The sequence below is a fragment of the Elaeis guineensis genome, chromosome 3 (assembly GCF_000442705.2).
Source record: "Elaeis guineensis isolate ETL-2024a chromosome 3, EG11, whole genome shotgun sequence".
In the NCBI taxonomy this organism is placed as follows: Eukaryota; Viridiplantae; Streptophyta; class Magnoliopsida; order Arecales; family Arecaceae; genus Elaeis; species Elaeis guineensis.
In genome coordinates this window covers 96,833,008-96,905,096 of record NC_025995.2, presented here as the reverse complement: position 1 = coordinate 96,905,096, position 72,089 = coordinate 96,833,008, and the positions used below count along the sequence as shown (strand labels likewise).

Sequence of the window (72,089 nt, the reverse complement as noted above, 5' to 3'; positions counted from 1 at the left end):
CCCCGGCGGTGGCCCTCCCCTTCCCTTGGCCGACCCCCTCCTCTCCCTCTTCCTCTCTCTCTTCCTCTCTCTCTCCCTTTTTTTCCTTGGCCGGTGGTGACAGACGGCCGGCGGCGGCCCACGCGCCCCGACGGTGGCCCCCCAAGGCGAGCCCCGACCCCCTCCTCTCCCTCTTCCTCTCTCTCTCCCTCTTTTTCCTTGGCCGCCAGCGACAGACGGCTGGTGGCGGCCCACGCGCCCTGGCGGTGGCCACAGCGGCGGCCCCCCATGGCGGGCCCCGACGGTCCCCTTCCCTTGGCCGGCCCCCTCCTCTCCCTCTCTCTCTCTCTCCCTCTTTTTCTTTGGCCGTCGGTGACAGACGGTCGGCGGTGGCCCACACTCATCGACGGCGGCCCCGGTGGCGGACCCCCACGGCGGGCCCCGGCCATCCCCTTCCCCGACGGCGGGCAGCGGCGGCGGGATACGACGGGCCCCCGACGATCGGCCGCGGCGGGCCTCGATGGCGGGCACAGATGGAACGTTGCATTCAACGTTCATCACGTATCGACGAGAGTGGCATGGATTTATAGGTACCAGTTGGATACATTAGTTGATACATATAGATGGATAAATTTTAAATTTTTTACAAATATCATTTTACAGTTTTCATAATCTATTAAAATTTTAGCTTACTAATTTTTTTTATTTTAACTCTATCAGTTTTTGTAGGAGCCATATACAGATGAGATATTGGCTATATTACCGCAGATGTGTACAGTTGGACATAACATATGGACTGCTAGGGTGCCACTTATTTATTTTGATATGGTAGAGTGGCATCTTTCCGATCGTGTCCTACGGCAGTTTGGTCAGATTCAGGATATCCCAGAGCAGTTTGATACCAGTCAGGCACTTCATCGTATTGATCGACGAGGGAGAGCTCGTATTGACTGGTGTATCAGACATGCAGAGTATATCGATATTTGGGATGCACGTCGAGATCACATTGTTCATGGTGATCCTATTTTGAGAGACCGTTCGTATACCGATGACTACATGGTTTGATTTTTTAGCATTACAGTGTGAGTCATTGGACAGTCTTGGTATGCAGTTCCCGAATACAAGGACGAGAGTTCTGCTGTGCATCTTTTGATAAGATTACGAAAATTAATTTATGTTGTTTGTGTTATATTTTTTTTTTTTATATTTTACAGTATATTGACTGTTTTATTTTTATTTTGTAGACTGATTCCATGTCGAATGTTGTGTTGGACACTCGTCGTGCTTTATCTACGACTGATGAGGACGATCAGATTCGGATACTGCATGAGATAGAGAGGGCAAGTTTCGGAACATTGGTGACGATTGGTGTTGATCATATAGCTGTGCGCCTTGGTATAGAGCAGCCGATGCACCAGATATGAGATATACGCCATCATCATATGTTCCACATATATCATCTCTGCATATTCCGCAGATGTCATCACTAGATGCTGCACAGATGCCACCGCCTTTTGATCCACAGATGGCAGCGCCTTCTTCTTCCTACATCTCCCAGATGATATCACCGGGTACTAGTTGGCCACATGAGTATGATACTTTCTTTTCAGACCCATCCATGTATCCAGATGAGAGGGTTGAGCGGGTCGTTTAGTCCGTAGATGATCCGACAACATCAGTTATTCCTGAGCAGTATGACCAGCAGACCTCCTCCACTGATATAGGGGAGGAGCCATCACAGTAGGAGCAGGAGCAGCCGACGAGAACCTTCCTGAGAAGGTCCAAGCGACCACGGGCACCACGACGTCCTTGTGGGACTTAGTCTTTTTTAGATTTGTACTTAGTATTTTTGTAACATTTATTGTACTATTTTTTGTATGCTTGATATTTTTTTCTATTTAATATTATTAAATATTAATTTTTTTATATTATTTAATTTTAAGTGATCGGATATTATGCTTTGTGGATATGGATACACATACTCGAATGTGTCTCAGGATATTAGGAGAAAAAAAGTTATGCTAAAAGGACTATAGAAATTATAACGTAAATATTTATCATATATCGAATAATTTAATTATGAGATGAATCGGACCGTACTGGTACATCTCGATTTGGTACGGACACGTACAGTTACATACGGTGCGGTATGAAAAAAAGAATAATTAATTTAAAATAAAAAAAGTAATTTGAAATGATGTTTCTTATTTGAATTATATTTTTTTCTCATTTCTTTCTTATCTTTTCTTTTTTTATGATATATTTTATTTTTTTAATTTTTTAAAATTTTCTTTGGGATATTTCTTAAAAATAATTATCTTTTTTAATTTTTTAATTTAATGATATATTTTAATTTTAAGTAAAAAAATATTTTGAAATTATTTTTTTTATTTGAATTAAAAGTAGAATTTTTATTTTTCAAAATGTGAATTTATACTTTTTATTTTTTTCTCATTTTTTTCTTCTTTGTTTGGAATATTTTTTAAAAAAAATAATTTGACATAGAAAAAAATTTGAAATGATATTTTTTATTTTCATTAAAATTAAAATTTTAATTTTTTTTCTAAATTTAAATTTATAATTTTTATTTTTTTCTATTTTTTTAAACTTTTTGCTTCTTTATGGTACTTTTTATTTTTTTAATTTTTTATTTTTTGACATATTTTTTTAAAAAAATTAATTTTAAATAGAAAAAGTAATTTGAAATGATGTTTTTTATTTGAATTAAAATTAAAATTATTATTTTTTTTAAATTTAAAATTATAACTTATATTTTTTTCTCATTTCTTTCTCATCTTATCTTTTTTTATGGTATATTTTATTTTTTAAATTTTTTAAGATTTTTTTTGAAATATTTTTTTAAAAATTTAATTTTAAATGAAGAAAATAATTTAAAATTATTTTTTATTTAAATTAAAATTAAAATTTTTACTTTTTAAATGTTAAATTTTAAATTTATATTTTTTTCTCATTTTTTTCTCATTTTTTACTTCTTTGTTTGGAATGTTTTTTAAAAAAAATAATTTAAAATGGAGAAAGTAATTTGAAATGATATTTTTTATTTTAATTAAAATTAAAAAATTAATTTTTTTAAAATTTAAAATTATGTTATTTTTTTTATTTTTTTATATTTTTTTTAAAAATTAATTTGAAATGGGAAAGTAATTTTAAATGATGGTTTTTATTTGAATTAAAATTAAAATTTTATTTATTTTTATTCAAAATTATAATTATAATTTTTTTCTCATTTCTTTCTCATTTTTTGGGTATTTTTTATTTTTTAAATTTTTTAAGAAAGATTTTTTTTAGATATTTTTTTAGTTTACATATATTTTTTTAAAAAATTAAATTTGAATGAAGAAAATAATTTAAAATTATTTTTTTGTTTTAATTAAAATTTGAAATTTAATTTTTTAAAACTCATTCTAAATTATAATTTTTAATTTTTTCTTATTTTTTTTCAATTTTTTTCAATTTTTATAATTTTTTTAAAAAAAATTAATTCGAAAAGGAGATTGTCATATGAAATGATGATTTTTTTTTGAATTAAATTTAAAATTTTTATTTTTTTAAAATTTTGAATTATAATTTTTATTTTTTTTCAATTCTTTTTTTATGATATTTTTAATTTTTTTTTACAATAATTTTTTTCATATATTTTTTTAAAAAAATTATTTCAAAAGATAATTTGAAATAAAAAGATAATTTTTATTTTTATCAAAATTATAATTTTTATTTTTTAAAAAATTTAAAATTATAATTTTTATTTTTTGACCATTTTTTTCGTTTATTTTTTTTTTGAGAAATATTTAAAAGTGCCGGCATTTTTAAGAATGCCGTTTGGAGTGGCGTTTTTAAAAACGCCATACTAAGTGACATTTTTATTTTTATTTTTTTTCACGTGGTCTACGTGAAAAATGGGGGTGGGTGATGTGGATGATAAAATGCCATTTAAAATGACGTTTTATCATTTTTACATTGAATCGATGAATAAATTAAAAATTAAATTATTTTTATAATTAAATTATTTTTTTATATTACTTAAGAAAAGGACTCTCCTACCTTCTTTGTCGGTTCTCATGGTGGAATTGGCTACTGACTGGTAGAGATGGCCAACGGGCCGTGTTGGGCCTGCATGGCCCAATTGCCCGCGAGCCAAAAAATTAACAGCTCGTGCCTGACACGGATTGTTTATTAAATGGGCCGTACCTGATATGACCGATTTAGCTAAACTCTCAGGCCGACGTGACCCACAGCATAGCATATTAGGGCGATGCCAGGCATGGCCCGTTGGCTCGTGGATGGTGCTGTGTCAAAAAAAAAAAAAAGCCCGCAAGCAATCGAGCCATGCCCAGCGGTCTATGCTGTGCTAGGCATGGATCGATCACCCATGAGCTTTTTTTTGAATGATAAAACTAAAAAAAAATAGAAAAAAAATATTTAAAATAAAAATTAATATTTCTGACTTTATACTTTATAATGAATTTATGATAAATTTGAAAAAAAATATGAAAGAAATATTGATGGCAAAAAATCTGTGTTGTTCACGCAGGCACTCTGATGATTAAGTTAGTATGGGATTCAAGTTAAAAAATATAAATGAAATTTAAAAGAGGGTAGAAATTTTTACTATAATTATTGTTCATTGTTGTTGGACTCGTAGTTGTTATTTGCAATAGGGAACACCAACGGTCACAATCGTGCCGGGCCTCCCGGCATGATAATTTCACTTTCGTGCCGTGCTAGGCCCGGCACTAACAGGCCGTTGGGTTGTGCCTGATCCGAAAAATAAATGGATCATGCCGTGCCATGGGCACAGGATCCTTAGACCCAGCACGGTTTGTTACTGTAGCTTGAATTAGGCACGGCTTAGTACTGTAGATGATTGGGCCGTATTTGGCCCGGCATGAAATAGGCCATGCCGGATGGGCTCGTGGGCAGCCCGGCCCGTTGGCCACCTCTACTGTCTGGTTAGGTTTGAGGGTGGTGGTACAGGTGTTGGCTGCTGAGTAGGTTTGGATTGAAGGATTCTTTTACTGTTATTAATTGGATCAATAACCCACCTTCTTCAAAAATGAAACGTAACCCTGTTCTCCGGGATATCCTTGCTTGGAAATCTTTTTGATTGATCTGTCATATTTCTCATATTTGTCGTGAGGCTAACGAAACGGTGGATTGTATGGCTAACCGAGCTCAGCAAGGGGATATCATGTGGAGACGGGGATGTATTGGAACCGTCATTCTCTGTTATTCTTCAATTCGATGGATCTAATGGTGCTTACAGTAGAAATGCATAAAACGCCAAGGGTTGGTAGGATTTGTTTGGCTGTGGGAATTGCTTTGTGTTCCTTGTTGTTTGTATACCATGACCTGTTCAAAAATGTGTTATCCAGTCTTGCTAACTCTGTCTTCCATGCAATTGTTATGTTGTCAGGCACAACCAATACTTCAGGGGCCTTTCCTTGCTGGGGCGGATTGTTAATGATTCTTTTGTGGCAGGGATCTCAGAAAGATCATTGGAGGCAGTCACTTGCATGATTCTACTATCTTATTAGCTTATAGTTTTGTTCAGAGGGCAGTATGCTAATGGTATTTGGTACTCTCTATTATTTGAGCACAATGTGTTTTGCAATGGAGGCTTGTTACGTTTTCATAATAGGTTGCTTTATTTTTTGATATGCTAAAGAAAAGAGATGGTGAAGTTTTTATAGGTGCAGATTGGGCAGCTGACTCCTAGCTTTTGCTTGTACGATTTCTATTTATCAGACTGTTTGATGAAGTCATTGTTTTGCATTGTAAATCTGTTTCTGAATCAGTTCTTTCAAATCTTGATGGGTGTAATAGGAGTTCGATATGTTGTTCTATCAAGATACTACTCTATAGTCCTATTTGGCTGCTTTGCAGATTTCTTTTTGGTGTTATGGCTTATGGGTTTGATTGAGATATGCATCTGGACAGGCTCTGAATTTGTGATGGGGCTATATGGCTAGTGGACTAATGAACTTTGTCTCCGGATTCAGCACTAGATCCTATGGATCCAAATGATGGTTGCTTTGTTCCCAAGGGTTGTTTTTTGGGATAGGTTTCTCTTACAGTTTTCAGTCATTTTGTTTGGGTGTGTAATTCATTAGCTTCTTTGGGGAAGTGGTGTATTTACTAACTAGGGGGAATGCGTTGTAGTCCTCGTTTGTACTTATCTTTTTTTAATGTTAGCTTTGCTCCTCTTTTTAAACCGCCCCCCCCCCCCCCCCCCCCCACAAAAAAAAAAAACTTGGGATGAAGCAACCAAGCAAACAAACAAACAAATAAAATAAATTGATTGCTAGATTTTCAAACATGCATGGAATACTTCTTTGCCACAGATGGCATATGAATGCAGGTTGTCAAAAGCCAGTAGAAATAATACATGGAGAGTATGAAATGCTCTACCCTCTTTTCTACATTTAGAAATCAAGCTAAGAACTTTTGAGGGTTTGGATGCACCGGCATGCTATTCTAGGATAACTGATCGTATACTCGAAATTCTCTCGGAGTCATATTGAAAGTTTCAAATGATACTTGAGCCAATTTAGAGGCTGTTTGGATGATTAAACTGAGAATCTTGTGGGTTTTGGGCTAGTCCACTTTAAAGATACCGGTGGGTAATTATGAACATAGGCTTAGTTTAAGCTATAATCCACTAATTTTGCTGGTTATGCAGGTCCAACTCATAAATTTTATAAGATTTTTAACCCAATCATCTAGACAAGCCCTTAGAAGAAACATGATAGTTTCAAATAAAAGGATCAAAATGTATAGTTAAGAAGGAAGATCAGCAAAAACAAGACCAAAAAAAAAGAAGTGGATATTATTCCATAGACATGGATACAAATTAAAATTGGATCTGGATGCGTCTTCAAATTAATTTCTAACTTGATAAGAGGGAAAAGATAAAATACGGTGATATAAGGGATAAATATAATTTGAACTAAATTATATATTTATATCTTTAAAAAATATTTCTTAATGTCTTCCTACACAACCACACACACACACACATATATATATATATATATGTCTTCATTCAAACCTTCAAATTAACTAAAAGATATAAGAAAAACAATATATTTTAATGTTATTTTAATATGTATATCTTTGACCAATCTTTAAAAGGAATAGATATTCACTTTTGATATCAAAATAGAGTCAAATGGATAAATTCTCCGCCATTCCTTGAAAATGGTAATCAAAGAACTTAATGAGTATCTGAGAGTGCGATAGTTATCCATTTTAGATACATATCCAACATGAATTTTTGGAGCTAGGCATGAGTGTTCAAGTAATATAGGAAATTGATAAAGAAAAAAAGAAATTAAGAGAAGAAACAGTTGAGAGAGAAAAATAGAGAAAAGAGAGAAAATAAGATAAAAAAATAATAGGTAGAAAACTAGAATGGAGAAGTGCAATTAAAAGGATTTACAACAAAATGACATTTTGGAAAACTAATAAAGTTACAATATGAAATAATTTAATTATTTTCTTCTATTGCCTAGTGGTTCGTTCTTAGAGGTAGTGTTTTGATTTTTATTTAAAAATCTTAATAGATTAAGTTTCTGATCAATAAGTAAAGGACTATGGCATTATTCCAAAAATAATAAGATTTGTTTGGCTTGCGGGAAGAGTTTTATCTTATTGGAATATATTTTTCGAGAAGTTGATGCTAGAATATATATGATTTTTACATGTTTAGTTGACCATAGAAAAGTGACATGAAAAATACATTCTACAAAATGATATATATTCAGTTAAGTATTTATTAATTTTTTTAAAAATATTATATAAAATATATGTTATATCTTTAGAACTAGATACAATATTTTTACCTACAATATTTAGAACACTAACATCAGCAGTATCAATAGAAGGAGAATGTTGAGACATAGATTTCAATACTGGAGGCCTAACCTGAATTGAAAACTAGATACTTGAATTAAGAGACAGATAATTGTCAATGCTTCATATTTATTCCTTCTTGTAAAATCATCACAATTATTTTTAAAATAATCATTGACAACCGAACATTCTGGGTTTGAAGCAGAGATAGTCATGTGAGGTGGTTGCACACATTCCAAATTGTTTGAAAAAATTAAGTTCGATCAATTTTAGCATGATGGCTTAAGGATATTTTTAGAAAAATGAAAATTATTAAAATTTTCAGCCCGTTAGAAAGTAGCTTTCCTATGTCCTACATGGATATTTTTTTATCCTATGAGAAAGCTATTTTTTCATCTCGCTCTTTTGAATTCTGCTACCAAATAACCAAACGAGTCCTTGGTGTTTGACAAAGGCTACAATCTTTGCGTAAAAGACTCGGTTTTTCCTGCTAACCACTTGGAATGCACGTTGCTAGCTACCACTTATGGCACACAAGGAAAAATAGAGTCCAGTATGCTGCATTTTGGACTTTGGGCCTTTCCCCTGTTGGATGTCGGAGAGAAGAAATTTGGTTTTACTTCTATTACCAGCCTCGTTGATTTGTACATTTACTAGTACTTTAAGTCTTCAAGGTCGAAGTCGACCAACTTCTAAGCAAGGGCCAAATCCATCCCCACAATCACTCTTTCAACATTGGAGCGATTTAAAATCAAATAAAAAACTAGAGACTCAATCATATCAAGCTTAGAAATTCAACCATCGGAATTTGTGTTTTACTGGAGCAACCCAAGTCTCTCTGGTCCAGGTCCAGGGTACACGTGCATGCAACTAAGAAGCACATCACTTGGAGAGAAAGGATGAAGGGAAGAGTATTGATTTTGATCAAGATAGAGGGTAAGACAAGGTAATACTATTCTATATAGTTGCGATGCATCCTCCTTCACCCTTTCATGCATAACGGACAGCAAAATTAGTTCTTTAGAAGGATTTGGCAGCAAAGAACCCATTCCCAGCCCACTCAATCTCATCTGCTTGCTCGCACTCCCCCTACCCATCCCTTCCCGGACTAATGCTCCAGCAAATTGGGCCAAGCTTTCTAAATGGGTTTGTCAGCAGATATTCGGTTGGATTTCTGGGCCTCTTCTACTGTTTTGGATACATGCTGGATTTGCCGGCAACCAATCAAACCCGGCCATTCGGGCTATGAGAACCACGCATGAATAGATGTTAAACAATATAGATATAATAAAAAGACAATAAAATCTTGATAATTCCATGATATACATATAATTACAGGTGAACGATACGTAAAATATCCTGGCACGACTAGCAAGTTAGAGAACTGTCTTCTTCTTCTTCCCTTTTTTTTTTTTTTTTTTTTTCAAGAAAAGAATGGGAAAAGCCCAACAATATTCAGAATTTATCAAAATTTATGACTATTTTTGGCGTTTTTAATATATAGATACCATAACTCTATGGCTGTCAAATAATTAAGTGATACCAGCAAAAAAGCAAGCGATAATCTTGATGACAACATATATTATTTCCTTCAATTTAGTGGCCCTACTCTGGAAGCTCTTTGATACAGATTTCTCACCCAAAGACACTCTGGAAGCTATCCATTGGAGCAAGGAACTACTAAATCTCTCCACTCTTTGAAAGGCTACACTGAAGTCCTGTTAATATAATCAAAAGTTACAATCAACGTTCCTCGACTCAGTCGTTGATGGATTAGGAAAATCCATATGATGGTGACGACAGAACAAACTATAAATATCCAACAGCTTAGATCCTCCAATGGCAGCGAGCAGATAGTTACATCAAGAAGGCTAATGATGTTATATATATCACTATTTAATTACATAAAAAAGTAATTATAGATTCGTATCAAAGATCCGGCACGCCTAGGTTGCTTGGACCTTGACCAAAACGCCAGAACAACATACCACTAGATACCATTCTGATTCATAGAATTATCAAAAGCTCAACTTAGTAAAGAATTTTCTTTTGGATAAATATATAAGAAACTTAGACTATGGAGACCACGTTAGCGAATCCAGTGAGGGCATGGAAGCTGTACCGCATAAGCCGATATCTTTATGATGTCCTAATTCTTTTCGAAAGGAACTACAAATATTCTTATATATATGAAGATCCAACACAACGCGGTGGCTTCCCTACGACCCTTGACTTAGAGGCCTTGATGCTTGGAAAAGGAGAAGAACACGCCTTCCGACAGAGCAAAGTCGGTGCGATCCGTGTCCTGGATGGCGCCAAATCTGGCGGCAGGGAGACGGCAATGCTTACTAATTTAATTCCTTCACTAAACCTTGTAGATGCCACGGCATTGGCCGGTCGGGGGAGGCAGCCCCGGAAAAGCTTTTGCAACGCCATTCACGAGCTCAATGCAGTCCGAGTCTATTAAATTTAATATAAGCTGGGTTAATAAAGTGGGAGCAAGTTAGGCCACCATTAGGGGGATTAGGGATATAGGTCAAGGACAGTTTTCTCGCAACAAAGATGGTTGTTTCCCTTACTTTTCTTGGTACTTACCATGACCTTAAGCGCCACAAGAAGGATTTAAAATAAATAGTGTTCAAGGGATAGACAGCTCACGTACTCTATTGTTGACGAGGGAAGGTTTGTATGTAATTATTGTTGGAAAAGAGGATATGTCCGCCTGTGGTTTGGCCTTTGGAGTGTGATCTGGGATGCTCTACCTCCCTTTCAGGGGTTCCAATGGGCCCCTACCATTGTTTTGAAACAAAATGCACAAGGTTTGAAGGGTCCTCGACAAAAAGAATGATTTGAAGTTGGTGGAACTTCCTACTTTTGGCTAAAATCTAGGCGTGGACTGTGGGATTATTTTTTTCCCTCTCTGGTAGAAAGGCCCTGGGGATTGGTTAAGGGTTAAAAGTATCATCTTTGACGGTAACATGCTGCCGGGCTGTCGTCTGTTTTAATTAGCACAAAACCTGCATATATACTCGTTTGGGATATCTCGATCTTATTTATGCGTGAACTCATCATTTACTAATATTGAAGGGCTTTCTGATAATCTACAGTTCTGGAGAGGGGAATCATTTTTCTTTAGAAAAAAAGATGACAAGCATAAAGTTGCATCGTTGTTTTGTGGAAAATATTGTGGTAGGTCCAAGGGGGAGGATTTTATGATAGCACAGGGCTTATTCGCTCACCCTTTTGCAAACCTCAAGGCATTGATAGTACTGTGGAAAGAATAAACAGGATTAGGGCAAGTTCATTGGATAGTTTTTAATCTACTCCTGTACGGTTGGTAATGGAGGTCAGGTTCGATGGGTGGCTTTGAACTCTTTCCTCGAGTCTCAGAGGTAGCCTCGAATTAAGTGACCTACTTGTTTAGATCCAAATGGAGCAATAACGTGATTCTAAATGTCTGTTTAACAAAACTAGCATGCGTAGTAATGGTGCAAGCGTCAAAGAATTTGGTCAACCTACCATGTCAGTCGACAAGGCTTCGTAAAAGAGAATTAGCATATCTTGAAGGCATGGAATTGGTTCCACTTGCTTGTAGAATTCAAACCTCGATTTGTAGAAATTCCCTGGTGGCAAGAAGCATTAAGCTCATTGCTGTCAGAGTGAAGTGGCTGTCGAAGTCCATGACCAAATTAGTTTAATCAACATTGAAATGTTCTTTCTTAGTTTAATTATCATCTAGTTGCAATAAAGAATTAGAATAATTCCTGCCCAGCTTTTTTGAATTGGAAAACTTTGTGGCTGGTCGTTGGTCGGAAATTAGTATGAAAGCCTCGGGAAAGAGTGCAAGAAGTCTGAACCAACATCCTAATTATATCCTAGGCTTACTAAGTTCTGTTGTGCTTTACGTGACAACCAACATAAAGTTTCTTTGACGAGTAGCGTAAAAGATGGCCTGCCCATAAAAGGAACAAATAGCTCTCGTCTTTCAAACCTCCTAGTTTTATAAATTTGACCTAACTCTTTTAGTTTTAAACTATGTATCTTTAATAAGATGACTAGATCTGGTCTAATACGAACGACGTTTACTTGGTCAATCAGAAATCTTGATCCATGCATGGGAATTTTGGGAACTATCTTCGTAAAATCACCAGCTACAACAGGAAGTTTACCGCTGCTCTTTTGGACTATACCAATTCCCAAGTTTGACCAGTAGAAAAACTTCACATTACCATTTGAACGTATTTAACATTTTGTATGGATTATTAAGCTTGAACTCTTCAATACCAACTCTAGTTAAATTTCTCGTTCCTCCTCTTACCAACTTTCATTATTTATTTCTCCTCCTAATGACCGCCTGGTTAGAATATATATCATCCAACTACGTTTTATTTCATACATGATGTTGGCTCTAGTTCATCTTAATTTCTTCTTGGGCTTTAATATTGAAACAAAGACAGAAAATGAAAACAATAGCAAACGCGCCATGGACAACAATCACCAGTCACCTTCTCCACCGTTCTCACACACTCACCTCGGCGACCTAATCAAGCCACCTTCCTCTCGGCCATAGACTCATGGAAGGTTCCAAAGCGTAGGGTGCCTGGGCCCGGAACCTCCAAACCGCCCATGCCGTGTTCTCAATGCACACTTTAAGCACGATTTTAGTAGCACGATAACTTTATACAAAGTTATGGACAAGGATAAGCATCAAGGACACCCCGCTCGATCGCTGTCTTCTCTTCTCTCTCTTCTTCAAAAGTGCTGCGTGTGTTGCCAAAAAAATAAAGAAAAAAAAGAACTGCTGCGTCACCTCGCGCGCAGTTCAATGCGGTTGTGCCTGCGGACCATGTGAACACCCCACCGCCCCTGCGCTTTTGCCGCCTCGCTCGCCGCTTTCCACTTGGAGAGAAACCATGGGATATCTCTCTGGCGGCTCTCGCACGCGCCACGTCTTCGCCTCCTCGCCCTGAGGACCTAACTTGCGCCTCCATATCTTCCGTGATTTCAGTGACGAATAATGAATGCTAGGACAGTAGTTGGAGTGACGACTAAAATAAGTAATGTCATAATAGCTCTGGTTACCGTTGCTAATGAGGCAAAGCTTCAAGCTTCCTCGTAGAGCTCAAGCCCCTGGGGCCTGGAGTACAAGCTAAATAATTTCTCCCACAGTATAACCTCTCCCAACTTTATTTATCATCCCAATTTTAAATAAAACCTATTTACCTCAAAACTGTTGGCAACCAATGTAGCAGATCGATCAATTAGAGCTCACCAAAAAAAAAATCTTGTTCAATCAGTTAAAGCCCGCTACATACCTAACCTAGATGTGTCCGGAGGGTTCCAATTCTCCCCTTAGCTTGTGACACCTCGACTATGATTGCAGGTGGTTTTCATAGTCGCGCATGCGAGACGCTAAAAGTGTGATCCATTGGTGAAATGCCCGTACATAACCCTCAGGACATGCAATTGGTTGCCAAAAATAATCGGTCTGTATTCCGAATTCCTCGCGATGAGCGCCAACTCTTATCTATATAAATCATTTCTGAGGGATCCTCTAGGTAAGTGCTCTCAAGCTCTCCTATGCTCCTGCATTGTCACTCTACTGTACTCACAATATATCCGTTACAGTGAGAATTCATTTGACTTAGGCATTGAGGATCGTCCTGTGTTGTTTCAAATCGGATCTGATATCAGCATTAAAAGTTCAAATACGATATTCTTTTTCCAGCATCATCTCGAGAGCAATCAACATTAATGCTATCACCACTCAAGTATGGCAACCATCATATTGCCACCTCAGAGGCACATTATGATTTTCGATCAACCCTTCTGAACTATCAAGCTAATTGTTCAAACTCTCTAGCAATTCATTCCTATCGACATTTTGGCCAGACCGATTTCTAGTAGCAACAAAAATGATTGGCTTAAAGTGTTATTAATATATTAAAAAAATTCTTGAGGGCATCTAATGATCAATTGATAATTAGTTATTCAATTATCTATCGATTATTTAATCGTTTCCCATGAATTACACCAATTCTCTCATCATCGATGGAGCTTTTTGCATGTGTGAGATATATACCACCATGAATTACTTTAGAGTCTTTTTTTTTTCCCCCATTTTTTGATTCAGCTTTACTTCTTTTCACAGAGAGGTTAGCAATAGAAGTACACTAAATAAAAATAATATTTAAGAATCTTAAGATGTAAAGAATAAAAAACCAATTAAAGGGGATCATGATTTTTTATGCTTTATTTTCTTTTTTTTGATAAAATCAAATTTATTAAACTAATTTAGAATAAATACATCTATGAGAATCAGCAATTAAAATATTGATAAATTTGATAGGAGCATTTGATAATGTCATCCATAGCATGGATCCATTGCTACACATATCACTGTCCAATATGTAGTAATGTTTATCTCTCTATAAATATGACTTCAAAAAATCATAGAGCTACTCTTATTTTTTCAACAATTTTGTTGAAGGGGATGAAAATCAATCTCAAAAGGTATAGATTTAGATAACTATCTTACAACCGCCAATGAATCACCTTAAAGAATAATTTGAGTTGCCTTCAAAATTCTAACGGCATATGACACATCTTTCCTTGTAGCACGAAACTCTAACATAGAAACTATAGTATCAAATAATAATCTAACTCCACCTACCACAACCAATGCTCTTTTACCACTTTTTTTAATAATTTTAGTGCCATCCTGATCATCTTCATTAAGAACACTACAGTCAAAGCTAACCTTAAAGAAATTAGAGAATAGTGGCTCCCAAGTAGAATAAATTTTTTTAAGAGGCATAGAATATCCTATAGATAAAGAGCTATAGTTTTCCTGAACTATTAATATATCCTTTGAGGTGTTATATTGATGTATTCATGTGCCTAAGTTGAAGCACTCATTAAAATCATTCTGGGAGTTCAAATAATATTTTGAAAAATATGATTATTCTTAGCCTCCCAAATGCTATACAAGCCATTAGAATAGCCTCTAATTGCTGCTATCTTTATTTGATCTTTCTCTGATTATACGAACAAACTTATCTAAAAAAAAAATACGGAGATAGTTGAAGCATTAGAAACTGGGACTATGCTTTAAATATGAGTAGTCAATCTACAATGCAAAATAACATGAGTAATAAATTTCTCCAAATCATGATAGAGATCAAGTTATTAGGAATGTATAAACTACACTGATATAAAATACCCCGATATAGAAGTTGATTTTATATTAATTTTCATATAAATTAAGGTTTGCCATATCATATCAAAGTTCGATACCAATACGCCTAATGATGGTGTACCTATATGGTATGCCGAACTGGCTCTATATGATATAGTAACATGTTGGCATTGATATAGAGCCTGGTACCGAGATGCGAATCTTGCCATAAAAAAAAGCAACTTTAGGATGAACACTAAGTCTCGAGATCCATTGATATTTTTAGTTAATGAAGCTTTAGGTTTGAAATATTTATAAAGATCAGCAACTCTAATCAATAGCTAAAGAGCCAATCCCAACCTATCAACATCATCTCCACTCAAAATAGGGATAGAATTTTCTTAACCAATGACTTAGAAAAAACTGATGAATCAATGTTGAGGGATTTCAAACATTCATATCAGGCAACAAAAGATCATGACAAACTTAGTATATACAATAATTGTGATCAATAAAGCAAGTTTAGCAATCTTGTATCAATCAAGGGTCCTCCTTAGTTTGAGGATAATGGGTAGATGTAGCAATTTTATCTTGATTACCCTGCCAAAACATTCCTCAAAACTCACATTCGTTTAGATTTAATATTTCTAGAAAAAAATAATTTTCTCATTTTAGGGGATGGAAGGTGAGATAGCAGTTCATTGGGTAGGAGTCAATGCACCTGTGTACGCATTTATACGTGTATGTAATTTGTGTCCATGTATGCATGATTCTAAAATATTTTAATAGTTGATTGAGTTGAGAGAAAAACTAACTATAATTTAATTAATTGCATCAATATTGCAAGTTTTCATGTAGCATTTCATTGACCTAGTGATATGGTGGTGATGTTTCACCTTTTTCACCTGAATTAGTTATGTGCATCGCAAAAATATCGGGAGGCAAAACAGAAGTTTAAGGTCAAATATTTATTAGTTGATGGCATTGCAAGCGTCCATCAAATGCTACTTAACCATAAATATCCTGAATTGGAAAGCAAAGAGGTACGTGGAAGACAAATGCAGGAATAAAAGCTGTGAGATCAGCTCAGAATAAACGCGATTTGGTTCTAAAGGCCGAAAGGGAATAACGCCTGAACGAAATGATCATCTTTGTTCCAATGGATGGAAGTGATGCAGCTATGGAAGAAAAGATAGAGTGTGATTGAAGGCAAATTTAGTGCGACCCAAATTAATTGGATTTAGAAAAGTCAGATAACCATACTACAGTCTACGTATGTGGCAACAACGGTGTTGGTTACTTACCACTTTGTTCTTATAATTTTGTCATAACTTATCAACCAATAATCAGCAAACAGTTATAGTCCGATATGATCTCAACTCTTCCATAAAGACATATTGTAAGCCATCCACAGATAGAGAAAATACTCAAAGTATAGCACATCTAAAAAAAAAAAAAAAAGCATATTCTCGTCACTCCGATGGTCTAAGCAGTAGATAAAAAAGAGCTCAATTGCTCTTCTGTGAATCTCATGATTTTAATCATACAGATTCATATCTTCATTTCTACAAATACTAGTATTGTGAATCCATACCTCGGTCTCGACTGCAATATCCTTCGTACTGGCCAAGTTATGGGAGATAGGTGCCCGTCAGATATACGGATTTGTGATAGGGATGAAGACATATCCATCAATAGTAGTCTTCGACTCCTCGGTCTTAGACAATCTATTTCAGATCATTTTTGACCGATCTATTCTAGATCGTCTGATGTCAACATGCACTCCACAGTCTCTTTGATCTCGATTTTAAATGATATCTATCATAGCTCATCCATGACTGAGCTATGATCTTCGCCAATAGATCCGTCTCTCTTTTTTCTAAATTAAGAAAGTCTAGGTAGAATGGAATTCCTCCGTAAGCGAGTCTTCCGTAAAAGAAAAATATCTCATCCGAATCAATTTATGCGACAAATCTAGAAGGTTATTAAGATTCCGAGACGGATACGACTCCAATTCATATTCTATAAATAAAGGAGCTCTATGACCCTTAAAGTAAGCTCTCAACTCTCTACTCTCTCTTCTTATTATTCTTCATCTCCTAACTTGAGCGTCGGAGGGTTTTCACCGAAGAACATTCTGGTGAAAGCTTCTTGTAGGTATTCAAATGGAGCTCCAGCAACAGTCTCTTCTTCGACCATCTCCATCTTGGCAATTGATCTTAGACGGAAAGATCAGAAGCAACAACTAGATATAAGGTACCTCTATATACGATAAATAAAACCTCCATATTTAAGTATCAAAGGGCCTCCGTTGGATGCTTCTCAGCAATCTCCTGATTGTTTTATATGATTGCAAATCCCACTCCTGTGCTACACGATGCTCCTTCAACTCCACCGATCTTAGTAGCTTGCTTGTCCATTCTATCTTATCGAGTTTTGAGCAACAACAAAATATACATAAATAGACATCATATCATATTTAGATCATATCAGTATCTTGTGTGCGAAGAGATGATTCGTCTTTCCTTGTAGAATTCCACCAATAGATAGAGCTGTCAAGACAGGTCGGCTCGTCCCGATCCGTCTCTAAATGGGTCGGGGCGGGCTGGCCTGTTTAACTAACAGGTTGGAAAAATCTCAACTCGATCCGACCCTCCATGGATCACGGGTTAAACGGGCCAATCCGTCAAAATTCGAAATAAAGATCTATTAATAATAATATAAACTGAATTTCATATTCAATTTGAACTCAAATCAATCTATCAAAATCTCACATCTCAATTCTTAGAATCATAAAATAAAATTATCAAATTTAAACTAAATACTTAATATAATTTAAATTTAAAAAATTTTAAGTTAAAATATAAATTTAATCCGTTCTATTTATAATGAATCTTTCGTGCGAAGATCAAGTTGACATTTTTTTTTCGTGCGAAGGATACAATCCGAACTTTTTTTTTTAAAATTAAAATTATCAAGTTGACATTATGCATAATTAGTCTCTCGGGCTATATTGGAACATACTGGAAACATTGCTCGTAAGTTGAATAGGATTCTCACTTCCGTCTATAGGCTGGATGTGATTGACTTGACCCAGCCAAACCCGGTAGAGAATTAATTTTGACGGAACAGTGGGCCAATCAAAATTGAAGCTCAAGTATAAAGGAAGCAAGCACCGACTTGCTGAAAGCACCTACTCGATCCACTATCACCAAAATACACAATACTAAATGTTTCTCTGACTCATTAAATTTCACATTTCTTAAGAGGCCTGCATTTCGTTTTTTCTTCCAAATCCAACGTCAGCTCCAATTTTCTGAGTTGTAGTCAAATACTATAACTGTTTCTTCCTCGTTTTAGAACTCGCTAGCGAGAAGACAATAGTTGGAAGTGCCTGTGAGCATGTCTAATTTAAAGAAGAGAATGAATGCACCTTGCTCTTCTGGAAGCCCACCATATCTATATATATATATATATATATATATATATATATATATATATAGTTGTTAGAGTTAGGCCTCGGAAGGTTCTCTAAAAATCTTTCTTGTTATATGTAGCAAAATAAAATTTCTTTGTCAAAGTTATCCGCATTAGTCCCTTGCATTTCCTAACTTGATCTATCATTTTGCCAAACACACACACACACACACACACACACACATATATATATATATATAGTTATTAGAGTTAGGTCTCGGAAGGTTCTCTAAAAGTCTTTCTTGTTATATGTAGCAAAATAAAATTTCTTTGTCAAAGTTATCCGCATTAGTCCCTTGCATTTCCTAGCTTGATCTATCATTTTGCCAAAAAAACACATGAAGATGGGAAGAAATAAACCATGAATTGGAATTAATAGGGAGAAAATCATCAACTACTAAAGAAAAAAAAAAAAAAAAAAACCCCTCACCGCACCATTCCATTCAATTCCCTGCACCAAACCTCGCGCGCGGTGATCGGAGGAGTACCACACAAGGCTCATCTATCACCCCCTCTGTACACATTAATTCTCGACGGCGATGGGGGACTGCTATGTTGAAAGGAGAATAGAGTTCTCAACACTCATTACCAAGTATACATGTTAAGAATATGATATTTTTTGAAATAATCTATAGTAATTATCAAAAATGTTCTCATCCTTGAACCGGTGACATTCAATATACTTTTGGCTAATACTATTCATGTGTGCAGTGCTCGAATAGTCATCAGATTTGGACTCATAATTTTCCCTTGGTTCTAATGCACTTGGTGGTGAGAGAAACTTTATTTAGGGTGTTCTAGTCTTTTTGTGGGGTTTTTGTTTTCACCGTCGAGAAAAATTATTGTTGCAACATCTCTACTCAGGGAACATAATCAATGCAGCTTATTTTACTATTAGACCTACTTACCTTTCTCCATCATTAAGAAGATGTTTTTTAATGCATTCCGCACGAAAAGTTCATACCACTGATACATTTGTTATGCCCTTGAATCTTCCCAATCAAATCCAACATCAAGCTAATGATAAATACTGCACCCGTTTATTTGTTCCAATTTAATACAGCAGTCGTTTTATTGTGCAATAAATCAGATGTTTTTTATGGTAGGAAAAGTTAAAACTATTCTCTTTGGTAAATGAAATAGAATTCTTTACTATTCTAATCTACTTGTCAGTCGTGAGAAACTATACATGAAAACAGGTTAAAAATACGGCTTCGAAACCTCTCACCTACCACCGTCTCATGACTCCCCCTCCCCTCTAAACAATTTCTTGTATAATATTGGTTAAATAAGGACAATCTGCTAGCCATTTATATCTTTAATCAGATTTAAAACGTATTCTTGCTAGAATGTCCAACAGATATCGAGTAATAAAACTAAATTGCTCTAAAAATCTCTTAGATGATGATTTTTTATATCATTAGACAATTGGCATGAGAAATGGCGTTGGGCTAGGGGAACCGGCTACAGCCACGTGGAGCACAACAGGGGAAGGTAATCCCACCGAGTGGTAGAGGGACCCCACCATCCAACCGCTCCCCTCAAAAATCCACGCGATTAGAAACAATCTAATCATTATTTACATATTTGCTTATCAAAAGGAACGTAAACCTATCCGGAAATGAAGAATATACATATTTGAACCCCTTTCAAAAGAAAATAAAATATAATTTTGTTTTTAGAAAAGTTTAAGAGTCACGATTAAGGACACGATGATATTAAAGCATCGAATCCCATCAAAGAACCACGATTAAAGACAGCTAAATCCTTTTTTTGTTCCACGCTTTGCCTCCGCATGTACCAAAAAAAAACAAAAAGACAGCAAAATTGCTTCCAAAACGTCAGAGTTCCACGTGGAACCACCCCAAACGCACCTCTCTCTCTCCTCCCCTATAAATGTCGCTTCCTTGCCCCTCCTGCGCTCTCACTGCTCCGCCACCCCCGATCTCTTTTCTTCTTTCATTCCTCTCACGCTTTCTCCAACGGGCCAAAGCCAATGGGTCTCGGAGCTTGCACCGATTCCAGCTGGTGGGTGTTCACTCTCCCAGCTTTCCTCGGCGCCGACTCCCTTTTCTGCGACCGTTTCCTCCTGCTGTCATCCCTGTTCGTGGCCTTGGTCTCAGCGGGCCTCCTGTCGTGGGCCCTCTCCTCCGGCGGCCTAGCCTGGGCCAACGGCAGGAGCCGCCGGGGCGTCGTCCCCATCCCGGGTCCCCGCGGCCTCCCCGTTTTCGGCATCATCTTTAGCCTTACCGGCGGGTTACCGCATCGCGTGCTCGCGTCCATGGCGCGCGCCGGAACCGACGCCGCCACCCAGCTCATGGCCTTCTCGATCGGCTCCACCCCTGCCGTGGTCTCCTCCGACCCCACCGTCGCCCGGGAGATCCTCTCCCACCCCTCCTTCGCCGACCGCCCCGTGAAGCGCTCGGCGCGGGAGCTGATGTTCGCTCGTGCCATCGGCTTCGCGCCGAGCGGGGCCTACTGGCGTCTCCTGCGCCGGATCGCATCTACCCACCTCTTCTCCCCCAGACGCGTCGCGGCCCACGAGCCCGGCCGTCAGGCTGACTGCGCGGTCATGCTCGCAGCCGTAGCCGAGGAGCAGGACCGTGCCGGCTCCGTCCGCCTCCGCCCGCACCTCCAGGCCGCGGCGCTGAACAACATCATGGGAGGCGTGTTCGGGCGGCGGTACGATGTGTCGCGGGCTGGCGGTGACCCGGAGGCCGAGGAGCTGAAGCAAATGGTGAGAGAAGGGTTCGACATCCTGGGGGCCTTCAACTGGTCCGACCACCTCCCCTGGCTTGCCCACCTCTACGACCCTTCCCGCATCAAGCAGCGATGCACCGCCATCGTGCCACGTGTCCGAGAGCTGGTGAGTGGCATCATAGCGGAGCACAAGAAGGCCGGAGCCAGCCAGCAGGACAATGCCGACTTTGTGGACGTGCTGCTCTCCCTGGAAGGTGACGAGAAGCTCAGCCATGACGACATGATCGCCGTTCTATGGGTAAGAATATAAATATATTGATCTTCTTCCGCTTGTTGTTGTCCTCCGTTCCTCTCTCTCCTTCTCAGTCTTGAACTGGTATTACATTTTGTGGCAGGAGATGATCTTCCGTGGCACGGACACCACGGCGCTGCTGACCGAATGGGCCATGGCGGAGCTGGTCCTCCATCCGGACGTCCAGGCCAAGCTCCGCCGCGAGATCGACGCCGTCGTGGGGTCCCACCGCACCGTCACAGACGCCGACGTGGCGAGGATGCAGTACCTGCAGGCCGTGGTCAAGGAGACCCTCCGCGTCCACCCGCCGGGCCCGCTGCTCTCCTGGGCCCGCCTGTCCACCGACGACGTCCCACTCTCCAACGGAATGGTCGTCCCCGCGGGGACCACCGCCATGGTCAACATGTGGGCCATCACCCACGACGCCAAGGTCTGGGCGCGGCCGGAGGAGTTCGTGCCCGAGCGCTTCATGGTGGCCGAGGAGGGTGCCGACGTGGACGTGAGGGGCGGCGACCTCAGGCTGGCTCCTTTTGGCGCCGGGCGAAGGGTGTGCCCTGGGAAGAACCTGGGAATCGTGACCGTTGGCTTGTGGATCGCCAGGCTCGTCCACCACTTCGAGTGGGCCCCGGCTGACGGCGCACCGGTGGACCTCAGTGAAGTCCTCAAGCTGTCGTGCGAGATGACCAATCCGCTCACCGTCGTCGCGATTTCAAGGAAGAATGTCATGCTTTGTTGAAAACCTTCTCCGTCTTTACGTATACTTAAAATAAGTAAAGCTGTTGGTTTTGGTAGTGTTTGTTTTGGAGTTCCTAGTTTTTTTTTTTTTTTTGGGTGAGGTTGGAGTTCCCAGTTTGAAAGTATCAGGTATGTCTTTTTTTTTTTCTTCTTCTTTTTTCCGATAGGAGTATCAGGTATGTTTTTGCTGTGTAAGCGAAAGGATGCGAATGGTTTATAGTATGTAAGCAAAAGGAGGACAGTGGTTTCTTGTTTAAAAAAAAAAAAAAAACTTATATAAAAAAAATGGAGGGCAGTGGTTTATATATGTTTTTAAATATAATATAGCAGAATATTATTATGATGGTGTAGAAAACTCTCTGCGCCCTCTCTGCGTCCTCTCTTCTTGATTGATGGTCTTGGCTTTGAGCTTAGAGGAGGGGCAGCTGGGGTATCTTAAAATATTTATTATTGTACACATTATACACAAGCCTTTTTGTTTTTTCTGGGTGAAAAGCTTTCTGGTTTTTAATGACGGTAGCTCGGTTCATACCCTCGACCACAGTGACCAGTTTTTTCTGGAGATTTTACCTTTTTCGTATTCGAGATGAAGACAAGGCGGACATGCCAGAGAAAAAGCGTTGCAGCTTTTGTATCCTTCGCCTCTGCCCAAGGAAACTGCCATCACGGTGCGAATTATTTTTCCACAACTCGAGAAGGGCAGGAGGGGAGAGGAACCGCCTCATGCCCTCAACCTGGCGCCTTCGGTAATTATGCATGCTATCCCGGTCCCAAAAATGGGTTCTCTCCATGGAGAACCAAAAGCTTTCTAGTTTCTCCCCTCCATGACTCCCATACGTGGTGATTATACGTACATAGTAATGTCCGGAGCTAGCTAATGTAAATGTTTATCAGAAAAAAGAAAAAAAAAAGAAAAAGAAGAAAGCACTAGCTCGTATGTATAGTATATGGCTTTGAGTTACCCTCCGAGACGTTGAACCCCCCCCCCCCCCCAAAAAAAAAAAAAAAAAAGAAAATCCATCGAGCCTTCTCTGTAGGTGCGTACACGTAGCAAGAAGTCCAAACTAGAAAGAGATCTCGCAATCTTTAGGCTCACGCAAAGTAGGCACAGAATTAGTACGACGGTACGACCCGGATTCGTCTATCCCATGCATCGTCCTACCACCGCAGCGCTCACCTGCCACCCTATCCCTATGATGTCAAAGGAGGGCGTGCATACGAATTACGAAGGGGGGGGGGGGGGGGGAAAGTTCCAGTTCTCTCAAACCGGGTAAGAGAAAAGGAGAGAGAGAAAGAGAGCGGGAGGCTTTACGGCATACAAGTGTCTAGACTTCCAAAACACGTGATTTGGGCAATTATTAGCTTGAGGCCACCGCTGGAACTTAATTCACTTACATCGCCCGCAAATTCGTCTCCTCACTCATTTTTATAGACTCAATTTAATTGCTGCCATGAGAAGAGGCGCCCCTGCTGCCAAGCCAGCTATTGCGTTGTGTATTTATTTCCGTTATAAAAGCTATTTGTGCCTTTTCCCCTCCTGATGCAGAGAGAGAGAGAGGGGGAGAGCGAGAGAGGAGGGGGGTTGGGGGTTGTGGGCAGAGGAGTTAAAATGGAATAAGAGATAAGGTCTGCTGCAGGATAATCAGGACCACCGAGCGACATTAAACTATTGGGACGGTCACAATCGTCTAGATCCGTTTTTTTTAAAAAAAATTGTCTGAACGTTTTAAGAAGCAGCATTCACTCAAAAGTTGTTAGAGTTTATCGAAGAAGTAAACACGGCATCAGTCACGGTTTTAAAAAATACTGTTATATAATATTGATTATTTTAGCTGGTACATGCATGTAGTAGGATATTTGATTGAGAAAAATTTTATGCTAATTCTAATTTTGAGATATAATAAAAATAATTTAATTTTTTTAAAATTTAATTTTTATTTTTTTAAAAAAATTTAATTTTTTTTTTCAATTTCAATTTCGATTTTGATTTCAATCACAAACCAAATATTTCATCAGATATTATCATTTCAATCTTTTATTTCAACTCATTTCAATTTTGATCACGAACCAAATATCTCCAGAGTGTATAATCTTCTTGGTTATTAGTGTTCGGTATTTTTATTGCAGTTATATATATTAAAAAAAGGTGGTAGACCTATTCTAGCAACTTGATTCGTGTGATCATTTTGCTAGCTTTTATATTTAAAATAAGGAAACATCTGATTTGATTCTCTAGTGAAATGCTTAATTGATACCGAATGGATTACATAAGATAGAGCGTAAGAAATGCATGGCCACATGTGATGTGGCCTGTGGATCACTTGATTGGTGCTTATCAACGGTGGTGCAACCCGATTGATCATTACAGTACACGGCCTAATTGGACTTTCTGGTGCGGCGCCTAATTAAGCCTGCATTATAACTATGAATTGATGCGTTGAGAAAAGTTTTATCTAGAATCCTCAAGGACACTCTCATGGGCCGGACTAAGTATTTAAATTAAGTTCATCGACGACCCAATGCACCTAACATGAGTCTCAAATTGCGTCTATACTGCAACGCTATGACTTCTTTAAAAGCAGACACCCAGATGCATCCCCGTTATGACTAAAACTACTATTTTTCTATTGAGCATTCATTGATCCCAACCACTAAAGGGAATGAGTTGGGCGTAATGCTCATTGGATAGTGTAACCACCAGCATAGCAGTGGAATGAAACAGATGGCCATATATTCAGACTTGCATGTCTTTGCTTCATCAGGATCACTGGTTTATCTCTGGGCAATTGACAAGGATTGCCTCCAAAGCTAGGTCACTTGAGAGCTTGCATGTCTTTGCTTCATCAGGAGCACTAGTTTATCTCTGGGCAATTGACAGGGATTGCCTCCAATTCCAAAGCTAGGTTACTTGAGAGCTACCTCTTAAATGTGGGACAAGAAGTCTGGCTCTTTTATCTTAATATTGTAAAGACCTGTCAAATGAGCAAACCACCAGGGTAGCTGGGTTTCATTTTAACAAACCGATCACCCAAGAGTGCATCGATCCAATGCTCTCCATGTGCGTTGTTCTACGTGGAGGGACAGCGAGGCATCGATCCCATGCACCGAGGACATGACAAAAAATCCAATCAAAACAGTCAGCGCATAGAAACCCAAAACATTAAAACGGTCGAGGACTAGAATATCGTGTGCATGTTTCTTTGCTTTTCTTTTACACAATAAACAGGTGTAGACGGCAGTGTTGTGTCGCTCCTAAGTGCCAATGAGACAAGGTATCCCCCTAGGTTTGTCTCACATAAATCAGGACATGGTGTGACAAGCTGGTTAGTATTAAAAGGTTAACAATACGAACAACATAAACGTGCAATGTAGCCCACTCGGGCTGCCTTTGATTATGGCTATGGAACGGGCACCACGTTCTCAGCATCTTTCAACACCTCCCGGTGCACTCACCCCTCGTGTTTGCTTGGAACAATTGGTCTAGTTTTAGTGCTAATAGAAACAAGGAAAGCGTGCACTAATTGAACTTTTAACTATTCTTTGGACCATGCTTGTCATCAGAAAAAAAAAATATTCTTTGGACCATCGCCATGGCACGTACATAGCATTTTCATAAGACAGCACTTTCACAGTTCAAAGCCGCCATGAGCCTGTCGGATACATAGGTCCCTGAACCAAGGCCTAATGCACAATTCGCTCTCAATGGGGATTGTTCTTTCTTCTTTTTTTTTAAAAAAAAAAAAAAAAAAAAAAAAGAGGTCCTTTTTTTCTTGAAAGGGCCCCCATTAATCTGGACAGCCAAGTTAATGGACACTCAATGCACTGGAAGAAATTACTGCCTATACCGCACGTACCAGGACGACCGTGTGTACAATCAATTACGGCCACTGATTTTTATTATAGTACATTGAGATGGGTGCTTGATAAATAAGGCTCACAGGAACTCACCATCGGGATTGGCTGTATATACGGCTATATTGGTGCATGCGGCATAAGCAATAATTTTTTATGCACTTACGCATCCTGAGGTACAACTTGTCTCCTAACGCTGCCACCATTGCACTTATTGCTCATGAATGCAATCTGCAACGTGCTGCTCCAAAATTCCAATGCCACCAGACGAAGGATAGGTCAGAATAGCTTCCTGGCTACTCCGACTCAGCTTCTCAATGCATTCAAAGAGCTATCAATTGAATTGGTAGGGCAGATGAATGCGCTCTTGTAGCATTTTTAATTCTAAATTTTGTAAAGTTTCTGCTGATTTAGCTTGAGTAGGTGGCACCTAACACCTTGATCGTAATAGTTCGAAAGCAGCAATGTTATTGCTAGTTGACCCTCCACGAATCTATAATTAAATATTAGGTAAGGTTTGTTTTAAGAATTTGAACACAACGCCAAATATCGATATGGACTAGTTTTGGCCCTTCGGGTCCAACAAAGCTAATTATTGTTTCTTCGGTGAATGGCATGGCTAATATCTAGCTGTTCAAAACATATTGACGGCGATCCCTGTTTGTCACTTTGGCTAAAAATAGATAAAACATTACGAGCAGAAATGATAATTGTAGTCAACTCATCGGATTTCTGATTCAATCGGATCCAAATAGAATAGATTTTATGTAATCTGATTAAAATATGAGATAAATATAGATTATAAATAAAATATTCAAAATGAGTTCAAATCGAATATAGATGATGATATATTCCATCCGAAATTCGATTCGATATAATCTTAATTTAAATATTTTTTTTTAAATTATAATTATTTTATAATATTTGCACGAAAAATTTCTTATTTAACTTGATCCGATCCCGCTTATCTATCCAACCTGACTATAATATTACTTGATCCAACTCGAGACAACCAGAGAATATGTTTATGAGTACGAGATTTTTTTAATTATAAGATGGATATGGATATTGACTGATTTAATTTATATTCGATCAATTGCTGTCTTTATTTATGATTATAATGTAAACGATCTTATTGATACTCTTTTCTGATGCCCGTGCAAGATCTTCACAATGTATGATCGGCTATCAAATACAACTAATTTACATGTCTGAACTTCTCGGTGACAAGTGGTGATCTGTCTTAAATAAACCACTTTCAATAGATCCTTCTCATAACATTTTTATTATTCTTTAAAAGTTTGTTTGACTTGGGTGTGGGAGGTTGATCCATCTCTGGCAAGAAGACTTTTTCATTTTGTAGTGTTTCTGATCAGATCCAATGTCGACGTGAAGATTCGAGCATGACCTTCCCCTTGAGGCCGCGATCGGTATAGATGTTAGAGCGATCACCATCCAAACATAATGACCATCGTATTATTACCTCGAAGGCAGATCATGATCCCTCCGATTTATTCGGCCAATCGTCCAATCCGGCATCCCTCCATTCCACTCGGCATCTCACGCTGGATACCCAGGAGCAACAATCCACGTACTTATCATACAACTACAATATTTCTTTTCATGTAGATATAAAATCGTTACTCACGTAAACCATGCATGGTGGACAAGAATCAGGAGAACCCCGTGGTACGAGGCTTGTAATCCGAGAGGCTACTTTCAGAGATATAATATTATAAATCACCGTAGCTGTGATGACCATATCCTGCAGCCCTGCCACTTTCTGGACTGTTCTAGGCCATTAACCCATACTGATGGGCCCGGTCCGTTAAATGTGGCTGTACGTTTTGAATCGGATGGGTGATACTCTCTGTATCAGAACGACGTACCCCTTGCTCTTTCTCCTGCACAGTGTCATGCCGCCTTTCCTTTCGACCGCCTCCCCAGAAAATTACAACCCCCCCAGGGCCCAGGTGCTGGATGGAGGACTGACCCCGTTTGGACTGGACGACAAGATCATGAAACCAACGATGGGAGTGGGCCGACACCTGGATCCTACGGACAAAAAGCCTATTAGCATTTCTGAGCTCCGCCTGACTGGTTGAACACGAGGATGATCAAATGATGGAGAGCGGTGGGTTCCGTATGGCAAAAAAAATAAAAAATAAAAAAATAAAAATTTATTTGGATGATTGAGCTAAAAGTTTTATGAAATTTATAAGTTGGATAGAATCCCCATATATATATATATATATATATATATATATATATATATATATATATATATATGTATATATATATATATATATATATATATATGTATATATGTATGTATGTATGTATGTATATATGTATGTATGTATATATGTATGTATGTATATATGTATATATGTATATATGTATGTATGTATATATGTATGTATGTATATATATATGTATATATATGTATGTATATATCCTGTCTATAGACTCAAAGCAGTAGGATTATAAGTAACAATTTTTTTTTTTCTATATGATTTAATTTATTTTAAATTTATAATTTTATTGATTATACTGACTCAACTCTTAAATCTTTTGGCCGAATCATCCAATAGGTTTGAAATTTTTTTTTTTTAATAATCGATCTCCCTTCACACCTCATCATTGTGCTCAACCTTCAAAAAAATCAGACCCAACCGTCACCCTTTGCTTAGATAAATTCTTTCCCTCTCATCCTCTCACCTTTGCGGCTCTACCATCAGCCATGCCCCCAACTATTATTGCTCCATCTTTTTTCTGACTCCACCAACAAAACTTCACTAAATTTATATTTCATATAATCTAAATTATATATCAAATATTATAATATAAAATTTTTTATTATTTTATAATAATATTATTATATATATTAAATATTGTAATATAAAATTTTTTATTATTTTATCAGATAATTATATTTTTTCTACAATCACATTATCATAGTAATATTATGTATGTAATATACCAAATATCTTCTAAGGGCCATCGTTGCGCTGTCCACCATTTATTTGTTATAATGTCTGGCAGAGTTATGTTTGTTGCAACGACAGTAGTAGTTTTCCTCTCTGGAACTCTCCCATTTTCGTGTTGTAGAATGTTTTAACCTTGGCTAGAGTGTTTACTCCCAAAGGGATCCCTTGGATCCTCTCAAACGTGGGACACTGTAGTTTGCGTCATTAGTTGTCACAGGTCGAAGCTTGTCCATCATACTCCGGTTTGTTCCTTAGGTTGGATGGCAAACTGGAGCATGGAGGGTTCAATACATGTCACAATGCTGATATCTCATCTCGACGATGCCGAACTCGGCTAAGAATTACTGGGAGTTTGGTACCAGCAACATTGGCTTAACTCCTATCTTCATTACAGTTCAGGATCTCAATGATCTCCGGTAGATATTGCTTGTATTGTTCTGTAAAGAAAAAGAAAGCTAGCATCCGTAAATACCAAATCCCGCCACACCGGGAAAATAAACATTTTATTTTATTCCTAAAATACCTTGAACCCTAATACCCTCCCCATTTCGCACGCCCCCCCCATCGCTCGACGCCCGGTACCCTGTTCATCCGCTATTTTCCTAACCCCAATCCCCCTTCCCCTATTCCATATACCCCGTCCGCCCGCCGGCCCTCCTGACTGCCGGCTTCCTCCCCCTCCGTCGACAGGCGGCGGCGGTGGCCCTGCGAGCGTCGGCCTCCTCCAAGCTCCGCGCGGCCAGGAAGGGAAGCTCTCTCATTGATCGCCGATCCTCGCACGAGGTACGCAATCGTCGCCTCATCGATTTCTCTCTTTTGATTTTTATTATTTTTATGGATCTGTTCAATGTGGGGTGGAAATCTGAAGATCGATGAAGATATAGAGAATTCGGTCCTTTGATTACACGTGCTTATGATTTTTTGAGATCCTTAGATTTTTTTAAGATCCTTTGTTTGCGATGCTGGTTTGATGCTGCACAGCTTTCACCTTCTTTCGTGTATCCTAGTGCGTCTCTGGCCATGGGGAATGGTTGGTTATTTAGAGCAGCTGACTTTGCGTTGATGGGGCATTTCTATCACCGAAACCTTGAATGAGCTCCATCAAAGAGTCCTTTAAATTCTGGTCTAGGATGCCCTTCTCTCTCTCTCTCTCAAATCTATAATTAGCATGGAGGTGATCAACTGTTGAGCACTATATGATGTGATTCTGTGTTCCATTGTGCTCTATTGTTTTTGAGCTAAATTTCTTTTTCCTTTCTCCAGAAAACAGGGAACCAGTGAGATTATAGGTTACTTGTAATAGAAACTTCTGCTTATTCTCAAGATTAACACACGAGACATAGGGAAAACTAAAGCAAATATGAGATGATGACAGCATAATTATGTGCATTTGATTGCAGTTTGTTGCTGAGATATTTTCTCTTGCAATGGTGGACTCCTATGTTTGAAATGGACCAAAGGCCATTGCCAAAGACAATCAATTAATGAGCCCTGGCACCATCTTTAGTGAGATAAGATAATTGGTATTATTCAGCCAGGTAGAATGCCAGCAGCCAATCATGGCTCGGCATGAGTGTTTTGTGGATGTAAGTATAGTAATTCAAAATGTTCAATAGGCTCTTAGCCTTAGAAAAGGGGGGAAAGAAAAGAATATTTGGCTGAATTCAAAGCCTGAAACTGTAATGCAAAGGCCAGCCTAGAGGCTGGTTCATTAACATTCTTAGTAGGATTTAAGAAGTTGGTTGTTTAAGACTTGAGTTGAAGACCCGTGTGTTGCAAGCTTCGGTAGATGCACAGGGTACTATAGAGAGTACAATGATTGATCAGCTTGATTTCTATCAGCCTGTATCAATGAGCATATACTAAGTACATGCCTATCCGAGAATGGAGCTGCCTTGATTGCATTTCCTGGCTTGTTCAGTCCCCATCTTTAACCAGCGATGTCATGATCAGCACAATAATGGAATCATTATCTTGACGAGCAAAATAAGTAACATATAGCAAAGTTGTATATAATATGGAAGTGAATGCTATATTACTATTACAATATTTGCTTGATGACTTCTTTCATTACCTAATCTCAACCCAAAGATATAATATATTTCTGTTAGAAGTTGATAATTTTGTACGGACTAAAAGTCTAGTTTGGTATGAAAAAATTGGGCTTCAATCACAAAGAACTTTTGAAATTGGGCCTAAAAGCATAAATGGTATTATAGATTTTAGCAACTTATCCAGAAAAGTATTAGTGCATAAAAAATGGATAACATATTTCACAACCACTTTCCATGCTTAAAAGAACATGGGTAAATCATTTTCTTATCCAGACGTTTTATAGAAAACATCTACTCAGGAAAATATAGATTCTCGGGTAAGTTTTTTATGCCCCAAAGAATGAGCCTATAGATTTTTAGTATCATGCTGGGTGATTGTTTTTCTGCAGTGCACTAATACTAGTTAAATGATTCAACTTAGAAGTGTTCATGTTCCACCTATAAACTTCAATGTATGTTTAAAACTTAAGTGTTATGGGCTTACAGCTGCATTTGGAAGTTTTTTATTTCAAATATGATAATTTCATCCTTTTCTAGTTTAAAATATTTCATAAGTTTTGGATTTTGATGCTTGATTTTTAAAATAAGAAGGTTAAAAAAAGAAAATGGAAAAAATTTTATATGGAGAAATATGAGTGCATAAAATTCTACTTGCACAAGAACTATGTAATTTCATGATCTTAGAACTTTTATAGGATCTCTTTGCACAATCAAGATTTTAAAAACCATGCTAAATCATGACATATCCTGATTTGTAGTATGCTGAAAGGTATAGCCATAAATACACCATCAAAAAATTAGAAACTTTTTTTTGTAAATGTCTAACTGAAAAATAAAAATTTTAAAAATCATGCTAAATCACGACATATCTGGCTTTGTAATACACTGAAATGTACAGCCACAAACACTCCATCAAAAAATTAGAGGGTTTTTTTTTTTTGGTAGATGCCTTACAAAAAATACACAATTAATCATGTAACTAATTTCCCTAACCTTTTCCCACATAGCATATGATAGGTTGTTAATGGGTCGGCCGACCTGATCTTCCAGGCTAGACCTTGGCCTTTTTATATCTTAATGGTTAACGTTTGCTGTTAGATCGAACAAGATTTAAAAGGGTATCATACCTCAGTCCAGAACCCTATAAACCATTCTCTTTCTTGCTCGCTGGGGCTTTGGATCGAAGGGAATTCATGATCTTGTGGTCACCGACAAGTGAGTTTGGATCCCTTCCAAAATTCCCTTATTTTTTCTAATTTCTTTCAACAGGTGTTGTATGATATAGGATGGTATCATTAAGGTTTTCAGCAGGCTAGGGTTAGGGTATAACGAGTTAACGTTAAACTCTCGATGTTGAGGTTGGAAAAAAGGTGGAGAAGATAGAAATGGTGACTTGGATTAGGGGTTTTTGGGGTTTGATGCGTGTCGTAGCACACCAAAAGTAACTCTATTCACTACTGTATAGATAGGATGAGTCGGGATCGTATCCACAGGAATTTTAGTTGATTATTTCAAAAATACAAAAGAAAAGAATAATATATTGTAAAAAACTAAGAAAGAAGCATGAAAATTGCAATAAAATTATTTTTTACTAATCAAATAAAGAATCATACATAAAGAAAAAAATAAAATTACGATACAAGACAACTAAACCAAGTTGATCTTCTAGCTGCGCCCGATGGTAATGTACTTCCTTAAATCTTTTCGTCTTCTTCCGTGCAGACAGCAGCAAGATGGCTGAAAGGCTTGGTATAGGAACTCCAAGGAAGAAAGGTAGATGGAAGAGGATATGTGGAAGAGAAAGATAGTGGCACTAGGATTAGTACCTCTCCTAGATTTGATGAAAGACGTGCTAGGGTTAGTACCTTCCCGAGACTTATGAAGAAGAAAGAAGGAGAGATGTGGGCAGCAGCTTGGAGAGAAACTTAGGCATTGGCTTGATGGGAAGAGAGAAAGAGAGGAGCTTTGATGGAGGAAAGGAGGAAGAAGAGAGAGGGAAGAAGATGAAGAACCCCACAAGGGGGCTGATGTATTGAGAATGGAGGGCTGGGGTGTATTTATAGAGAGGAGGCTAGGGTTTCATGAAAAGAGAGGTGGGAGCGTGAATAAGGACCCTTGGATCTTCATATTGCTTCTTCTCCGTTGATCAATAAGTTGCATTCACACTTAGATTTTTATAAATAGTGATCTTTTAATCTGAGCCCTTGAGATTTAAGTTGTGTTCACACTTGAATAGGAGCTGGTTATCTGGTTTACTCAAATCTGATCCGATTTGAGTCTAATTTGAATCGTATGAATCCAAACTCTCAATTATTTGCAAAATAGACTAGAGAGCATCAAAATCTAATATAATAACATCAATTATTATAATATTTAATGTCTCTAGTGACTTAAATTAAGTGTTCATTAGGATTGGGTTTTAAGAAGACGAAATGAGATGCGAATTGGTCTGGGCTCCAGATAGTGCTCGAGCTTGAAAGAAACATTCTGGTGATAACTTTCCGACCAAAAAAAAAATGATAAACTTTTCTTGAGAGAAGAAGCATTTTTATAACCTTATGGTTATTTCTTGAGAGAAGAAATTTTTGTTGGATTTTTTTTTTAAAAATTCATCTGGTGTCATATTTTTATGATCATCTTTGGGGTTTTGATTTGCTAATTTATTTATATGCACAGGAAGAAGCTGAATTAAAAGAACACTTATTCTCACTTGAATGACTGCAGTTTGAAACTATAGTGTATAAGTTGTGTTTTTTTTCTTTTCTAATTTTTTAAAAATTTTTATTATTTAGAATGGTGTATAAATCTTGTCTTCACATATTCCTATCTCTGAATATCGGGTTGAAGACATGATAAAAGATTACTTGATTACTCATGTAATGAGTCCTAAACTTATTCTGAAGGAATTTTATTCTTTCTTTGTGAATTATTGTAGACATAAAGGATCTGTGAGTTGTGATAATTGTAAAAATTGATGTAGTGATATATGACCTTCTCATTTCACATTTCAGCCTTACACAATTTATCAAGCTGATATTTAAAACTTTATTAAACTGCTGATGATTCTTTCACCATATGCTGTCTCTCATGATACATTTTTTTTCCTTTCCTTTTTGGTTCCTAGTTAACATCCTAGTGACTTCAGTTTCAAATAAATGGCACTGCGAGGTGTTTGGCAACTTCAGAAATTGATAGTTAGCTACTGTGACTGGGGAGGAAGTAGCAGGGGGATCAGGTACAATCTTTATATTCTTTGGTGCTACATCCTGCTGATAGGAAGCTCATAAAATTTGCTTGTGGTTTTTGGAAAATTGACATACGCCGCCTACATCCATATAGATATGGATTCTAGGAGTTGGGTGTGAATGTCCAGATAACATGTATATTGACTCATGATGCTGATGTTCTCTCTTACTTCAAACATATTAAGAAGGTCTTATGCCTTTCTTAATTCTTATTGATCGCATCTCCCCAAATATAATCAGAAACTTGGAATGGCAGGGCCTTTATGGAAACTCATCTGCCGATGTTTAAGGAAAATAATCCACAGCTAGAGGTGGTAACAGAGCTTACTCGCGGTCAGCACCCTCATTTGAAAGGCCTCTATAGTAAGATCCATTACCTTGTTCGTTTTTTCAGAACTTATACATGTGTCACACCTACTTCAGAGTATGAACTGAAATTTCTGATAAAACTGATTATGCAACTGAGTGGAACACCCAATTTTTGAGTTTTTATGTTTTTATATAAGAAAGAAAGTTGATGGACTATCATGCTTAGCTTTAAAGTGAAGAGTAGTTTTTCATACGTTTTTTTTTTTGGGCGATATTTGCTGAATGATGCTAGGGCCATTGAGAGTTTTTTTTTTTGAAGAAAACTACATAGAATACTAAAAAAAAACAATTTTGTTTGTATATTTATGCCATGTGGTTCATATCCTGTTGTTATTCACATGGAAGAAAACTTTCATCTGGATCTATATAGTTCCCACTCAATATAATCTTTGTTATTCAGTGTAATGATTAGCTGGAAAACACTCTTTTGTTTAGGTAAGAATAAAATATACTCACCATAAATGGTTTTGTAAATGTGCAGGGAACCATAACCAGCGGGTGATTTGTGTCAAAAATATGACACCAGAGGACATACTATTGCATGCAACCAGGCTAAGGAATGCTTTGGGTAGGAAGGTCGTGAAGCTTAGGACAAGGCATGTCACCAAGCACCCAAGTGCTCAAGGCACGTGGACAACTGCGCTCGAATTTTGAGTGTGGACAACCTAGTTTCTTTTAGGTGCTGCTGCTTTTATACATGTCAAAGATATGCTCCTTTGAGTGGGTTCATACGTGACAAAACTGGCTTTGTGATTGCTTGATAGAATGCCAGCTAATCAAAAGAACTTACAGTTTATAAAATAAAATAAAAAAAAAAGTATGAGTGATAACTTCATTGCATGAATAATAGATATCATCTCTTTTGCGAAATAGTTATGCTTGTTATAAGGTGGTTAGAATTGTATTTGTTTTCTAAGACCATCTGGCATGTAATCAAAGAAAAAAAGGAAAAGACTATTTGGCATATAAAACTTTAAGAAAAGACTATTTGGCATATAAAACTTTATCCCTAACCAAATGCTATTAAAGGTATAGCGTATGTTGGATATCTAGGCACATAATCGGAATTACTGTAGCTATGCATTATTATTAAATATTAATTCAAGTCTATCATGGGTGATGGTATATGCCAAGCATGTAAGATGCCAAGCAGTAAGTCCTTAAAAAGTGATCGACTAAGTTGTAGATTTATGTATATTTTGATGGTCTTGGAGTTTCATAAAAAATGCATACTGTAGAAATGAAGATGTCTGTTGATTAAAGCACGCAACCAATGTAGTGTCGCACTGCATATGCCCTCAGTAGTGTGCTTTGTTATTCTTTTCTGCATAATTTTTAAATCATTTTTTAAAATATGTTCCTTGATTTAGAATAAAATAAGCTCCATCATGCGAAAAATTCGAAAATTTTTGGGGGTTTTTAATTTCATCTTAAATTTTTATTTAGTGCAATCACATCATCAAATTTTTTGATTATTTTAATTTAGATTTTAGCTCTAATTTCTATCTGTTTGTCGTGATCGAGTTGTCACGTGATACATGTGACTATCTGGTGGTTTTTTTTGCTGATTTGAAAAAAATTTAAAAGATTTTTTCTTTTCTTTTCTCTTATCTTCTTTCATTTAGGATTTTTATCAATAGGAAGATAAAAAAAAAATCTTCTCTTTTGGATCTCTATCTTCTCTCCTTTCCGCTTTCTTGAAATAAAAAGAAGAAATTTTATTTTTAAATTAGTAGATATCTAAGTTAATGCAATTTTATCTCCTTCAACCCTCTTTTATCCTAATTTTATTATTCCATTTGCCTCTCATCAATAGGAGAAATCCTCTTCTTCACTCGCCTAAGACCACCTTCCTTCTTTTTTTGGTTAGCAATCTTTTTCTTCTTAAAGGCATCTTCTTTGAGCAGTTTCCCCATAATCATAATGGAAGGTTACCTCCTCCTTAATTGAAAGCTTAATGCTTTAAGTTTGTAAGTTTTGCTTCTTTTACATCCTCCTCAAGGCTAGTTTTACAAGCTTCCAATCCAATCCATTTATCTCTTTAGATTTTGAATCCTTCTTTTTTTTTTTTAATATTTAATTTATTTTTTGATGATTTTTTTTGATCTCTTCATCGTATATTATTTTCTCATTTATGTTATTTTGTGTTTCTTTGGCAGAGAAGGAAAATGATATTACTGATTTGGGGTTTTTCAAGTGAATTGAGAGTTTGCAAGAGAGATTAGGTTTGTAAGTCCTTGCCTTCTTTTTTCAATTGATCTCTTTTCTTATAGTTTGTTACTTTGTTTGCCATGAAATTTTAATTGTTCAAATTGGGTGCTTTTATGTCAATTTCTTTTGTTACATAAGCAAAGTCATGTAATAACTCTGTTACGATGGGATAATAGAAATTAGAGGCAAAATTCGAATTGAAATAATCTAGAAATTTTATGATTTTATTGTACTAAATAAAAGTTCAATATGAAATTGAAAACCCTCCGATAAATTCAAAATTTTTTGTATAATTAAATTAATAAAAAAACATAACAACTTGCAGCGAGCTCTATTTTAGAGAAATGATGGCCTAATACAATTTCTATATTAATCTAATCAAATTGAAAATAGGATGATAAAAAATAGAAGAAATTTTACCTCCGCTTGAGGGTGAATTCATTATTGTTTATGATCTAATATCAGGTAAAAATGGATTAGACTAAACCACCTTAACAAACTAACCTGCAGGTTACTCTTTTTAGGAGCTATTCTATGGGGTGAAAGAATAATTCTTCTTTTTTTTTTTTTTTTATGATATCAATTTTTGGATCACATAATGATCTCTTGGAGATCTATTTAGACAGATGGAAGAAAAGATTGGAGTGTTTTGAAAGTCGTAGAAAATGTGATCTAATGATTGTCTCTCGATAGGACTTAGATCGGCTTCAACACCAACAAAAGTGTAAGGAAAATGCCAGGTGATCCAATGGTTGTCATCGTGAAAGAAGATCAACCTATTCTTTCACGCAAAAGATACAACTCAAACCCATTTCATGAGGCTATTCTGAAGCGAACAAAGATGGAAAATTATCCACCTTATGGCTTATTTTTTCAGATATTATAGTGGTAATAAATCTTGAATGAAAAGTTTGTTAGACTATTAGCATTGATGAAAAGTCTTGATACGAAATCTGTCAAGTATGGCTCACGGACTTAGATACTTAGGAATGAACATGCATTACAGAACTACAAAAATCTTTGGCATATCTCAAGTTAGGCTGGGGAACTACAATCGGAGATACGTTATATTTTGTTTTATGAACAACCTTAAACTCACTAGTTTCTTGGAATTCAAAGTGTCAAAGAAACAATACATCTAGAAACTCGCACATCATGCCAAATATTAGTTCAGATGGTACCATCTCTTGTCAATTAAGGATAGATAAATGTAGGGGTTTGATGTCGAAGGGCGTCTTTCTATTTCAGAATCCAAGTTTAGGTCCACACGGAGAAGAGATGAAGGTCATGCAAGAATTTGAAGTCAGAGTTAAGAAATGGTGACTACGGGATTTATTAAGGGTGGTCCATGTCTCCTAATCTGTCGGTGACTTGCCATCCACCTCCATATGTGTGAAGACGCATGGACCATTTATTGAAAAAACAGACCCAAAAAAGCTTCATAGATATTATATGCATCTGTTCAACCAGTGGAGTTGCTTTTCGTCACAGATGGTCTTGAAGCTTGTGACATCTATGTTGGCCTATGGAGGAATCCTGACCTAACTTTGTCTTGCTTTTCCACATGATTCAAGGAATATCCCAAGCTTCTACTTTATGAGGTAGACTATATCAAAGTATCATCTTTTATAGAATATTAAACTTAAAAGTATCCTTTGAATCTACTAAATGCATTTGCTTCCACCCACAAAGAAGATAGGGATAAATCTAGGGGAAGGCAAAGTGAGTGAATAATATAATAAGATCTCATTTCAACACATTTTGAAAGCGAAGGCATGTTGAAAGAGTTTAATTTATCGGGTAAGTTTGATATGACATTTTGAGTAGATTATATATATATATATACATATATATATATATATATATATAAAGAAGATAGGGATAAATCTAGGGGAAGGCAAAGTGAGTGAATAATACAATAAGATCTCATTTCAACACATTTTGAAAGCGAAGGCATGTGGAAAGAGTTTAATTTATTGGGTAAGTTTGATATGACATTTTGAGTAGATTATATATATATATATATTATTTCATTGCTAATCATCGTATAGTAAAATCCACTATAAAGTCAGTCGAACTTCACTGGTTCTAGGTTATCACTTCAATGAAGTAAATAAGTTCTTATCATGGTATTAAGATAATGAGGATGTTCTATCATATTTCACAATCTCATGGAATAGTTATTTGATTGTGTGTGTGTGTGTGTGTATATTATTTCATTGCTAATCATCACATAGTAAAATCCACTATAAAATCAGTCAAACTTGATTGGTTCTAGATTATCACTTCAATGAAGTAAATAAGTTCTTATCATGGTATTAAGATAGTGAGGATGTTCTATCATATTTCACAATCTCATGGAATAGTTATTTGATCGACGAGCAAAAAGTATAAATAAGGAAGGTGATGAATAGCTTGTTTGGGGGTTTCTTGTAGATATATTTTTTCACAAACCTAAGTATAAAATTTGAGAATGATCTTCCGTATTTTTTGCTTCTTTATGCTTAAACAAATTCTTTGTTCATGTCAAGATTCAAAGATTATCAAATCATGATAATCAGAAAATTTAATAATGTTTAAAACAATTCGCTTTCAAGAATGTTTTATCGTCATTTCTTTATCTAAAATTTACATCGTTATCACCGACAAGGTTTACCTAATCATTTGGATTCGTGTTATGACTTAATTCCTTTGCATTACCTATTGTATATTACTTTTACATTGGAGTTCAATTCAGACTTTGACTTTTTCTTTTTCTGCTGAAAATTCAGAGTATTACTTGACTAATTGTCAAAATTGTGTTCGGACAAAAGTATCCAAATTTGGCACCACCGACAAATTGTTATATTATTGAAGGAATTAAGTTCAAGAATCAAGCAACGTATTTGAGGCTTTTGGAGGTTCTATAATGAACTCTGCATAAGAGTTGCATAACATTTGATTAAATTATATTTATAATGCAAGGCATACCATGCATACTGGTTCTGATGCATTTTTGAGATAATCCAACTTTAATTTACCATGACTTGAACCTAAAATATGCCCGTAGGTAGAATAGATGTCGATCCTAGTTAAACTTACTATCTAAAAATAGCACAAATATGAGAAGACATAAATTCCTTTTCTTAGCCAAAAAAAAATCTTTTGACCCTTTTAACTTCGCTTATGTTGTACTTCCATACCTTGTCCTTTAAAAAAAACTTAATTAGATCCTTTAAGTTACTTAAGTGGCTTAATACGATCCTGTTATCTATCTTTATTAACCCAATTGGAAGAAATTTTTTCACGTGACAATTTAAAAATATTTTAGAACTAAAATATCAAAGAAGCTATGGTGGGTGAGTGAACCAGACCATTCCCAGTCAAAGCCATCCATGAGATCCCTTGGTTGGGACGCCCGATATTGCAAGTAAAATGTTCGATGAAATACCCACAACACAATGGATGATGGATTTGTGCGTAACAATCCGTTTAAAGAAGCTCTTCGTTATTTGGTTTCATGACCATGATGGATGGCCCTCAAGGTTTTATTGGTGATGGCTCAAATCGGACTACACGAGAGCGCACATGATTTATTGGTTATGGATTTGCGCAATGAGCGCTGCTACCCCTAACCCTCCGCTCATGCTCCCCAACGGGAAGGAGGACTTGGTTGTGCTGGCGGTGCAACCCAAGGCGTCACCAAGAGGCCATCAAGTGTTTGATGAAACGACAATATGGGTAAAGTTGAAGGGATCAAAAAGTAATTTTATCATTTCTTTGATATATTTTTTCTCCCTGATATCAAGGATACAGTTTCATGAAGTTCCACTAATTTTGGATAGTGCAACCCTCATTCCAGACGAGCGGACAAAGTGTTCTTACCATGTGATCAGGGTGTAGATTGTATTGATATTTGTATCTGTTTCTATCACTTCAGGCTTGTGTAGCATGCCACCAATTTTTTTTTTCTAACAAGCCGATTCAATGGGGGATCATTTTTTTCTATTCTTTTTGGGCGCATTTAAATTGGTGGTCTAGGAGATTGGATCTTAGCTTGGGTATTGAATGGTCGGGGCAGGTGGTCTTCATGTTGTTACTTTGGATTTATCTGTTGGGCGACCAAATGGCCCTCATGGACTCTTCTTCGGCTGCCTCGTTAACCTTCCACTGGAGCTTTCTTTGTCCAAATTCGGCCGCATACGGGACCGTGGTATAAATATTTTTAATACTTTCATAAAAACTCGTGTCATGTTTCAAACATATATATTTTAGTGCTTATTAAATTATAAATTAATCTAAGCTTGTCATCAAAGTTGATGGATTGTGCAGGCTCAATCCAATATAATGTCCTAAACATCCTTGTTGTATATCATCAAATTTCTAGCTGGAATTGTAGCCCCAATTTATGGATTATTTACTTGGATTGTTTCCTTTCATTACTAGTTGAGAATAGGCCGATCAAGCACTAGAAATTACATTTGTATCATTGGGGCTTGGTGCAACAGATAATGGACTTCATGAAAATGTGCACAAATCAATAATAGGAATTATTCTTCGAATATTATCTTTTTAAAACTTTCACAGCCAACATCAAATACAAACAAATTTTTTTTTTTTGGGCAATACATAATAGATAACATGTACTATTGCATAGATAAAACCAATTAGGAGTCCATAACAAGCTTGTCTAAAAAACAAATTTGGATCAAGCATGCTTCCAGTTAGGGTTTAACACGGAGGCATGTGAGGAGGTGGAGGCAGTAGCTTTTCTCCCGGATCTACACCATTTTTCACTATGAACACAGTGTCCATTCCCGAGATAAGATGGCGCTCCAAATGGCAATGCAAGAACCACACCCCTGACCAGAATACATGATCTAAGTTAGTATGATTAAATATGATGAACAAGAAATTAGGGCATTCATATAAAAAGTAGTGTTGGCTCGCTTGATCAACCTACACTTAAGGTGTGTTCTTTTTATGCAGCAGCAAGCTTGGTTAGGCTCTGCCAAGAAACCCTATTGTTGACATTTGCTAGCTTTCATGAGGTTGATCAAAAGTTAATTGCCTTCATATGAGACAAAGCTAAGTCCCAACATGCAAATCTAGGCCAAGAATACTTAATCCATGAAAGGGTTTATGCACTCATTTTCTCCATTTCAACCGGAGCTAAGTTTTGATGCTAAGTGATGGTTTGACCTTTTTATGCATGCGCTAATTTTGCACCAAGCACAAAATCTCAAAGCCCCAGTAGAAACTCTTTTGCAAATGGACCTGGATCTGCAACATTCTTAATGTGGGCCATGCATGCAAGGAGCACTCTCTTAGCTGTGGTTAGTGTCTCTTTCTGGCTTTCATTAATTTTCTTGGGCCATTTCCTTATGGCTTTAGCAGAACCATTTACATTAAAAAAACAAAAACAAAAAAGAAAAGAAAAGAAAAGAAAGAAAGAAAAAGAGGAAGACTTTAACAAAAGTATAACCCTTAGACTACAGAAATTATGAAACTCACCAGGATTATAAGCTGTAAACCTGACGGCCAGCCATCCATTCGTTGGAACTCCAAATGTATTCTTCAGCGGAGGGTCCTCCAAGTTATATCCTAATGGATCCTTCTCTTCGTTAAAATTCCCAAATCCCCACCCCACCACGTAAAAGCTCTGGCCATGGAGGTGCATGGGATGGTTCTCAGCCGTCACCAGTGACGTGCCCTGGAACACCATCTCCACCGTCGTCCCATACTCCAAAATCCTAACCTCAGTCGCCAACCTCGACTTCAAAAGCGCGAACGGCTGGTACTCCGCTGTAAAATTAAAGTAGTACAAGGGCCTGCTCGGAAAATTTGTATCGAAAGCCCCATTTATCCCCTTGTAATACGCTTCAAGGATATCTATGGAGGGGTTCACAAAGCTCATGTTGTTAAGACTTGATGCGAGCCTGGTTCCATTAGGTCCTTGACATGAGCCAGGTGGGCACTCGAACTCGTTCACAGACACTGTTATCACCATCCGTTGGTCGAACCTTTTAGGAACATTGATTGGCCAATTTGTACTCGCTAGACTACGGATTGAAAAGGCGAACTTGGAAGCTGCTTCAGTATCGTTGTAGAAGGGAAGGGATGGGAGGAGAGGGTTGGTGGACCAACTGGTGTACTGGGACTTGTATTGCACGATGGCAGTGGTGGTGGTGGTGTCGAAATTGTTGACCGGTTCATAGCTAAGTGCTCTTGCTGCCATGTAGTAGAGGTTTCTAGGGGATTGGTTGGCCGTTAATAGGAAGTCCATGGTCTCACCTGGGCTTATCAGGATGTAATCTGAGGTTAGTGGTTTGGTATAGCTCGCATCAGACCCAACGAGAGTGAGCAGATGACCGGCAATCGAGACGAATAGGGCGTCCTCCATTGCGGCATTCACCATTCGGAGGAGGTAGGTCTTGCCAGGTTCCACAAGCATTCTGAAAGTTCCTGCATGAGATACACAAAAACAGGGTGAGATTAAGTTCTGATTTCTCAAACAGGGATAATTTACTTTGAGTCCAAATTTTAGTAATTAACAATAATATTTGCTGTGAAATCATCTATGTGTGTGCGTGTATTTGTAGGAGCCCTCACGTAAATTGTTCAAGGTGAGGGATAAAGTAAAGTGTACATCTCAATCTAGATTTCTGATCTTATGCTGATTTTGGCAACATGGCTGGTTAATTAGTAGTTGTAGCATGATAGCCAGTGGTTTCCATGGGGTGTCAATTAGACTCGTTAGCAAGCCAGATGATTCCTGTTCCGTGAACAATAGAAGTTCCGTCGCATGTGGCAAGGGGATTCATGTAAATCACGAGAATTATTGTGACGTACAGGAGGTAGTTACGTAAATTAAATCGCCAAGCCGGCATCAAGGACGGCATGCAATTATTAAAAAGTGCAAGCATCTAAGGCGTCGCTTGATTTGGTAGATGGGGCCTTCGAATACTAGCACAGAACAGTAAGGTACTGACAAAATGGACCAAATGTTACCATCAAGTTCCGTTCAATTAACGCTCTAGATCAGGAACATACCTGGTTTGGAGCAAGGGTAGAGATCTCCGGGTTGTCCATTAATGGTGAACGCATCCGAGGGAGTTGGGTCTGCTCCGGTTTCGCGGGCCGTCTCAAGCACTGCACTCACGTCCCTCTTCCACCACTCTCCTGCAACCAGTAATCGGAAAAAAAAAGAAAAATGTCGATCGTCCATTAATTAGAAACAATTAACCATGCGAATGCGACATTCAATCAAACATCTACGGACCGAGTATTAAGATGACTTCTCCGCTGGGCTTTGGGAAGGGGTAGGAGGTCCCACGTCTGGGATAGATGACGATGGCCCCGTGAACGGTGGCTCGACTGTAGTCACTGTGGGCGTGCCACCAAAGCGTTCCTTCTTCGTCGGTGAAGGTGACGGTGTAGATGAAGGAGGATCCGGGCTGGATCGGGCATTGGGTGACGTATTCGGGGCCATCCGACCATGGATTCCTTGGTAGCCTTACTCCATGCCTGCATTATTCATTTTTACATGCACACATAATGATTTGATTAATTTGTCCCATGCATGTAATATGTAGATTCATGCTTTCCAATTATGAAAGTGATTAAGCTATCCTAACATTTTATTGAAAAAAGAGGAAAAAAAAATTCAAGCGGGATGCAATCTTGGTTGCGATTTTGGATTGTCATGGATATGAGCTTACGTCGCAAAGACGCATCTTGTGTCTATGATTGAGTTTGCCACCTCCAATAATTATAACATGACTTTAATTACTAACCAAGTTTCACCAGTTTCAGTCTGAAAGGAATCAGACTCGACTATTTGGATATGGTCAGATGATGGTTTGTTTCTCTGTAAATAACTGTTATAAGGCTCTAACTTTCTGGAGGAATCTTTTTTGATGGCGCTTTCATTTGGGAGGTACCCGTACCTCTACCTTCGAAAATTAAATAATTCTGTATCCTTCTCTTAACAGACGAGAATAGCTATCGCTGAGAATTTAAGAAAGAGGAGCTGGCCCTTCCCGAAGAATATATCATATCAATCATCAATTCTTTTAACGTTTCACAAAGTATCTGGGAGCATTTTCTGCGGAAACTTCGTATTCATCTCTTACCCCAGACGAGTCGGTGGATTTTTGAATTAGTTGGAAGGTTGCCTCTCTCACGTTGGACTCTAATTTTGGTTTGATTACCCTGTCAATAGCTATCTGTTGGATTCTATGGCTTACGCAAAATAGAAGAGTGTTTCAAAGGATTATTATTTTGAATGAGGAGGAAAATATCTTGGCTTCACCGAGAATCAAGAGAAAACAACATTTCCTGCTCTCAACCTTAAAGATCCAGTAATGATCCTTAAAGAAAACTCCATCCCCTGTATACGCGGCCTTATAGTCCTCTTCTGATTTCTTTTGTTCAGGGCCAGCCCTGGGTAGGTCGAATTGAACGACCGCCTCAGACCCCAGACCCTGCATTGATATTTCAATGAGATACAAGAATGACTTTCTATAATTTTATAATAAAAAAATAATTAAATAGATTAATAATAAATTTTACATACTACTTAACGAATATATATATATATATATATATATATATATATATATATATATATATATATATATATATAGAAAATTATTGTATGTAGATATTTTTCAATGATAATTAATATTTAAAATATGTTAATTTTTAATAGAGGAGATCCCATTTTTATCATTTGGCTTCAAATCTAAAAAATATCAGAACCGACTCTATTTTTGTTGTTGGGTTTTAATTTTCACTGCCAAGTCTTTACTTTCAAGTGCTTTCTTCCCTTTCTACCCTCCTTTGTGCCACTTTTATTTGCATGAATGAACACACTTTCACTTAATTTATTTTTTTTTTAATAACCATATTATTAACTTAATAAAAATATCATCCATCTAGTATTATTTTAATTCTATGATTATAAAATTTAATTATTTAATTTATATTTATATTTATCAATATTTAATTTATATCTATTTAAAATAAATATGTATAAAAATTTGTATATAATCATTATCTGTAATCTATATCCATGTTCATAAAACCTAATTCACTTCCGATTTGATTTTAGCCCTGATGCGATCTCCAGTTTTAAGATGAGTTTCAAGTGCTTTTGGTTCAAAATATCAATTCCTCTTGCCATGAAATGACCAAAGCGATTCTTTATGCACCGCCTACGGTATAAAAAATCTAATGTAGAGCACACTGTTTTATCCAATTGATTTACGTAGCCATCACTTTCTAACACACATTTAATATCAGTCGGTCAGTTTTTTCATTTAAAAATTTTATATAATGAAAATATCTTTCTTAAAAATTACGATATTTTTTTTTAAAAATTATGACATCTTTTTATAAAAATTATGACATCTCCTGCATAAAAGACTAAACTGAAATGGAGTGCCATAATTTTTGTGAAGAGATGTTATAATTTTTTTAAAAAAATATCATAATATTATTTTTATATATATTTATTATTTTTTTTGTGAAAAAAAGATAATAAATATATACGAAAATAATATTATGATATTTTTTTTAAAAATTATGATATCTCTTTATAAAAATTATACATTCCACTTCAGTTTAATTTTTTATGCATTGATATCATGATTTTTATGAAAAAATATTATAATTTTTTTAAAAAATTATATTTTTTTAAAAATATTTTTATTATATAAAATTATTAATTAAAAAATTAATTTATTATTATTAAATATATATTGGAAAGAGATAGCTGCATGGATGAATCTGACAAAGCAGTGCATTGTACGCCGGATTTTCTGCACCGCAGGTGGGGCACCGAGAATTTCTGAATGCCGGAATTAAAGGGGAAGGCAAAGCTATGGCCCCGCTCCCATTAAGGGTACCGCACAACCATCGACGAACTTTCAAACGCAAACCGAGACCCACGCATTAAAAGATTTTTAGGTGGAGAAGTCATTGCAGCAGGTGAACCATGAATTTGGTACCGCAAATCATGGTTGCATGGCAGCGGTCACATGTACTATAACAAGCCTGCTTGTTATTCTAAAGGACAATAATGCTTGTTAGCTCATAATTTGCGTCTGTTATGACTAAATGAGGTGTAGTTATTCTTGTCTGTCGGTGATGACCTCTTTTGTCATGTTAAGACCAGGCAGGATAGCCAGAAGTAAAAGAACCAATTAGAGCTGTGCCCTATGATGTGACTGTTCCTATGTTAGGTAACTCTTTATGTTGCGTTGGTTTGTGGAAATAGGAACAGTCACACATACAGGAATGTCCATACCCCAAGTTACTCTAACTTTTGTCTGATTATAGTTTTCCGAGTAGGTTTTAGATGAGAATCTTGTATCCGCAGAAAAGTAAAAAATAGATCTAAATGATCGCTTTATACCAAAAATACTTGCATCTCTTGTACGGAATAGTTATATTTGTCATAAGTAAGTTTAATCAGTATAATTGTTCCTTGATTATACTTGTTCTCCAACTGCTGTTTGGTCTAAGTCGATCTTATACCTGTTTTATTTACCAACTAAATGCTGCCTAAAGAAACACTAGCTTGTAGCTATTTTTTGTATGGTGATTTGCCCATATTGTGGCGTGCAGCCACATCCTTGGGGTTTGCACCTTTTGATGCCCTCAAAGTGCACAACCGCACCAATTACCATAGAGGGAAGAGGGCTATGGATGTTTAGTTGTCCAATCCCATGCAAAGCGGGCCATAGGTATAATTAGTGACATCAATTGGTGCACTAGAGAAGCAATTATAAGGGCTTAGCTAATCATACCAGTGTAAGGTCACATTCTCTTGTGCATAATTGAAGACCGTGATCACCAACTCATCTCCTCTGTTAGCATATAAAGTAGGTCCAGGAAACTGCCCGTTGACCGTCATCATCTTCTTCGTTCCACACAACCGAGTGTAAGATGCCTCTTTCACCTACACGCACCCACATTTCAAACCAAACACGTCACACCCAGTCGCACCCTCTCACACAAACACGAGTTTTTCGTTTTTTCTCAAGAGCGGTGAGATTAGATTTGGTGTAACACCATTCGATGAAGGAAGCATTACAAAATTACACATTAAAAGATCACCACAAGATTCATGCATGGGAACAAATTAAATGACCATAAGATTTCATGCATGGGAACAAATGCCCTGCTAGCCTATCAACAATGAGCGAGATGAATAATACTCACATAGAAGACATGGTGATATGTGTCGCACCAGCCTGGGCAAAAGAGTAGCCCATAGAACACCACCATCACAAGAGGTAACAACGATTCCATCCCCATCTCTCTTGAGCGTCTAAGAGAAGCCTCTGCTTGCTATCCAAACATAACTCTGCCTCGGAAGTCATTTTATAGTGGAACTAAGATGGGTGTACATAATTTAATCAATTATTGACGGTTTGTCGTGAGAGGGCAAGTGATCGAGATGTAGGACCTGATGAGCTGGGACCATCAAGTCTCCGGGACCTTTTTATCTTTGGTACAGTGAAGCATTTAAAGGCTTGCTATGTTTGACTGTTCTAAATTACGTGCTTAGTTTTCATAGCTTTTTGACTTTGGGATGATGAAGTTGGTCGAAGGCTCAAGGAAGTGAAACGCCACCCTGAGTGTAACCCTGGTGTTTTTGGAAACAGATACTGGCCGTCCACAGGCTTGACGAAGATCTGCTGATGTCCCCTCAACAGCAAAAAGGCGTCTCAGTGCAATTCTACCCGTCCGTACTATCAGTTCTTTGACGATCATATCGGTTGATGGTTGTGATTTGCCAAGCAGCTTCCTTGCTGTCGGAAACAGGACAGGGAAGAAGATAACAACTGCGGCATCGTGGGAACATGGAGTTATTACGGGCGTTGATAGAACGGTAAGCGGGGAGCAGTTGGAGCTTTGAAGAGTTGATGCCGTACGTCTGACCTTTGGGTAAGTTCTAGAAATTATTAACTTTTTTACACGCACCTGGCAAGCTTCTATTGGCTGAGATGGTAGGCCCTGCATGACAAGTGGGCAGTGCTGGTGTGCATAAATATGAGGCTGAGCCGCTAAGATGGTACAACGAACTCTGCATCACAATTTTTTTCTAAAACCTTTTTATTTTTTTTAATTTATTATTATTATTATTATTATTATTATTATTATTATTATTTAACGTTATAACGGCTATTGATTTCCTTGGAGGTCTGGAAGGCCTATACTTTTTTTTTAATACAATGGAAGGCCTAGACTTGGTGGCCTATATTTTGTACGCAACAATGTGCGTTGAACTTTACCGAACCCAAAAACTGTGATATTATATCTATGTAATTAATTTTGAACAAAGGATTACAGACGGGCTAATCCTCACTGGGAAAACCCTCCCCTTTCACTCCCGGCACCACTCCAATGCATAATAAGAAGAATTTCATTGAAGAGTCCGTAAAGTAAAAGTTAAGCAAACTGAATGTGTGTGAAAAATTAGTATGGCGTTGGGACCCAAGCCGATTTTGGTTATGTTCCGATTGCATCAAAGATGGTAGGAGGTTTAGTTAGATTCCTAACCCTATTAAATTTTTTAGATGGGCAGTGATGGGTAGCTAGTGCTTGGAGCCAGGCTGTTGAGTCTATTTTGATTGTCAAGGAAGGTCCGCAGAATCAGTACCAGAACCCCTGTTTGATACACCAGATACACGCCTCCTACCGAGACAGACTCCTAATACTCTTTTGTCTCTATCCAAAAATGAAGGGGACAAGATAGTTCCACTCCATTTGTATCAGTACGGCTAGATTCAGTGAATCAAGCCTCGATAATATCAAAGCTGGGGGCAACCACGAAACTGTACAAGGAGATGTAGGGTTAAATGGAATGTTATTACGATTATTCCAGTGCCGATCAGGAACCATCAAGGTAGCCATGGTTGTAACATGCCTAGCCAGCTGCTTAGTATTTGTAGGGATGTGATTAACTAACCTTTCATTACGGGCATTCCAAGACCCCAAGCAATGAAAGCCAAAAAAATATCTATGCCGATCATGGAGAGAGGGATTACACATACAGTGGAGCAGATGTCGTACAGAATAAGGAGGGAAGAGCGTATGAGCGAGCTGATGCATACATTGCCAAGCATGAGAAGCAATCGGACAATGCATAATCACATGATTAAGATCTTCGGTAACCTGTGGACACAAATCACAATATTGTTGAGAACCAGTAAGGATGCCACAATGATAAAGATATGCTTTAGTTGGTGGTCTATCCCTAGCTAAGAACCATCAAAAAATTTCCACTCTAGGAGGAACTTCTTGCTTCCAAAACCAACGAAACGGAACCATTGGAATGTTGGGGTGAATGTACATCTGAGATGAGATATCAGTCATATCATGCAGCGAAATATCAGGTAATTTCGTGTTACCCCAAACTAATTGATTAGCTCATCGACCTGTAGGAGTAGGAAGAGAAAGAATCTGATGCAATATACCCGCAAAAAAGAGATTAGTCAATTTTTCTATATCCCATTGTCTTGTACAAGTAATAACAGCAGACAGCTTTAATTCCATGGATTGGCTATCAATATTAAGGTAAATAGACATGTTGATCAAGGGACAAGTAGTCAACCATGGATCAGGATAAAGATTTACTAGCTCCCCATTTTCAATGAGCCGTTAAAACTTATATGGAACATAATATGTAGTGGCACAAAATTTTAGCCCAGATGACCGAAGAATTGCGAGGTTTAAAATAATAGACCTAAGACCCTGTGAGATGATACTTTGCTTTAATCACTTGAGCCTATAAGGTATTGGGATGCAGAATTAAGCGCATAATAAGTTCAGATGAACAATGAGAGCAGCATAGACACGAGGATATACTACCTAAACTATCCAAATCTTTAGGCATACAAATCTGCTCCCAACCTACTCGACGAAAGCCTCGTTGCTCAATCATATGACCCTAAAGGAACGCTCTAATTTTTTTTTTAAAGCTGATCAAGAATACAACAACGAATATAATTAGCTGATAACGCATATAAAGGAACTGTAGAGAGCATCGATTGAAAAAGCATAACTCTAGCCACAAAAGAAAGTTTTCTCCATTTCCATAGGTCCAAACGACCAGACACCTTAGAGAATGAAGGTTGAAAATCCTACCTTGTTAAGAGGCCATTGGATATCAGAGTTCCAAAATATTGTCAAAGAAAATTTTGACGAGAGATAGTAAGCAAGCTATAAATTTGAGATTTAACTCTATATTGCTATAAAATAGAGCTATGGCAGCAGTTGAAAATCACTATCATAGCCTAAAAAATTATTATCATAATCTGCAGCAACGGTTAGATAACCACTGTCACTATTGCCGTTGTCGTAGACCTATGACAGCGATTTTTTGGGATACGGCAGTGGTTGTGTCAACCACTGTCATAGAAAGGTATGGTAGTAATTTTACAACCACTGCTATAGCAACTATTGCCGTACAGCTATAACAACAGTTGTCCAATTGCGGCTATAGATACTATGGCAGCGGTTGCCAAACCGCTACCGTAGCCTTTCACTAGTCAAAATGACCGGTAGGTAATGGACGGTGGTCAGCCGGTGGGAGGAGGGGTAGTCGGTGGTCTGACTCATCGGAGTGGTGGTAACAGTGGCGATGGCGAACGGGCCACCAGGGCGACAGTGGGGGGAGGGGGCGGGGGGGCGATCGAGGGTGCCGGTAGCTTGCGGGCAACAACGGTGGCGGGGACAGCAGCGGTCAGGGCACCGGTGGCTATGACTGGTCGGCGGGCAGTAGCAGCAGTCGGCGAGTGGCGGCGGTAGTGGGGCGTGGATAGAGAGAGAGAGATCGCGAAATGCTCAAGCCCATACTATAGCTGGTCAAAAAGCTAAATCATTATATACAGATCTTTCATTTCTTTCACAACCGATGTAGAACTATCACAATCAACTATAGGTTGAATCTATTGCAGTGGTTATGGATAATTACTGCTACAGGTCAGCCTATGATAGCGATTATTGGTAACCGCTGTGGTAGATCCAATCTATAGTAGTGATTGATGATAACCGCTGCCATAGGTAGAGATATGATAGCGGTTATATCTAACCGTTGCCATAGATAGAGATATGGCAGCGGTTAGTAAACCGCTGTCATAGATCTATAGTAGCAGTTTACGCAATCGCTGCTATAGAGATAGAATATAATTTTTTTTTATTTTTTTTTGAATATGATATAATTTTAAAATTTAAGTTCATATTCATTGTTCATTATCTAAATAATTATCGTTAGAGTATCATCACAAAAGACCGTCTCAATCCAACAGTCCTAGATATGTAAATTATTAAAATTTGATTTCGACGGTCACGAACGATTGTGTGATGATCTGATAGGTAGAGACCAATGGATCCAAAAATTTACAACGATGATTTTAGTGATATTTGTATTACACTATCAAAATTTCACTTCAATCAGACATCATTATCATAGTCAATTTAGTACGAAATAATTTAGACCATTAAATAAAAAATAGTGATGAAAATACCAAACAGCATCAATTATTAGATGATTTTTTAGATAAATGATCTTTGCTACTATTTTGATCGTTTGTACGATAATGATCATAAAATTCAAATTGTGCATATATAAATAATTTAAAACTATATGTCGCTTACTATTCATTCTTAAATTCTTTAAGTAATTGTATTTGTGCTTTTATAAGATATGCTCAAGTGGATTATAATATATACGCATGATTTGAATTTTATGATCATCATCGTACAAATGATTAAAGTACCAACAAAAATTATTTATCCAAAAAATCATCTCAATCGGACGTCGATTGGCCTTGTGATCACTCATTTTTCATTTAACGATCAAAATTATTCTGTGCTAAATTGATCATGCTAATGATGTCCAATTGAAGTAAAATTTTGATAGTGTACTGTAAATGTCACCGAAATCATCATCACAAATTTTTAAATCCATCGATAGTTTCTATCTATCAATTGATCGCATAGTCGTTCGTGACTGTCGAAATCAAATATTAACGATCGACAAAGCTAGGACTATTGGATCGAGACGATCTTTTGTGAGGATATTCTAATGATAATTTTATAGGTAATAAACGGTGAAGTGCTTGAAATTCGATTTTACTATTATAGATTCATGTAATAATCCAAAATTGTTTGTAAGTATCGACTAAATTTTTTTAAAACTTCAATTTGAGAGATAAAATGATATTTTTTTTGATAAAATTATTATCGCAGTCACCTAGATCTCAAAAAGTTATATGAAATAAAAAAAAAAAAATCATTGAAATCTGGCCTCTGGATCAAATATTATGGAATGATAAAGTTTTTATTTACAACAGTGGTTATAGTAACCGCCGCCGTAGGTTACCGTAGTGGTTACGAATAACCGACAGTGATTATTCGTAATTACTACTGTAGGTCCTGTAGCGAAAATTTAGTGCAGGGGCAAAATGGTAATTTTAAATTTTTTTCAAAATTACTATTTTACAGCGGAATTATTAATTAATCTCATTAATCAATACTAATTAACCCAACACTAAAATCTAAATATGATACAACAGCATATATTTAAATTTGAAATTCAAATTTGAATCAGTAAACCTTTTACAGTACTGTGTTCAGAACACATCACCTTTTGCGGGTAGTCGATCACCGCAATCTGATCACCGTCGGGGAGCTTTGATCGTCACATCGCAGCCACACAAATGTCTGGCCTCTGCGGATCGTCCACACGAAGCTCCCGTCTGATCAGCTCCTCACGAATGCTAGTTCGTGATTTCATCCTTTTGATGGCAGATGTTGATCGTGAAGCGAAAATTTAGTGCATGGGCAAAATGGTAATTTTAAAACTTTTCAAAATTACTATTGTACAGCGAAATTATTAATTAATCTCATTAATTAATACTAATTAACCCTACACTAGGATCTAAATATGATACAACAGCATGCATTTAAATTTGAAATTCAAATTTGAATCAGTAAACGTTTTACAGTACTGTGTTCAGAACACATCACCTTTTGCGGGTAGTCGATCATCGCAATCTGATCACCGTCGGAGGGCTCTGATCGTCACGTCGCAGCCACCCAACTGTCTGGCCTCTGCGGATCGTCCACACGAAGCTCCCGTCTGATCAGCTCCTCACGAATGCTAGTTCGTGATTTCACCATTTTGATGGCAGATGTTGATCGAACTCCTTCGATCGATGTGTGCCGACTTCTCGGATGCTCCGGATCGTCTGCACAGTTACTTGAGAGGCTGATGGATCTCTCTCTGAAATTTGGTGGACTCACGACAAACACCTTTTGTTCATCAGCAAGATAGAAATAATACCCTTTGGTCTCTTTTGGGTACCCTATAAAATTACACTTGTCAGACCTAGGTCCAAGCTTGTCTGTAATTAAACGTTTAACATAAGTCGGACACCCCCAAACCCTAAGGTGCGAGAGTACTGGCTTACGTCTTATCCATATCTCATATGGCGTTTTGGCTACAGACTTACTCGGAACTCTATTTAGAAGGTAACAAGCCGATTCGAGCGCATATCCCCAGAGGGAGATCGGCAGACCAGCAAACCCCATCATGGATCGAACCATGTCTAACAGGGTCCGATTCCTCCTTTCAGACACACCATTATGCTGTGGTGTTCCAGGAGGAGTCCACTGAGAGAGAATCCCATTCTCTCCTAGATACGTCAGAAACTCATTGGAAAGGTATTCACCTCCTCGATCAGATCGAAGAGTTTTAATACACTTCCCAGTTTGTTTTTCTACCTCATTTCGGAATAGTTTGAATATTTCAAATGATTCCGACTTATGCTTCATTAAATAGACATACCCATACCTAGATAGGTCGTCTGTGAAGGTTATGAAGTAGAAAAATCCACCTCTTGCACTTGAGCTCATGGGTCCACATATATCAGAATGTACCAGACCTAAGAGTTCACTGGCTCGCTCACCTTTTCCAGTAAAAGGTGACTTGGTCATCTTTCCAAGAAGACAGGACTCACAGGTTGGAAGTGATTCACAATCACTAACTTCAAAAATTCCTTCTTGAGCCAACCTGTTTATCCTGTTCTTATTGATATGACCTAGCCTACAGTGCCAAAGGTAGACTTCTGACACATTATCTATTCTAGAGCGTTTACCGAATTTTTGAACCACATTAACGGGCTGTGATAGTAAGTAAATTCCATTATTTAATTGTCCAACAAATATTGTAACACCATTCAAAATGATATTGCAAATATTTTCTTTTATTAAAAAATCATAACCGTACATGGCCAAAAGGCCTACAGAAATAATATTTAATAAAAAACTTGGACAATAGTGACATTCACTCAGAATTACATTACGAGAATTGATTACAAGACTCATGATTCCTAAAGCTAGAACTGGAACTTTGCTTCCATCTCCAACATTCAGGAACCTCTTGCCTTCATCAAATCTCCTACTGACCTGCAGACCCTGCATCGAATTACAAATATGATAAGGGCTTCCGGTATCTAATACCCAGGCAGTAGTATCACAAATCGAAAAGTTGCAAGGAGTTATCATATAATTACCTTGCTTCTTCTTTGGCCTGTTCGGATCCAGGGAGGCAATGTATTGAGGACAGTTCCTCTTCCAATGCCCGTGCTTCTTGCAAAAAAAGCACTCCGCCTGGCTCTGATCATGCTTGCGCTTCTTGGTCTGACCCCGTGCTACTGTCCCAGCATGAGATTGCACCTTCTTATTTTTCTTCTTCTTGTTCTTCTTCCCCTTCCCAAAGGGTTGACGACGAGAAGAAGACCCTCCCACTACATTCACCGACTCCTTATGGAGTTGGTGATCCTTCTCAAAGTTCTGCAGCAACTCCAACAATCCGTGGTAGTTTACTGCAGGCTTTGTCATTCGAAAATGAGTAAGGAATGGGAGGAAGGACTTGGGCAAAGAATTAAGGATCGCATCCTTACCGAGCTGCTCGTGCAGAGGAAAGCCCAATTTGCTTAGGCGCTCAATCATCTCGATCATATACAGTATATGATCAGTGACTGAGGCCCCATCCCTCATCCGAGCATTGAAAATAGCACAACTAGTTTTGTACCTTTCAACGTCGTCAGGCGTGCCAAAGGAGTCGTTCAACATTTGAAGCATCTCCTGTGGCTGGGCGTTCTCAAACCTTCGGCTGAACTCGTCATTCATTGCTGCCAGCATAATACATCGAACGGTGGTGCGGTCATTGAGCCACTTCAAGTAAGTGTCTCGGATCGCTTTACTAGCGTTCGGAGCTGGCTCCTCAGGTGCTGGATCCGTTACTACATAAAGGATCCGCTCATGCTCAAGGACGATTTTCAATTTTCGATACCAGCTATCGAAATTGGGTCCCATGAGCTTGTCATTATCTAATAATGACCGGAGCGACAGGGTAGTGGCCATAGCTGCTTAAAGGAAAACGAGACCTCTATTAGTACATAAATTAATATTAAAGATTTGGACTTTAGTCTAAAGTTTTTCTCAATATTTTTACGAACTGGTAGCCTCATCCTCCAATTCGAGAAATTACTTTAATTCCTTAATGGGTACTAGAATTCACACAGACTACACACGAGCCCAACTTTGATTGGTCAACCCATGTGCATCTATGGGTAGGTTCTTAACCAGTTGTTTCTCTAAACAACTTCTAGTAATTTATTTTGCCCCAGAACCTAATCAGTAGGCTTTGGCCTCCACTGAAAAGATCTGGTTAGGTCCAACCATTAACATGACTTAATTTAGTGAATCGGACCAATAAATGATCATGCCCGACTTTGGCCGGCCAACCTAACCACCATCAGAAAGACTCAATCAAATTATCATATTATGAATAATAATTCCATTAGCCAATGAGCACCAGGCCTTTGGGCCTCCAATGATCATTGAACTAATGGACTCATTATCATTCACTTAATGGGAGGCTATGACTTAGTTATCATTATAACTTAATCATTTTAGGGACCTAATAATTTTGAGGATTTTATTAAAGAATAGTAGAGAAGAAATCATCCAGCCAATTTCAATCCTCCCACTGACTTCACCAAGTCAGATTAAAAAGGATTTAATTAAACCTGGCATTAGGAGCACCTAAATCAGTCATACTGATTTACCTAACGACATGGGTGAGCTCTAATCACCAAGTGATCTAATCAAAATCTAACTTACCAGATTGGCCAGGTAAGTGAGATCAGTGGTGGGGATTTGCCATTAACTCGTCAATGATCGAATCAATGCGAGTAGCTCCCGCTTAAGAACCACTGGTCAAAACTGCCGAACTTACCTTAGACACCAACCGGTTCATTAGTTTTAATTTTGATCAACTTAGTAAATAGAGCTTCACCGCGTAGCCATGAATTAAGTCCATCTTGGTCTAGTTAAAGACATGGACCCATTCAACTACAACTATTGAAGTTGAGTCTAGAGTATCCTTGACCTAATCTAATTCAACTTTTGATTAGATTTGACCAATCACTCCAATTCGTCCATTTTTTAAACTAACCTTAGGTCTAACCCAATTATGGACCTAATTCATCTAACCCATTGACCCAAAAGTTTATGCAATTGTCTTAGGTCTTAATTCACAATTCTAGACCTACTAGACAACACTTAATTCTTTTAATTAAGTACTTGGGCTGATGGGTCAGGGTTTGGCATTTCGAAAATAATTTTCAAATTTAAAAGATTTTATTTTTTGTTCACCAAATGTGTTAACTCATTTCACAAACGGGTCAGCACATTTCATAAACAGCAATTCTATTGCTCATTTCATAACAGAAAATAACTCAAAATAAATCATAAATTTTCTTTTAGATCTAATCTAACACATTCATGATAAATTTCTCAATTAAGTCCTTTCGCTGCTTCATCGGCATGGGATATAATTGCATCGGCACCCCTACCGCCATAGGAGACCCCATCGAATGGGAAGAGAGGGCCTTTAAACCCTACTTTTCTCCTATGACCGGACGGCCATGGCAACCAACCCAATTAGATTACTTGCTACTTGGATCAAGTATATCTAAATATACAAATTTCAAAATTTAAATTTTGAATTTCAAATTTCAAATTTCAAATTTCAAATTTCAAATTTCAAATTTCAAATTTCAAATTTCAAATTTCAGATTTCAACCAAATTTCAAATTTCGAATTTTCAATCTTTGAATTTTAAATTTTGAATTTTGAATTTCAAATTTCAAATTTCGAATTTCAAATTTCAAATTTTAAATTTGAGATTTCAACCAAATTTCAAATTTCAAATTTTGAATTTCAAATTTTAAATTTCGAATTTCAAATTTCAAATTTCAAATTTGAGATTTCAACCAAATTTCAAATTTCAAATTTCAAATTTGAGATTTCAACCAAATTTCAAATTTTGAATTTCAAATTTGAAACTTCTAACAAATTTCAAATTTCAAATTTCAAATCTTTTTGAATTTCGAATTTTGAATTTTGAATTTCAAATTTAAACTTATAGATTACACCTTAATCTACGCATGCATATGTATATCATATTCTAGAACCTGCTCTGATACCAATTGAAGCGAAAATTTAGTGCAGGGGCAAAATGGTAATTTTAAAACTTTTTCAAAATTACTATTTTACAGCGGAATTATTAATTAATCTCATTAATTAATACTAATTAATCCTACACTAGGATCTAAATATGATACAACAGCATGCATTTAAATTTGAAATTCAAATTTGAATCAGTAAACGTTTTACAGTACTGTGTTCAGAACACATCACCTTTTGCGGGTAGTCGATCACCGCAATCTGATCACCGTCGGAGGGATCTGATCGTCACGTCGCAGCCACCCAACTGTCTGGCCTCTGCGGATCATCCACACGAAGCTCCCGTCTGATCAGCTCCTCACGAATGCTAGTTCGTGATTTCATCCTTTTGATGGCAGATGTTGATCGAACTCCTTCGATCGATGTGTGCCGACTTCTCGGACGCTCCAGATCGTTTGCACAGTTACTTGAGAGGCTGATGGATCTTTTTCTGAAATTTGGTGGACTCACGACACTCGTGGCACACCAATCTCACTTCCCGAACCCTAGGTAGAAACCCTAGGGTACACACCAAAAATCCTGCGCCCAATTTTCTCTCTTTTCTTTCTTTTTCTCTCGGAAGATTTTGGACCTTCACCTTGCGCAGAAGCCTTTCTCACGCCCCAAAGTTTCTCTCCTAATTTTTCTATGCACGTCCCACCTTTCTCCTCTTTTTAAAACAACGTCGAACGTGTCTTATCCGCGTGAGAGGATAAAGACAAGAGGTTACACATTTGAATTCAAATCAAATTTGAATTCAAACGAAAACCAACTTATCCCTATCCTTTTGGGCGTGAGAAGAGAAGTGGCATGGCTCTTTGTGCGTGGAAAAAGTTTCACGAGAAACCTTTTCTCGTGTAAGTAATGTGGCGCACAAAATGGATAAGGATGAAAGGGCAAGTGATAAGTTATCCATTCAAATTCAAACATGCTTTGAATTTGAATGGCTAACTAATTAATTTATCCATCCATATGGCGCACAAATGAGGACGTGGGGAAGGGTTTTACGTGAGAAAAATTTCACGAGAAGTTTCTTCTCGTGAATTCAAATGGGTGCAAGGAAGTTGGGTGACGCAGGGAATTTAAAACAAGGTGGTTTGATTCAAATTGAGCCAACCTAGTTTAAAATAGGTTGAGCACAATTAGACCAAATTAAACCCAACATAATTAGGCTTAATTAGGCTTAATAAAATATTAATCAAATCAGGAATTAACTAAACCTAACCCCTGATCAAATCAGGGACTAAACCACCTTAGCGATTAGGTCAACATTTAACCTAATCGGGTCAATCCAAACTGAATCCAATTCAATTGGACTTGATCCAAAAATAATTACTCAATCAAATTGAGTTAATTAGTGATTAAATCACTAATTAAACCTCTCATAAATATTGAGTCCAAATCCGATGGGCAATCAGGCATCAGAGACCATCGATATGAAACCCTGATCAAAGAGTTCAAATTTCAAATTCAAAATTCGAAATTCAAAATTTTGACCCCGGTACCCAAAATGTGTGGAACTCATGATTAGAGAATCCTAATTCTCAATCATAGAGTTCCAGATAGATAAGACTCATAATCAGTCATCAGATCAGAAAGGAACCTCTAATGTGTGTGACCCCGCAAGTTCGAACCTAAGCCGGTAGCACAGGAACCAATTTCTGTACTAATCGAAGTGACCATCTAGCAATGGTACCCGACGATCGGATAGGTCGAATAATCGCAATCGCAACATTCAGAACCTACGTGAATATGGTTACCGTATAATTCATCCCTTTTGACCCCTGTGTTTAGGATGACTCAGAGTTAAACTGTCAACCCTAATGATATCATCCGAATCATGCTCAACTCAATTAGTCCTGTGACTCCTCACTAGGACTACCCTGGCCAAGATTTTGCTAAATTGAAACACGACTGTACACAGCTCCTAAACTGGAGTGGTCAATCCCATCTTGACACACGCACCGACAAGTCAAGTACTTGACTACACCCAGCAACCTTCCGTCACTGAATTAAAAATTCAGGTAGTCCAGTGCCTAAGTGCAGTGAGTTGCTTGCAAGTCACCGTGGCGGTCTCAGGTCGGAGGGACATTTATACCCATATCCCATCGGAGCAAATCTTGACAGCAGAAATAGCTCCGGAGTTGGTCACGTTCAATGCAGATGTACCATTACATCTCACCTGTATGCCATACCAGTGTCTCCACACTCTTTGGTTATGAGGACAACCAACCCATATGGCACACAAGGACCTATGCTCGATAAATATTGTCGTCCTTGGTAACAACATATCATTTGGTCGCGAACATGTTTAAGGACTAAACGACAAATCCTCCATTGTCGAGTCTAAATAGTCCTAAGGACTTCACCACAACACAGGAGTTCATTAGAAGATGAAACATTTGTGATGAAAAAATACCAAAATAACTTTTATTTATTTATAATTCATGTACTAATACAAAAGGAGCACAACCGTCAACAGGCTGACGATTGGCTTTGGGACACTATTCCCAACAAATCGAACTCCTTCGATCAATATGTACCGACTCTTCGGATGCTCTGGATCGTTTGCACGGTTGCTTGAGAGGCTGATGGATCTCTCCCTGAAATTTGGTAGACTCACGACACTCGTGGCACACCAATCTCACTTCCCAAACCCTAGGTAGAAACCCTAGGGTACACACTAGAAACCCTGCGCTCAATTTTCTTTCTTTTTTTTCTTTTTCTCTCGGAAGGTTTTGGACCTTCACCTTGCGCACAAACTTTCCTCACGCCCCAAAGTTTCTCTCTTAAAATTTCTACGCACGTTCCACCTTTCTCCTCTTTTTAAAACAACGTCGAACGTGTCTTATCCGCGTGAGAGGATAAAGATAAGTGGTTGCACATTTGAATTCAAATCAAATTTGAATTCAAATGCAAAACCAACTCATCCCTATCCACTTGTGCGTGAGAAGAAAAGAGGCGTGAGTTGATTTGTGCGTGGAGAGTTTACACGAGAAATATTTTCTCATGTAAAATATGGGGCGCACATGATAAGACCATGGCGCATGGATTAGTTGGTTGCTCATTCAAATTTAAACTTTCTTTTGAATTTGAATGGCCAACCAACTTATTTTTATCCAGATATTTGGCGCACAAGGGTGGACGTGGGATGGCTTCTGCGTGGAGAAAATTCACGAGAAGTTGCTTCTCGTGAATTTAAATATGCACAGAAGAAGTGAGGTGGCGCAGGAAGAAAAGTCAAGGTGGTTTGAACCTAATTGAGCCAACCTAATCTAAATAGGTTAAGCACAATTAGAATAAATTAAATCCAACTTAATTAGGCTTAATTAGGCTCAATAAAATCCTAATCAAATCAGGAATTAACTAAACCTAACCCCTGATCAAATCAGGGACTAAACCACCTTAGCGATTAGGTCAACATTTAACCTAATCGGGTCAATCCAAACTGAATCCAATTCAATTGGACTTGATCCAAAAATAATTACTCAATCAAATTGAGTTAATTAGTGATCAAATCACTAATTAAACCTCTCATAAATATTGAGTTCAAATCCGATGGACAATCAGGCATCAGAGACCATCGATACGAAACCCTGATCAAAGAGTTCAAATTTCAAATTCAAAATTTAAAATTCAAAATTTTGACCCCGGTACCCAAAATGTGTGGAACTCATGATCAGAGAATCCTAATTCTCAATCATAGAGTCCCAGACACATAAGACTCATAATCAGCCATCTGATCAGAAAGGAACCACTAATGTGTGTGACCCCGCAGGTTCGAACCTAAGCCGGTAGCATAGAAACCAATTCCTGTACTAATCGAAGTGACCATCTAGCAATGGTACCCGACGATCGGATAGGTCGAATAATCGCAATCGCAACATTCAGAACCTACGTGAATATGGTTACCGTATAATTCATCCCTTTTGACCCCTGTGTTTAGGACGACTCAGGGTTAAACTGTCAACTCTGATGATATCATCCGAATCGTGCTCAACTCAATTAGTCCTGTGACTCCTCACTAGGACTACCTTGGCCAAGATTTTGCTAAATTAAAATACGACTGTACACAGCTCCTAAACTAGAGTGGTCAATCCCATCTTGACACACGTACCGACAAGTCAAGTACTTGACTACACCCAGCAGCCTTCCGTCATTGAATTAAAAATTCAGGTAGTCCAGTGCCTAAGTGCAGTGAGTTGCTTGCAAGTCACCGTGGCGGTCTCAGGTCGGAGGGACATTTATAGCCATATCCCATCGGAGCAAATCTTGACAGCAGAAATAGCTCCGGAGTTGGTCACGTTCAGTGCAGATGTACCATTACATCTCACCTGTATGCCATACCAGTATCTCCACACTCTTTGGTTGTGAGGACAACCAACCCATATGGCACACAACGACCTATGCTTGATAAACGTTGACGTCCTTGGTAACAACGTATCATTTGGTCGCGAACATGTTTAAGGACTAAGTGACAAATCCTCTTTTGTCGAGTCTAAATAGTCCTAAGGACTTCACCACAACACAGGAGTTCATTAGAAGATGAAACATTTGTGATGAAAAAATATCAAAATAACTTTTATTTATTTATAATTGATGTACTAATACAAAAGGAGCACAACCGTCAACAGGCTGACGATTGGCTTTGGGATACTATTCCCAACAGGTCCGACCTACAGCAACTATCATCCGTAACCATTGCCGTAGATTATGCCTACTGCAGTAGTTATAATAAATACTGCCATAGGTCAGACCTACGGCAACGATTATTTGTAATCATTGCGGTAGGTAAAACCTATAGCAGTGGTTATAATAAGTACTGCAGTAGGTCCGACCTATGACAGTGGTTACAATAACCGCTGCCGTAGGTTCTGTAACCGCAGCGAGAGGTCTAACTTACGACAATGGTTATTTATAACTGCTGCCATAGACAGGACCTACCGCAGCGGTTATAAATAACTACTGTTGTAGTTCTGATCTACGACTGTAGATTCTATGGCAGTGATTTTAAAAATCACTGCTGTATAAGTCCAAACAAATGATAATAAATATCCAGAAGAGAAACAAGTGAAGTAGCCTCTTTTAAAGTTGCATATCCCATAATAAAGCAATCATTAGCATGAAAGATGTGAGAAATAATTGGCCCATGATGTAGTTGATATCCTTGATAATGATAATACTGAATGGTGGTATGTAGAATGGTAGAAAAAAATTCAAAGTATAAAATAAAAAGATAGAGGGACAATGGACAACCTTATTGAAGTCCACATAAAATCGTAAATCAAGTAGTAGGTAAACTATTAATTAACAAAAAAAATTAAGGATGCAAAAAATAGACCCGCATCCCCTTCATAAATAAAGGATGAAACCCATAATCAGAGAGAATGTGTGAGAGAAAAATCCAACATATACGATTATAAGTCTTTTCTATATCTAAATTGAGAAGCATAAGTTTTTAGATCTTGGAGCCCACGATAAAGAAAGAGTGAGCTTCTGAACTAATAAGATATGAGAAAAAATTTGATGACCATGAATAAGAGCTCCCCACTCTTCTGAAATTAAGGTAGGTAAATCTTGTTGAAGTCTATTTGCAACTAGTTTATAAACCATCTTGCATAGCTTGATAGGCTGAAAATCATTTGGTGAAAATGGATTTGACTTCTTGAGCACTAGAATAATATAAGTTTGCTTCCAATCATCAGGCATAAGAAAAGTAGTAAAAGAATGATTGACCGTTTTAATGACTTCAGCCTTAACAATCGACCAATACTGCTGAAAGAAAAAGATAAGAAAACCATCAAGACCATGAGCTTTATAGTATTATGTAAATATTATTATGCATAATAATATAATATAATATAATATATTATTATATTTTAATACATTATTATAATATATAATATAATATTATATTATGTTAATATCTTATTTTAATATAATATAATATATTATTAACAATGTATTATATTATTATATTGCTATTATAGTGTTATATTGTTATAATATTATATTGTATTATAATAATTTATTATGATACTATAATATAATATTTGATATTATATTATAATATACCATATTAAACTATAATATAATATATTATTTATAATAATATATAATATTATATTATATAAATATTATTATATAATAATATAATATATTATATTATTATTATAAGATTAAAGGTATATTAGAAATGAATTAAAAAATTTATTTTTTTGATTGATGAAAAAATTATTTAATGAGTAAGATTTTCTCCTATTTTGTAGATAAATAATATTCATAGGAAAGTAACTTATCGATTTTCAAACATATAAAAATATATATAAATTGATTAATTTTTTAATAATATTTATTCATAAAAGATTAGAACTTAAAGATAACAAGCTTCAAACGCAATCCTGGTCCCACGCACCAAAGAAATTTTAGGTGGGGAAGTCATCGTAGCAGGTGAACCTTGATTCGCAGTACCAAACTCATGGGCCATGACAGCGGTCACATGTACTGAAACAAGCCTTTCGTCATTTTAAAGGAAAATGCTATTTAGGTCTTAAGTTGCATCTGTTATATATAAATAAATGGGACGATATGGTTCTTGTCTGTTGGTGATGGCCTCTTGTGTCAGATCAAGGCTAGGCAAGATAGGCAGGATATATATAACAGGATTTGCTTTTACGTAATGTTGTGTTGGTTTATGGAAATAGGAAAATACAGGAATATCGATACACTAAGTTACTCCAATTTTTGTTTGATTATAGTTTTCGAATAGGTTTTAGATGAGAATCTTGTTATCACAGAAAAGTAAAAAGTAGATCTAAATGATAGCTTTATACCAAAAATACTTCTATGACATGGACAGCTCTTGGACGGAATAGTTATATATTGTCATAAGTAAGTTTAATCAGTATAATTGTTCCTTGATTATGCTTGTTCTCCAAATACTGTTTGGTCTAAGTCGATCTTATACTATTTTATTTACCAACTAAATGCTGCCTAAAGGAACACTAGCTTGTAGCTATTTTGTATGGTGATTTGCCCATATTGTGGCATGCAGCCACATCCTTGGGGTGAGCACGGCACGCATGCTCCTTTTGATGCCCTCAAGAGAAGCCCTCTGCTTACCATCCAAACTGAACTCTGCCTCGGAAGCCATTTTATAGTGTAACTAATTAAGATGGGCGTACATAATTTAATCAATTGACGGTTTGAGATAAAAGGGCAATGATCAAGACGTGGCACCTGATGAGCTGGGACCATCAAGATTCCGAGACCTTTTTATCTTTGGTACAGTGAACCATTTAAAGGCTTGCCATGTTTGAGTCGTTCTAATTTACGTGCTTAGTTTTCATAGCTTTTTGACTTCGGGACGATGGAGTGGATTCAAGGCTTGATGAAATGAAACACCACCCAGAGTGAAATCCCTGTGTTTTTGGAAACAGATACTTGCCGTCAACAGGCTTAACGAACATCTGCTGATGTTCCCTCAACAGCAAATAGGCATGTCAGTGCAATCCTACCCGTCCGTACTATCGGTTCTTGGACGACCATATCGGTTGATGGTTGTGATTTGCCAAGCAGCTTCGGAAACAGAACAGGGAAGAAGATAACGACTTCTGCAATGTGGGAACATGGAGTTATTACGGGCGTTGATGGAACGGTAAGCGGGGAGCGGTTGGAGCTTTGAAGAGTTAATCCACACTAGGGGAAACCCTCCCCTTAAATCCCAGCAACTCTCCAATGTGTAATTAGAAGAATTTCATGGAAGAGTCTGTGAAGTAAACTTTTAGCAAACTGAATCCCTTTCTTAGCCATCTGTTGTGAAAAACTATTATGGGATCCAAGCCCATCCCAATTTTGGTTACGTTCAGATTAGATCAAAATTGGAAGGAGCCCGGTTTAGTTAAATCCCTAACCCTATTAGATTTTTTAAACGGACGGTGATGGTAGCTAGTGCTTGTAGCCAGGCTTTTTAGTCTATTTTGATTGTTAATGAAGGTCCGCAAAATCAGTACTATAAACCATACTGAGACATTAGATACATACCTCATGCCGAGATAGACTCTTAATACCTTTTTCTCCATTAATACTGGATTGGACGAGATAATTCAGCTCGATTTGGGTCCGTACGGTTAGATTCAACTCATATGTCGAATCAAACCAATATTTTACTGTGGAGTTGGTAGGATCAGCTCGGAGCAGGTGAGTCAGTAGGCAGGCTTTGCTGTCAAGATTGGACGCATCTAACAACTTGTTTACTTATAGCGAGGAGTTAGGAGTAGGTTGAAATGATGGCACAAAAATGCTAATTAGTTGGCGATCCAGTGGTAATTTTGGACCTGTGCCGATAAAACATTTTATTGATGTGACAAGTATGAGCATTTGAGTCCTTCAATAGTGATATTAAACAGAGGCACCAGAAATACTCACATTACACTTCTCTTCCTCCTCCAAATTTTCTCCCACCAACCAAGAATCTGTAACATGAAAGTGATTGAGCAATGAGACGCAAATGCTGCACATAAATGGAAAGGCGAGTGCGCATGATGGATTTTCACCGTGTCATTATCATGGGTTCCTGTGTATACAACTTGATCTTGCTCATGATTACGAGGCAAGTGAGATTGTCTGAGCCACTTCCAGAAGCTGGCCACAAAAAGAAATGGGTCAAAAAAAGAAAAAAGAAAATCAGATTAATGACATTTCAGAAATATATTGATAATTTGGGGTCAGTTTGGTATTGTTGTTGCTTTTTTGCTTTTCTTCCCCTGGACGTGAAATACAAATCCAGATTGATGTTTGGAGATAGCATTGGCACCAAATTTCTAGCGGTCCTTGCTTTTATTCTTACTTTTTTTGGAAGCAATAAATTGTTTACTGCCAAAAGCTCTGAAGGGTTCCATAACAATTTAAAAAACAAAAGGGTTTATATACGTACCTGATCAGTCTCAAGCAATTTTTATCTTGGATTTTTAAAACAAAAACAGAAAACAAATGCAATACCAAATGAGCCCCAAGGTATCATGCTATTCTAGTGAAAAAAAAAAAATGTTACCAAACTGGAGAACTGCCATTCCAGGAGCCCCAATAGCTTTTCTTAGCTGAACAACATCCTCGGTAATCACTCCCTATGAAGATGAAGGAAGAAAAGTACTTAGCTACTATGAAAAAATTAAGATTCAGAAGAAAACCAACAAGCAGAGAAAAACCCAACATATACGGAAACATTTGAAATATAGTGGAACATACCAAGTCTTCCGCTAATATATTGATTTTTCCAAAGCTCTGAAGATGGCACCAAAGAATGCTTTTCTTCGTCCAGCCTACATAAATAAGAAAAGCATGCATTATCAATTAATGTCCTATAAAAAAATATGGGCATCTTTTTCATGTAATGCTTACCTTCCAGCTTCCAAACATTGCTAGCTTTGATTCGGCAATATATTGTTTAGTTTGATAGCGGTTCATATCTGTACTATTATCTTGTACTACACAATGGATTTGTACTACTATGTACTATTGTACTTTCAGGCTGTACTAAACCTATTCATTTTAATATAAATAAATTAGAAACATAAGGAATACTTTCGTATTCTCATAACAAGGATTTTTTCTCCTAAATCCTAAATTCTTGATCCTATCTTTTTCTTTCTTTACATGGTATCAGAGCTGGGGGGAGAAAACTCTAGGTCTTTTTTCGATAGTGATTACCCCGCTGTGTGTCCGCTCTTCCCATGGTGTGCCTTGTCCCGTGGTGTTCTCTCTTTTCTTTTCTTTTTTTTTTTCTCTTATTGCTGCGAGCTCCCTTCTATCCAAAAGTCATGGTTGGTGAGGATGTTCCTCCATTGCCTCTCGGCCCAGTAGCATCTTCTCTTCTGCTATCTGTCTCATGTTCTCCGATTATCACCATCGATCACTTGACTGGTGCTGCTAATTACATTTCATGGGCAGCTTGTGTTGAATTATGGTTCCAAGGGTAGGGCTATATATGATGACCACCTGATCAAGATGGATGATGATATTTCTGCTGCTGACCATCCCAATTAGAAGAAGATGGATGTTCAGTTGTGTGCATTTCTGTGGTAGTCTATTAATCCCCAGATTATAGGAAGTATATAGGAAGTATAAGTAGTATGCTTTTATGGCAGTCTTATTCATGCAGCCAAACGTGTTCGGTAGGTAAATATTAAATGTTAAACTCATAAGAAAAATGGGTGCTACATACTTTTTAGACCAACATTTTAGAGTCTTTTCTCTTGACAACAGAAGTGTCAGTTCTTCCAACCAACATGGTTCAAATGAGGAATACGGATTGACCTTTATTAACAATTAACTGTTCTTGGGAAGCTAGTATCCATAAACCTTGAATACAAAGAGACTCCCGTTACAAAAAAAAACTAAGACATTGTATAATAGTATCAAGCATGCCAGCTAAATCTACTATGATGCATGCCAACACTGGACAACATAGCCCCTATTTCTCAAACAGTGCTCCTGAGATCAAAGCAAACAGTTTCCTTCCAAGCCACCCCAATCATCAACGTACGCAAATCTTAGTAAAATAAACATGGTTCGTTAAAAAAAAAAAAAAATGAACAAATACAGGTTTTATTAGTGATTCAAACTAACAAGAGCTTTAAAAATTGTGGTTCAATTTTATTGATTAAATATATTAAACACCCTTGTTGTCACCCAAATCAGTCTGGAAACAATGGACCCATGAATTCCTAAACTGTAAGATACAAAGATCTACCGGAGACCTATCTCAAGAAGCCATGTACAGTGGGCTACATCTGTAAATAACAGCATAACATCTTGATTTGATTTGGACAGATCTTTCCCTTCTCATTCTCTTTTATAAGTTGAATTTTATTCTAATTTCTTTCTTTCTCCCTTCTTGCTACGACACCTACATGGACAATCTTCCTTTTTTGCACAGAGAACATTGCATACAATGCTTCCATGTTTCCCCTAAAATATTTATAATTTTTTAAATAAAACTAGTAAATATAATGAGGTACTTCGCTGCATCTAGACATTTAAGCGAGGCCAAAAAGTCTACACAAGCTCCGACCAAAACATGCCCGTGCACCATCATGTTGTGAAACCTTTCATGAAACAATCTCCTTCAGTAAATGAACCTCCTCTTGATTCTTTCTTCCCAGATAACGTTGAGAAAGAGATGCAAACAAAGAGAAAAAAAAGTTTTCTATAGTAACATGTTAAGATTCCATTGTTAGCCTACATCATCTTTATGTCAGGTTAGTTGCGGACTTGGCATACAGTGTTAGTACGTAGATGAGCTAACTCAAAGAAGATCCGAACTGAGTTTTTCAGGAAACGAAAAAATTAACTTTTAAACATAGAATTTGATCCGACTCGAATTTATAGGGAACCAGCAAATCTTAAGTCATCCTATCATAAGACGATTCATATAATTACCCTATCATAAAACGACTCTTGATAGGACGATCCATATAGTCGGTCTATCATAGAGTGATTTTCAGCTCTTATCATATAGCTACCAGGTAGCTCTAAAGGCGATGAGTCAGCACAAAAAATCGTCTTATAATAGAACGATTTTATTTTGGACAGTTTTTTTTGGATAGTATTTTCATAAATAATATAAAAAAAAAACTTTGCTTTGGTAAAAAAAAAAAAAAAAAAAAAAAAGCCTATAATGTTGTGTTGGCTTTTGAAAATAGGAAAAGTCACATATACAGGAATATCTACTCTAATTTTTGTTTGATTATAGTTTTTTGAGTAGGTTTCATATGAGAATCTTGTTATCCCAAAAAAAGTAAAAAGTAGATCTAAATGATTGCTTCATACCAAAAATACTTCTATGACATCTCTTATACGGAATAGTTATATTTGTCGTAAGTCAGTTTGATCAGTATAATTGTTCCTTGCTTGTACTTGTGCTCCAAATACTGTTCGGTCTAAGTCCTATACCTGTTTTATTTACCAACTACGTACTGCCTCAAGGAACACTAGCTTGTGGCTATTTCGTTTGGTGATTTGCCCATACTGTGGCATGCATGCAGCCACATGCATCCTTGGGGTGAGCAAGGCGTGTGTGCACCTTTTGATCCCTCCAAGGTGCACAACTGCACCAATTACCATAGAAGGGAGAGGGCTATAGAAATTTAGGTGTCGGATGAATGCCATGCAAGATCTGCAGCGGGCCCTTAGGTATAAGTAGTGGTATCAATTGGTGCACTGGATAAGCAATTGTAAGGGCTCAGTTAATCATACCAGTGTGCATAATTGAAGACCTTGATCACCAACTCATCTCCTCTGTTAGCATATAAAGTAGGTCCAGGAAACTGCCCGTTGACCGTCATCATCTTCTTCGTTCCACACAACCGAGTGTAAGATGCTTCTTTCACCTACATGCGCCCACATTTCAGACCAAAAACGTCACACCCAGACGCACCCTCTCATACAAACATGAGTTTTTCGTTTTTTCTCAAGAGCTGTGAGATTAGATTTGGTGTAACACCATTCGATGAAGCAAGGATTACAACATTACACATTAAAAGATCACCACATGATTCATGCATGGGAACAAAATGACCATAAGATTTCATGCATGGGAACAGATGCCCTGCTAGCCCATTAACAATGAGCGAGATGAATGATACTCACATAGAAGACATGATGATAGGTCTCGCACCAGCCCGGGCAAAAGAGTAGCCCATAGAACACCACCATCACAAGAGATAACACCGACTCCATCCCCACCTCTCTTGAGCATCTAAGAGAAGCCTCTGCTTGCTATCCAAACCAAACTCTGCCTCGGAAGTCATTTTATCGTGGAACCAAGGTGGGTGTACATAATTTAATCAATTATTGACGGTTTGACGTAAGAGGGCAATGATCGAGATGCAGGACCTGATGATCTGGGACCATCAAGTCTCCGAGACCTTTTTATCTTTGGTACAGTGAAGCATTTAAAGGCTTGCTATGTTTGAATGTTCTAAATTGCGTGCTTAGTTTTCACAGCATTTTGACTTTGGGACGATGGAAGTTGGTTTGAAGGCTTGAGGAAGTGATGCGAGCGCGGATCCTTTGCGGTACCGCGATGCGTACCATCCACCGTGCGATGGACGACGCGCGCAGTGCACCGCACTGTGCGGTGCACTGTAGAGGATCCGCGCGGAGGTGATACACCACCCGGAGCCCTCGTGTTTTTGGAAACGGATACTGGCCGTCAACAGGCTTAACGAAGATCTGCTGATGTTCCCTCAACAGCAAAAGGGCATGTCAGTGCAATCCAAACCGTCCGTACAATCGGTTTTTCGACGATCATATCGGTTGATGGTTGTGATTTGCCAAGCAACTTCCTTGCTGTCGGAAACAGAACAGGGAAGAAGATAACGACTACCCGCATCGTGGGAACATGGAGTTACGGCCGTTGATAAAACGGTGAGTAGGGGCAGTTGGCTTTGAAGAGTCGGTGCCGTATGTCTGACCTTTGGTAAGTTCTAGAAATTTTAGCGGCACCTGGCAAGCTTCTATTGGCTGAGATGGTACGTCCTGCATGACAAGTGGCCAGTGCTG

General features: G+C 37.6%; 3 protein-coding genes across 7 annotated transcripts; 2 read left to right on the top strand and 1 right to left on the bottom strand.

Moving 5' to 3' along the window:
* Positions 1–20,421: 20,421 nt before the first annotated feature.
* On the top strand, positions 20,422–22,539 carry LOC105041668 (cytochrome P450 78A11). The gene is made up of 2 exons (XM_010918644.4): positions 20,422–21,503; positions 21,601–22,539. Exons 1-2 carry the CDS (start codon positions 20,502–20,504, stop codon positions 22,231–22,233), a joined length of 1,635 nt encoding a protein of 544 aa, XP_010916946.1. The 5' UTR covers positions 20,422–20,501; the 3' UTR covers positions 22,234–22,539.
* Positions 22,540–29,208: 6,669 nt separating this feature from the next.
* On the top strand, positions 29,209–40,866 carry LOC105041669 (large ribosomal subunit protein mL43). Of its 2 annotated transcripts, XR_003800346.2 has the most exons (6): positions 29,209–29,857; positions 34,253–34,363; positions 34,630–34,736; positions 35,224–35,421; positions 36,902–36,967; positions 39,725–40,866. XR_003800346.2 is itself a non-coding variant. In XM_010918645.4 (4 exons), exons 2-4 carry the CDS (start codon positions 34,284–34,286, stop codon positions 35,394–35,396), a joined length of 360 nt encoding a protein of 119 aa, XP_010916947.1. In that variant the 5' UTR covers positions 29,217–29,857; positions 34,253–34,283; the 3' UTR covers positions 35,397–35,577. The 2 variants fall into 2 exon arrangements, 1 of the variants encoding a protein (XP_010916947.1); XM_010918645.4 differs by lacking the exons at positions 36,902–36,967; positions 39,725–40,866 and having other exon boundaries at positions 29,217–29,857; positions 35,224–35,577.
* Positions 40,867–41,528: 662 nt separating this feature from the next.
* On the bottom strand, positions 41,529–68,559 carry LOC105041670 (laccase-15). 4 transcript variants are annotated; one of them, XM_073254060.1, is made up of 9 exons: positions 67,773–67,863; positions 67,082–67,169; positions 66,954–67,000; positions 48,162–48,959; positions 47,747–47,898; positions 44,215–44,459; positions 43,986–44,114; positions 42,447–43,397; positions 41,529–41,794 (listed from the first exon to the last, which is right to left on the bottom strand). In XM_073254060.1, the coding sequence occupies exons 4-9, from the start codon at positions 48,255–48,257 to the stop codon at positions 41,664–41,666; spliced, it is 1,704 nt and encodes a 567-aa protein (XP_073110161.1). In that variant the 5' UTR covers positions 48,258–48,959; positions 66,954–67,000; positions 67,082–67,169; positions 67,773–67,863; the 3' UTR covers positions 41,529–41,663. The 4 variants fall into 4 exon arrangements, with proteins under 4 accessions (XP_073110161.1, XP_073110160.1, XP_073110159.1 ...); XM_073254059.1 differs by lacking the exons at positions 47,747–47,898; positions 48,162–48,959 and adding an exon at positions 67,584–67,651 and having other exon boundaries at positions 67,773–68,559; XM_073254058.1 differs by lacking the exons at positions 47,747–47,898; positions 48,162–48,959 and adding an exon at positions 67,579–67,651 and having other exon boundaries at positions 67,773–68,553.
* Positions 68,560–72,089: the final 3,530 nt, after the last annotated feature.

Bases quoted from the DNA above. Each gene is read 5' to 3' on its own strand.
- LOC105041668 (XM_010918644.4), top strand. From the start codon at position 20,502: ATGGGTCTCGGAGCTTGCACCGATTCCAGCTGGTGGGTGTTCACTCTC. The intron at 21,504-21,600 runs GTAAGAATATAA...ATTTTGTGGCAG, and splicing joins ACATGATCGCCGTTCTATGG to GAGATGATCTTCCGTGGCAC.
- LOC105041669 (XM_010918645.4), top strand. From the start codon at position 34,284: ATGGCACTGCGAGGTGTTTGGCAACTTCAGAAATTGATAGTTAGCTAC. The intron at 34,364-34,629 runs GTACAATCTTTA...TTGGAATGGCAG, and splicing joins GGAAGTAGCAGGGGGATCAG to GGCCTTTATGGAAACTCATC. The intron at 34,737-35,223 runs GTAAGATCCATT...GTAAATGTGCAG, and splicing joins TCATTTGAAAGGCCTCTATA to GGAACCATAACCAGCGGGTG.
- LOC105041670 (XM_073254058.1), bottom strand. From the start codon at position 67,914: ATGAAAAAGATGCCCATATTTTTTTATAGGACATTAATTGATAATGCA. The intron at 67,001-67,081 runs GTGAAAATCCAT...TTCATGTTACAG, and splicing joins GAACCCATGATAATGACACG to ATTCTTGGTTGGTGGGAGAA. The intron at 44,115-44,214 runs GTCCGTAGATGT...TACTGGTTGCAG, and splicing joins AGAAGTCATCTTAATACTCG to GAGAGTGGTGGAAGAGGGAC.